Here is a 71,317-nt window from a genome sequence, read left to right on the forward strand (position 1 = left end):
AATTCAAAAATACTTGGCGTAATCTGAATTCACTTTTGTCTAATTTAAAGCTTTTGTCCCAACCATCTCTATCACTTTCTGAAATCACAAGATAAGGCCATTGTTTCCAAAAGCGCCCCTATAACAGAAAGCGTTGTTAACAAGAGGACAATGTCACTTCTGCTGGCGCTAAAACTGCTTCTGCACCACAGACACCAAAACGAAAATCGGACATTATTGCTGACACCAGTCGAAATGACAACCAGCAGCATGATAACCATGAAAACCAAGATTTGCTTTGAACACCGATGGTGCCATTAGCACTGACACTGACAATAACAGTGACACTTTCGCTCTTATTTTCTCTGCAGGTGTTTGGAGACGGATTTTCTGACAAAGAAAGTTCTAGGAAGCAAGTATTCATTCAAAATAACTCACCTTCACAGTTACCAGGGTGCTGTACAGTGTAGTTAAGTCGAAGAATACACATTTCCTGTTGAAACAGACATACACTGTCATTTGTTGTGTAGAGAGCCAGTGTCTCTACTGCGTGATCAAGGACAACTGAATATTTTGATATGCGTTGAGCTGTATTATTATTCCATATAAATTGGCAAACAAACTTCCATCACGCCGAGCGAATGAACTAGAACGAACAAATAAACTAGCTAACCAACGATTAACCAACGAACGATTCACTGAAATTAGGAAATAATACGGCGAACAAAGAAACTAACAAACAAAATAGATAGATATACGATGTACTTACATGTTTTTCGTGCCTAGATCATGGAGAAACCGAATAAGCTCGAGAACACAAATGAAAAAGAAAATGCCATGTGCTTTTATCAAACTCAGCATCTCAAAATGCAGAAAACAGACAACGAGACCAGCGGCTTAGTGTATTTAAGCTGTCCTAAAGTGATCTACTTGAAGCCAACATGTTGAATCGTTTGATGAGCAGAAAGGTTCTTGGTATGAACGAGAACTCTTCACAGAGACGCATCTAACATCATGAGGCCCGAAAGCTTTGCACAAACAGTAATAATGGCAACCTATATTTGCAACTCCCATCTCACTTGTTCAAGTACTAAGAGAGTATAAGTGTTTTGGAAAAAGGTATCCAAATGTTGTATTCAGCGTTTGACTTAAGTATTTTAAACATGATTTTAACTATGTCAATGAATTTACCTGAGCCCTGTTTGTAGCTAACTGCGTTTTGTAACCAGCATCCTAACGGCATTGCCATTAGGTATCAAGTCGGAAGGAAAAAACGATCAGAGAATAAGATGTACGCCTTAAGTTAAGAATTACAGCTACGCTCCACAGAGTTATAATTTGATGGACGTGCAGTAGCTAAAACTTGTGCAAATACCTCGTTTTTCAAAACAGTGAAAACTTAGTCTTATTGAAATTAGCATGAAAATTAGCATGAAAATAACCATGACACTTTCTGCTCACCTCCAGTCACCATGTGGTCAACGGTGATGACGTCCTTATTGTTGGAATCGCTGTTAAACGTTTTGACACAAATCTGAGCTTCAATTCGATCCGGATAAATATGACTTACTTGACAGAAGGCGTAATTATGCTGCGGAGATGGCAAGTTGTATACTGCTCAAAAATATTCCATGAACAGCCCTTATAAACCTCGGGGTTGCCTACTATTTTTAAGTTTTTGTTTGGACCATCGAAGATTTTGGCTTCTCTCAAACAAATCTTAAAGCTTTCTGCTTTCAAGTCCTCGACCCACAAGGCCATGGCATCCTGACTTCGGTTGGTAACACCATGAGTGACAGTCACGAAAATGGTTGGAGGAGATGAAAAACGCTGAAACATAAGAGGATGCGTTACACATTTTAAGGCCTTGCCGACAGACTTAAGGGTGAGAAGTTCAAAAGGAATAAATCAAACCATATTTAAACATTTGTAGGAAACATCACGACAAACGATAATAGTAATAATAATGACGATGAAATAATAATAATAGTAATAAATTATAAACTAAGTAAATGGGGTTCTGTGAGGCTATGGATTAAACAGCAATCCAGTCTACTTCCTTAGTACTTTTCGAGCTGTCTCGAAACTCCACAACGCAAACTGTGAATCCACTTTCAATAGCATCGTCAACCCAGATCGCGCCACCATTACGAGGATTTTGGCTCCTCTCTGTATGGCCAACGGAGGCAAAGACCTTTACTTTCTGTCGGTCATAGAAATGATACTGAAAGGATATTTCTTGCAAGTGAACAGATCTGGTGTGGTAGTAGTAACTAATTTTCTTTCCGGCCTTGAAACCAAGAGCTGTTAAGAAATAAATAAATACGTGTTGAAATAATAGATATTCTTATTTGCAGTTGTCCAAGAATTATAATGTACCCTCTATTTGCGATCCGGTAAACTGTTCTATTGCTTCTGAGTGCGCCCCTCCCTCGTTCCTCTCCCTCTTTATTTTCTTCTAACCCGCGTTGTTATCAGTATAAAATAGATATTTCACGTCAATAATCCCCTTTCAGTCATTTTACGGCTATATAAAGGAAACTGTATCGACAAAACATCACTTGCTGGAGAAACGAAGATGACAACAAAGACAGCAAAGAGCAAACCGACTGAGTGTTGGCACTCGCGCGACATCTTGCTCAGAATGACCAGTGTATTTGCCTGCTGCAAATTAAAACCTCCCAAAAGGATCAAAGTCAAACATCTTTACCCGCAAAGACCTTTCCATTTCGTGAGGGAAAATCGAGTTTCGAAATACTAAAAGAAAAAAATGATAACCAGCACGTTTACAGCAACTGGAGAGAGGGGGGAGGGGGAAGGGGTGGAGGCAATAAAGATATAAACAGCCTAACCCATTTAATTTTGTTCCATTTTGGGATTGATTGTCGAGTACTTTAAGTTATATATGTCAGTCCTTTCTTTTAAACTACTACTGATAAAGTTTGCATAGAAATGAACAAATGGATATAGACAGAACACCTCCCCCCCCTCGCCGCCCCACCTCTAAAGATTGAGGGTAACCCTTTACATCGTTCGCTAAAGATTCTGTTAAAGAGCAAGGGACAAGGTCTTGCGAATTGGAAGTGTTACGTTATAGATCTTTCGGGATTTGTATTTTTCTAAAATATTTAAAAAAGAAATTTAGGATTAATATTGCTCATGGCATAGCTTGTATTTTTGGTTTACACAGCTGATTGGACCTTAAGGCTATTAAATCATTCACAACTTTCGATTCATTCCAATCACGATGTGCTAAATTCCTTTCCTTCCTTATTTCATTACATGGAGCAGTTCCCACAAATCTCCGGCCAGTTTTGATAAATTCAATTTCACACCATTTTTTTTAAGGGCCTCGGTTATTTTCTGTAGTGTATGGTGGGTTTAAATGATTGTTTGCGTGTTGCGTGTTTCCAAATCCGTTTTGATCCAGAATTCATTCGCCTTTCAGTATTTTAAGCTTGGCCCAAATGAATGGTAAGGTCATGATATCATTGTTTATATATTTTGATTTTAGATATATGAAAATCATATATTTGCACTGCGGCGAAGAAATGAATTTAAGAACTCCTCGCAGCTAAGAACACTGCTGAACTAATACTTGAAAATAGGACCCGAAAAAAATTCAGGCCCCTACGGGATTTGAACCCATGACTAATGCGAGGATCTGCGAGGATCTCTTAAACTCGTTTCTTCACCGCATTGCAAATATATGAATTTCATACATCTAAAATCATTATTCATTACTTGGATAGTTTATCTGGACCCGACATATTGTTAGCTCAGTTGTTGTTGCTTGTTAGCTCAGTTGGTAAAGCGCGGCAACGGTATCGCAGAGGTCATGGGTTCAAATCCTGTAGGATCTCTTAAATTCGTTTCTTCACTGCAGTGCAAATATATGAATTCATATATCTAAAATCCTTAAAGTTATGTTTGTTATCAAAGCCTGTTTTTTTCTATAAAATCCTCTTAGCTGTTATCCATATTTTCGCAGAGTGTAAGTCTATATGTCTGCCATAGCCGTGTAGATAATCTCGAATACGAGTACTAACTAGAGAAAACTACGCGGTAGGAACGGGGAATGTGTAGTTCTGCTCATTAAAATGAACTAACATTAGGTGTTGACAATAGACAAAAGTATCAGTATCTAAGAGTGTTATCTTGAGATAACTGAACAAAGAGATTGGATTATTTTGCAATAGAGATACTGTTCAGACAGTATCCTTTCGTCAGACGAGCAGCTTATGCTCGGAAGATTAGTCTTTCAAGACTCGATGTGCTAGTTTATCGATCCTTTTAAACATATGGTTTATATCCCTAATTGAGAATAAACTGAATGCTCGTAAGGAGGTTTTAAACACTGATTGCTAAGAAATAAAAGAAAGAAGACATGATTGTTATGTAAAATTGAAAATTATAACATCCTTACGTTTCTTTTTTTCTTTTTTTAATTATAAAATTTTCTTACTCTATTAGTTGCTGCAACCTTTCAAAAGTAGTAATTGTTTTGTTTTGTTTTGTTTTTCTCTATGTTAATTATCGATGTTGAACTGTCCAAAGCGAGCAACGTGTTTGAAGAAGAATTTAACTGAATGGCTGAGGTCTGCCGCTATGTTGGAAAGATCTCGAGTTTTACTCTGGTGGGATTCTGTTAAAGAGCAAGAGGCAAGCTCTTACTAATTGGAACCGTTCTACTATAGATCTTTCGCGATTTGTATGTGTCTAAAATAGAAAAAAAAAGTTTAGGATTAATTTTGTTCATAACATAGCTTGCCATTGTTGGTTTACACAGCTGATTAGACCTTAAGGCTATTAAAGCCTTTACAACTTACGACTCTTTCCATTCACGATGTCTGAAATACCTTTCCTTCCTTATTTCCTTACATGGTGCAGTTCTAAGAAATCTCCGACCAGTTTTGATAACTTCGATTGCTTGCCATTTTTCAAGGCCTCAGTCAATTTCTGTAGTGTATGGTGTGTTTAAAGGATTGCTTGCATGTTGCGTGTTTCCAAATCCGTTTAAATCCCGAATTCATTTGCCTTTCAGTATTTTAAGTTTTGCCCGAAAGAACAGTGAGGTCAAGATATCATTACCAACTGAACTTCACATATTTTGTTCTTAAATTGATAAATTACGTAACAGTGAAATATTCGGTATTCGCCTATCAATTTTAATAGATTCAATTCCTGCCACGCAATTTGCCTTTGATTGCGATTCTTATGCGAAGCTAATTAACGTAGTGCTATGCTTTCTATTAAAGCCTGCTTGCTTTCGTAAAATCCTCTTAGATGTTATGCATATTTTGGCACAGTGTAAGTCTAAATGTTTGTTACTGCCGTGTAAGTAATCTTCATTTCTTACCTTAAAGAAAAGAAGAAAAAATAAATAAATAAAAATGACACAAATGGAGACCAAAACCTGTTGCAAAGATTTTAACTGCCCGATAAATGTTGTCTTCTTTTGCAGGAATATTAATATCGGTAAAATAAAAGCAGAAAAAAAAACATAGATGGTTTGTGGATGTTGAGATAGGTGGGCTGTCGGAGACTTAAAAGTTAATAGGGTTTTTTTTATTACCGAAGGAAAATCCTCTATTGTTGGGGGTAGTGAAATGGGAACGAGGGAAAAATCTCTGAGTTTTGCTTTTAAGGTGTAGTGAAGTATTTATTGAATACGAGTAATAACTAAAGAACTTAAGCAAAACTGCACGGTAGCAACGAAGCATGAGTAGCTCCGCATATCAACATGAATTTACTTCAGGTTTTGATAATAGACAAAAGTTTCAGTCTAAGAGTGCTATCTTGACATAACTGAAAAAAGAGATGAAGTGCAGCAGTTTAGGAGAAGTGCCAAACAAGACACTGAAATCAAAGGTTAAGTAAACAGGCAAGCGAAAATGAACAATTCTTTATTTCCCAATGAACACGCTGTTCGCCGTAAAGATTGAGATGCGAAGTCGCTCGTCTGGCGAGATAACTCAAAACGTTTTCGTCAGACGAGCAGCTAATGCTCGGTAGGTGAGCCTTTCTAAACTCGACGTGATAGTTTATCAGTCCTAGGGATATTAACCATTAGTCCTTCGACTAATGGTTAATATCCCTATTTGACAATACACTGAAATGTCATAAGAAGTGGCCCAATACTGATTGGTAAAAAACTCTGGAGAACGAGACTGATTGTTTTGTAAATTGAAAATTACAACAACGTCGTTGGGATTTCTTTAAAAAAAAAAATGTTTAATTTTTTTACTCCATTGTTTGCTGCAAGCTTTAAAAAGTGGTAATCACTTCTTTATTTTTTTCCTTCCTTTTTATTTTTACTATAACTTTGATAAGTTAAATATGTTATTAGATACGGGGCTCCGTTCGCATGACTTGTGCACCAGAATCTGACTTGATCGATAAGTTATCCGCCTTACGCTTCAGTTCCATTGGCTTGTCTACTGATGCACACTAAAAAGAGTGCACCTGTCACCATTGACTCATTTTGCTGTTCTCATTTTGCTCTTCTTCTGGACACAGCTGAGTATTGCAGCTGGAAAAGATGGAATCGAAAGTTTTGTGGCTGATAAATCGTGAGGAGAATTTCATTGTACTGATCTAATGTCATCCCACTCAGCTTTCCAAGAACTGATGTAACACAAGTAATTTGGAAAATGAACAAAGATCTTGTTACAGCTGAACATAATACACGTATAAATTCAAATTAAAATGATTCTTTTTCGTTTTTATTTATTAGCTTCTTGTTATCGTGTTTCGAGATGGAAGACATAAAAATTATGAGTCTTAAGATCGGTTTTGAATCGGATTGATCAGGCTGTAATCATCGATTCCACCAATCAATATTCTGTAGAAAAGGCACGATCAACGCATTCAATCTGTGGCGAATCCATATTGGTATGTCAAGTAATCGTTGACAAACAAAGCATTTGCCAATTTTCTGATCTGGATATTTATGGTATTTGTTGTGCTGATTGAATTTGTAAGTGAAAATAACCATGCATGATTATCATTATCGAAACTGAAAAAAAAAACTTTCATGGGGCTCATAAGGTCTATTTCCTTCTTTAAGTTCAACATTCTGATCCTCGAGCGGGTTATCAAGGAAATGGTGACTCTGCAACAAGAGAAGGACAAACATAGCGCTTAAATAAGGTATATTCTGCTCCATAGAAGAAAATCCGGTTCCGAAATACTGGGTCTTGGAATCTGCTCCTTTCTAGAAACAACAATCTAGGATCCAACATTTTTTAATCACAAATCTTCTGAGGTGAAATCTGAAGTCCAAAACAATAACAGCAAGTCATCATCTTGATAGAATTGCTACCTTATAGTGTTTCATCAACAACAATTACTACACAACAATACTAATCTCTTGTTTTGTTTTTGTTCCTTTGTTGTTGTTGTTATTGTTTTTTTTTTTTTCAGACTTGGTGTGGAGGCATGCGTGGTTATAATTCCTCTGTAAGGGATCTCGTGGTTATTTGGGTTATTGACACCATCACACAAACCTTTCGCTTACATCTTCACAATATTCAACTCTACACAGGTGAGAAGTAGATAAATGTCTGTGGAGATCAAAAGACTTAATATTTCTGACAGATGTACAGCCCTGGTAATCTTGTGATAGCGTTAGGTTGACCTCATTACTCTGCCAGCTCAGTGGTTTAAAAATGTGTAAGTCTTGTGAAAATCATAATCAAATCCTCATCGTCATAATTTGACAAAATTTCTCACTTCTCTATAATTCAACAGGGCTTCTTGATCTTTCTTCTTCACTGCGTGAGAAACAGCGAGGTCAGTGATTAATCGCTTAAAATTACATCTCAAGATCCGGTATTATATCGATTTTTGTAGTTACAGTGGAGACCAGGAAGTTCAATTTAATTTCGATATTATATCAAAGAAATAAAGTACTAGTTCACGGGGCTTGTGCTTAGATCTGGACTAGCTGGAAAGCAAAAGCAGCATGACAAACGGAAGCACTATAGGACCAAAATTTTCAGTGTATTCACATATTATGTGGGGTATGTAACTCCATAAGTGCGCAGGAGCACAGTTTTCAAACAAATTCCCGTGTCTGAGAATGGGGGTGAAGGAAGAAAGAAGAAAGGACGCATTCCAGATGAAGAGTCAGAATGTAAGGTTCCTGTTGATAAAATTTACTACAGAGAGAAAAAGGAAGAAGTTATAGGACATTTTTTACATTTTATAACGGTACCTGTCCACAGTAGCTCCAGATAACTGAATAAGCTCAAGTTTCTATATGGCTTGTGAAAATTTGCTTCTACTGAAAGTCCACTCATATCATAGAACAATACAAAATCGAAGACAAAAAGAATACTACTACTCACAAACTCCTTGAATGTGATAGTGTGGCTAATTTTACAGTTTACAGATAAGAGCTCGTTTGAGAGGAAGGATTCAGGCCATTTTCCCAGCGATGGATGATGGGACTAGCACAAAACGAACAGCCGTAGTGCCCCCGGAAGTAAATGAGGATTCCACAGCCATTGATGCGCCGAGAAAAATAGAAGTTAAACACTGAGTGACAGCAAAAGAATTAAAAAAGTATCGAACAAAAGCTCCATGTAGTTGCCAAAATGTTACGTTGTACAAAAAGCGATAACTGAAATTGTAACTTCGTAGTACAGCATAGTCAAGGTAGACATTGCAAGTTGGGAATCCGGCAACAAATTATACAATACGATATGAAAACAGAACTCTTACAGAAAAGCCACGAAAAAAAAGCTAACCAAAACAAAACAATAATGGGGGAAGGAAATAAGTTATTATCTCTAGAGACAAAGAACCAAATGCTTTTTCACTCGAGAAAGTGACAGAGCAGTTGTTATTATCTACTGCACTACATATTTTGCCTCCGCTGCCATGAGCTGACAACGGCAAGTAAATTAATCCTCCACGAAACACTGTGTGTTTGCATGACGAACGTTTGGCATCTCAGTTGCAATTTCAATTATACTACCTCAAGGCATTGATATAAAGACCCTGTCAGCTTCAACTGAAACAAAACACAGAATGGTAGAATTAGAATGTTAGGTATCTTTTCTGTACCGCGTATGTATTGTTTTCTGTTTGATTAATAGCCTGATACCCAACAGTCACAAGCACAAATTCCAGTTTGATTTGCATGAGAAAACTGAAAATAATATTGCATTTTAATGAAATGCTATATTATGGAAAACCCTATCTTTTTATAAAGCCTTCGCCACCTGTGTACGGGCATATTGATCTACCCATAATCCACTTGTTTATGTGCGTAATTATGACAATATACCATCGGAGATGTTATAATGAATCTACGAGCTAAAAGTTAAGTTCCTTTAAGGCCATAAGGGGAAAAGATTCGCACTTAAACAGTTTATAGTCTCAATCCGCGCTAAGTGAGATTTGCATCAAACAATTTTACTTCGCTGTGTAGGGCCATAAGTGAAGCAGTCTGAATAAGAGCTCTTCGCGAGGCAAATTTGTCATCGGTTATTTTGGATACTTGAATGTCAAAGAGGAGTCCTTTCATCTGGACGGAGCCTTTCAATGAAATGCTTTTGCATAGACTACTAATCATTTTTGGTAAGTACTTATATGAAACCAATTCGTTGTAGTCAAGCAGTTTAACTAGCTTCCTGTAATGTTTTCTCCCTGATAATACCGCAGAATGTTTTCCGAATTTCTTGGTGTTCATACTAACACGATTGATTGGCGTGAAGTCTGGTAAGAAAAAAATAAAAAGAAGGAGGTGAAAACAAATCTGAAGAAGAGAGCCTTTAAATTTTTTCAGGTGGTTCCGTTTGTCATCTCGTAGCTTTGGTTAAAACGAAATTTAAACAAGATGCAATATAGGTGGACAGAACTATCGAAACCGGAACACAACGGGTAAATTTACCCCCGTTCTTAAAAATTCTTGGCCAAACGTTTTTGATTTACTCTGACTTATTTTTCTTTTCCATGTGGACTTTGAACACCACCGTCTTAAATTAATTTCCTTCCTTACAGTAAACGTAGTCGCTTTTTAGAGCGAGGAGACAATATTAATGCAACGATGATCTCTATTTAAGCAGATGTATTTTCCTGACCGTTCTATCGCCTCAAGCGCTCTCCCACAACAGAAGCCTTTCAAGCAATAATTAGGCCAGAAAACAGAAATTGATCTCAACTGTTTCAAATATGTCAGTCACTGTAGTAATAAGTTGCGAGAACTGTGCTCTTTCATGGGCTAGGTTTTTTTTTGTTTTTTGTTTTTCTTTTTTTCTGAGCAATAAGGCTCTCAAGAAAAACTTTACAGATGTTCCGGTATAGATTACATAACAGGAACACTGAATTATCGTGGAAAATATGTATCACAAGTCCTTATAGGTTATCGAGGCCTCTTTAGCTTCTCATACTTTACTGGGTAAAGCTTAGGAAAACACTATTACATTCTCTTTTAATTATTGAGCGATAGGCAATCTCTGAAGATTACACCTTGTGTCCCTTGCTAGAGATGCTTTGTTTATTACAGAATATTTTTTTTTTTTGGAATGAGGATTCAAACTCGGCACAATTTCTTTGACTAGTTAAACTCTCACTTCATGATCGTTTTAAAAGATCCTTGTCGACCACAAACATTTCGCGCTTATTCCGCTATTTTCTATGCTATCTAAATTCGTGAAATTTTCGTTGTGGTCTCTCATCCAACTGCATCAGAGCGATTTGGATATATTAAGGTCTTAAATGGTTGTGGCAGTCTTCTGAAATTATGAGTTGTTTACTCTAGGCAGTTAGTTTAGTGGTTTCTCGCAATTTCCTCGAGGAGTTATTTCGACCTACACCTCGCGCGGGGTGTAGATCACAAGAAGCAAATGACGAGTTAAAAAGTATTGACGCCCGGCGGGCCTCAAGGACTCCGGGCATTCGCAAGCCATTTTTAACTTCTGCCTCCATCATATATTATAATGACTTTACTTTGCGATGTGATTCAGTGCGTTGATTTTGAATGAGGTGCCATTTTCCCATCAGTATGTTCTTACCGGAAGATATTGCGCCATAAATAGCAATAGTTTTTCCGTATGTCATTTTCTTTCTTTTTGATGGCCCTTCTCTACTAGGCCTGACACATATTTCTCTACATCTTCGTCAAGTATCTTCAATTCCCCTCTTTAAGCATATTTTGAAACTCTGCACGTTATTACTACACGCGGAGGGTGTCGGATTTGTTCTTAGGATGCATAACGCTTCTCCTTCTACGAATCCTTCCTTTATGGGTGGTAAAGCACGACCCTTGGAAGGCGTTAAGTGTAATACGATTGATTTTACCCGCAGCTGCCCCTATATGGTTGACTAGGAAGTTCCACGTTTCCATTAGGTATCTTTTTCATCTAAGTGCTTGTCTTGCTATTGATTCCCCTAACCCCTCCCCCCCCCCGCCTTCCCTACCCCTCACCCCTTGTTTCGGAATGGCTGTGAATTGAAGAATCATTTCTTTTTGGTTTTGTTACAGCTGGTATGACCATACCAACTTCAGCACAAGGTATGTATTGTATTTGCGGGAAAAAAAAAAGAATTAACGAAAACTGTAAATGTTCTACGTTGTTCACCTTGCTAACCTCTGCCGTCAAAGATTATTAATTTAATTTTAATTTAACACAATTTATATAGCGCTAACTCCACTAATTGACCAAAGCGCTTTACAATTCACAATATTAAAATAATTAGAAAGATCCCACTGGTAATAAAATATGAATAAATTAAATTTATAAAAATATCACAGTAAATCCTATTCAAAATTATCAAAAAGTTAAACATTATATGCTTTTTTAAACAAAAAGATTAAACAATGTATTATCTGTTGCTCAATAAATAATAGAAGGCGGCCCGTTCTAAAAGATTACTGATATGTTATTGCCTGTAATTGTCCAAAAGAGGAGGGAGAGCAAACAAAGCGGCGGTTTTGGCCTAGAAAATTTAGAAGGTAACATCAAAATCAATGCGGGGCTCATCCTAAACAACTAAAAAAATTCAGAGAAAGAACTAAAGGTTCTAAACATCCTTACGATCTTTTTCTTTTTTTGGCTTTTCTATACAAACTCTCGATACCAACCACTAACTACTCTTTTCAACGAGTGGAAATGAAAAGTGGAAACTGATTAAAAAAAAACAAAAACAAAAACAAACAAACAAAAAATCACAGACACACGCAAACTTAAACAGAAACTGCGATGGAAACGCAACTGGGATTTTATTCGAGCACATAAGGGATAAAGAATCAAGCGAAAAAGAATATATGCAAATAATATACTAGTGGAATAAATAAATTAAAAAATATATATTAACGATATGTGTATGAACGAGGAACAGCATTTACAATTATAAATGTCTCTGATTTATGTTCACGTATCTAACGCAGATGGACATTGCTCCTACCCTAATGATACACTCGCACCCTCAGAGCTGAACTGCTCGGACTGTCAGCAACATCTTGATAAAATGCGTCAGTTCTGGCATAGGATGGAATGTGGCAATGAGACACCTACGTCTATTGACAAAACCTGTTGCAGATCTTGGTGTAGGCAGTTGGCCTCTTTGTTCAGTCAGACGTCTTCCTGGAGAGATCACTGTTTTAAAATGTGGGGGTGCAGAGAAAATGAAAAAGCTCGCATGCCGTTTTCTATCATATTGACAAATACAACCGACTCGTCGTATTTGGGCAGAATCAAAGTGAGACAGTGTCTGACACTGAATTTTCCTGCCATTAAGCTAACACCATCAAGCGAGGTAGGTGTATTTGATTTTCTTGCAACATTTTTAGTCTCTATATTTATTGGTCCTTTAATTCCACCCTTTAAAGAGTGTACAAACAAATTCTCCCCCCCTCCCCAACCCGAGTCCGCATAGTTATCGACATAAGTTCGACTTTCGCGCGAATCATGCAAAGCTCGAAATGTAATCACGAGTACGTTCTTTCTTATGCTATCAGTATTTCTTATGCTATTTGCATTCCCTATGTTATTTCCAATGTTTTAATCGGTTGTTCCATTCTTGATGTATTATGTTCGTAATACTTTACCTAGAAACCCCTGGTAATGAGGTGTAAATAGAGGAGTTCGATCGAGAGGTCGGGAAATTAAACTCCACTTAAGTTATTGCTGGCGCTTTGGTTAAAGAAAGCTCAATTTTCCACAGACTGTGAAACCCATGAATTTATTAATTCCTTCTCAGTTCCCAGTCAAGAAAGTTGTTAATAACATCCTAAAAGAAGTGACCAAATCTTCTGTAAATAAAGTAACTAAGGAAAATATGGAACGCGCTTTCCTCACTGTTACTGATTTGGAGGAGTTCATTGGGAATTATGCTCAAAATCACCTTAATCAAACCGTACCTAAGATTGACATCCGTGGTGAACATGCTGGTAAGTAGATCTTAAAAGCTGACCTGGAAGTTTTTATGATTCCTATTTCAGAGTTCAGGATGAATACATACATCATTCGTGGCAGATTTTAGAAAAATTTGCCAACGCTACAACTTTTTCGACGTTCTGGGGGTAAACTTTGTCTGTAGCAACCCTTCATCGACTCATTTTCGCGACACATGAAATGTCTTCTACCTCTTTTTTGCTGTTTTATAACAGCAAAGTCTTATCGCTCGTCAGTTATCTCCAATTCCAAGAATTCTTTTTATTTTACATATGTTCTTCAATATCGTCATAGTTATGAATAGGTCATAAAAGAGTGAAGAAAAAAAAAGGAATGGAATGAATAAATAAATTGAGAAAATAAAAATAAGAAATCATTTTAATTCATTGCAGTGATTTGTTTTTTGATTTAAAAATGATCACCAGCACTTTATTTGACAATTGAATGGAGAACTCTCCTTTGACTGATGATCCTTGCAAACTACTCGCATTTACTAAAACTTTTGAGGACGATAACTTGTGACTACTATGAAAGCATCTGCATTTATTTTTGTCCCTCACTTAATATAAGTCGCTGTTTTGCAATTAGATATTTTGGTCAGGAAGATTTTCCACGAAAATGAGACGAGAGTAGAACTTGAGGATGATAAAGGAGAAAACTACGTCAGTGTCCTTGTTACAGGCTTGGATAACGGTTAGAAAGCTAATCTTTACTCTTTTTTTTTTTAAAGCATAGAAAATAATATATTTTTGCCGTATTATTCAAATCATTTCAGCGATTATCAGTGTTATTGGTCAAAGGGGGGCTGGGTTTCAATTTATAACGAACATTCAAACTGAATCGCTAATATCTTAATCGAGTTGTTTTGGTTTTCTTTTACTTGTTTATGTGTCCTTTGGTCGAAATATTTCATTCTTATTACAAGTTGGGCATGCCAATGAAACACACTAATAAACTCGCAGGGTTTTTAAACTGTGAAAACTTGTCCTTTTTTCTCGATATTCTCGTAGCATTATCAAATTAGGAAATCGTTTCCATCATTACATCTTAGGATCAGTTGTACTTTGTGTCATTTACAAAGATCTCCATGAAGTATTCCTAACAGGCCAGACCGACTCTGCTCCTGTCACTAAAATCAGGTTTGCTAAAACTTAGCATTGCATAGAGTATATTTCATCTCAAATAAATCTGTTTTGGTGCGCTAATAACCTACATAGGGCATTTTAATAAGAAGAATTTACTCGACCTAAATTTGAATTTCTCCTTTTTTTTTAGTTTCTTTGGTGTTGATCCTGTTTTGCTATCTTTTTATTAATTTATCTTTTTGTCTTTTGTCGGTCTGTTTGTTTGTTTGATTCTTTTTCTTTTTTCTGTTTTTTTTTCTTGTTTATTTGTCTTTTGGGAATTCAACAGTAATATCTTGTCTGCAACGATATGGTCGAGGAACAACACTTTCAGGAAGAATGTTACATTGAAATTTAAAAACCTAGTGGTAAGTTACAATTTATTAAGAAAGAAAATTCGTAACTTTATCTTGTGTTTTGATTTGATTTAATTTGTTTCTTCTTCTTCTTAATAATATTATTATTAATATTGTTATTAATGTTATTATTATTAATAGTATTATTATTATCATTATTATCATTAATATTATTATCATCATCGTCACTATTATCTCTATTATTATAATTTCTATTGTTATTGTTATTAATATCATCATCGTATCACGTCAAGATCCTATTTCTTTTTTAAGGAGTTTCTTTAAAGCGAGAGGAACTAGACTAGAAATCTTGTAAACAATTCTTTACATGTATCCAAAGTGATGAGGAGGGGTCTGAAAAATTCCGGCCAGAGCACTCCCACCTCCTCATCAGCCAGCTAGTCGCTGTCCTACGTTATAATAACGGTACTTTACGGTTTTAGGATGCACCGAAAAGAAGCTGCGTGTTTTGGAATACTTCAAAAAACAGGTAAACAGCTCTGGATGAATTGATGACATCGTTCACGTCAAATTATCAATTTGCTAATGAACTTTGCTTTTGTGCACTGGTACATCACATTGTGTGGTCACCTCTTACTCCTTCGTTTCCTCCTTCTCAGCTTCCGCATGCTCAGCGGTCTATAAAGCTGGCAGCTGGCAGTTGTTTTGTTCATTTGGAATCTAAATACTGCTCTTCTGACTGTTTTCTGCTGTCATTCTAGTTGGTCAGGACAAGGGTGCCTCCTAACATCGAGGAACGAATCTCACACCGAGTGCAGCTGCAATCATTTGACTCACTTTGCAGTTCTTATGCAGTTTGACAGAGGAACCAGCAGTAACGTTTTAACTAAGGTAGGAATATTGCTAACACATGCATTGATTTCAGAAGGAACTAAGACTAGACAGCATTGACGTGGCACTTTTTCCTACATGTCCACAATCCAGGTAGATGGTGTGTAGCCCTCTTCCGTTACTAATATAGAATCGCCGTTTTTCTATTCATTCTTAAGACTGACGAAAAAGCGCTGGAAATTCTTACATATGTGGGCTTGTCTTTCTCTCTGGTTGGAATCTCTTTAACGATCATCAGTTATGCTGTTCTTACGTAAGTACATGATATAGTTCCATCCAAGAATTCCAAAGCAAGCTCAGAATATAGACCAACAAGAAATTATATCAGTTTAAATGTGTAAAGTTTAGATTCCTTTAAGCAGCCAAGTCGAATAAAAAATATAACCAAGCTTTGTATAAACGAGGATGGAACTGATTTAGAATAAAATCGGTTGTTTATTTTTGATCAGAGACATGAGTGGACCTTTATCTCAGATTCGAGTGAGTCTAGTCGCTTCACTTGGTGCAGGTCAAATTATCTTCCTAACTGGAAGTGGTGCTGTCGAGAACAAGGTGAGATATTGTATCAAACGAGAAGAGAAGAATCTTCTTTGTTAAATCTTAATGACATTGATGCAAATCTTAACTCAACGTTTTCATTCCTGTGCAGTCTGCCTGTGTTACAGTAGCAGCTTTTGTGCAATATTTCCTAATGGCCGCTTTCTGCTGGATGTTGATCGAGGGAGTTTATCTCTACCTGTTTGTTGTAAAAGTTTACAACATCGACGATAAGATGAAGGTTTCACATGGATTTTCATGGGGTAACTATGAATTAAAAACCCATTCTCTCTTTGATAATCTTTGGAAAAGTAAAACATGACTTACCATGAACATTGCGAACAGGATCATCGTCTTAGACATCATTATCATTTGACTCTGTTGTCACTTCGAATTTCGAATCCACAGGTCTACCCGCCGTCGTTGTTTCCATATCGTTGGGCATTGCAGCACGAACCGGACCGGGGATTAAAAGCTATATCAGTGCAAATTTGTAAGAAGTGAATGATTTTTTTCTCGTGTGATTTCCCTGTCGCGAATCTTCATTTAATGTTGTATTTTTCTTGGCTTTGTTTGTTCGTTTTTGTCTGTTGTTTTTGTTATTGTTATTGTTATTGTTTTTTGGTTTAATTGATTGGTTTGATGCTGCTGTTGTTGTTGTTTTTGTTGTTTTGTTATTTCTTTGTTCTTTTGTATTACTTGTCATCAAACCTGACATGGAGGGTACTGCGTACATGCATTCGCAATAAAAAATTAATTAACTGATAATGTATTAAAAGTGTCAGATACTTGATTTTTATTCAGCTGCTGGATGTCATCCTCTAATGGCATGATCTGGATATTTGTTGTATTCGTTGTACTGATCGAGTCGGTAAGTTGAATTCTTATATTTTTTTCGTTTCCCTCTTTCACGCTTTGCCTTTAGTTATCATTGCATCGTGAGCATTTCTTTCGCTTGCCGCTTTTTTTTAACCTCGTTGACTCTGTTCAATAGTTTTCAACGAAATATAAAATATGTACGAAATACACATTTTTCTTGAGGTGGCTTTTATTTCGGGAGATGCCGTCAGCGGTTACCACGCAAGATTTTCAGGTTGGGTCCTGATTCGAGTCTCCCGGGTTGTTGTTTTGTGTTGTTTGGCGAATGGAATGATGAGGGGGGAAGGGTTAAACTTTTAAAGAATATCCAATAAGGCCGATAGGAGAACTTAGCTCAAGTGCAAACTTCTCTTTCCTTTGTATAGTTAAATTGTTTTTGTTTCATTCTGTTTTGTTTTGCTTCCAGTTAAACACGCTGATACTGGTACGAGTTATCAAGGAGATGAAAAACATGCAGCATGCAAAAGACAAAATCAGTGAACAAATGAAGTAAGTATTTTAGTGTCGCAAGTGGTAGATCCATATAAGTCATTATCCACTTACTTTGCTGTCTTATACAAATAATGCCAACTCACAACAATAATAAAAGGAAATTATCTTGATTTTATTATTTTTCCGTGATTCTATAGACTTGGTGTCAGGGCATGCATGTTGATGATTCCTTTGCTGGGGATCACGTGGCTATTTGGTCTTCTGTCGCCCATGCACAAAGCGTTTGCCTACATTTTCACAATTTTCAACTCCACTCAGGTAAACTGAACACAGCTTTTAGTGAATGAAGTCCGTGCTCATACGGAACCAACGTAAAAGAGCGATTGGTGGATTTAACTCTGACTGAGATATTTCTGTTTTAAGTATGAATCTTGACAAAGGTAAAAGTCAGTGCTCAGAGTGCATCTCATCTCAGGGTACAAGTTCACCCGGCCCATATCTATTATGAATTCGTCTCTCCTGACACAAAAATAACTTTCACATTATCCCATTAATACATACTTGAAAAAAACTCACCCTACGTGGCTGATGAACTTATCACAGTTACAACATTATTTAGTAAACGGTGTTCAACCCTTTAACTTCCAAGATATTATTAGTAATTCTCCTCACTGTCTGCTATACAATTCTTCTGATTTTACTTGTGAGAATTTGGTATTGGATCAGCTTATAATCCCCTAATTGATACTTTTCTTGGTTCTCATCATTTGTCTTCTTGATTTGTATTGATATTGTAAGGAGAAATTCTGTCTTAGTCACTCATGGGAATTAAAGGTTTGAAAAAGGAAAAAAGGGAAAAACAGATCATGATTGTAAGATTTGTTCATAACAACAACGACTCTCTTTACAATTAAGTGAAAAAGAGAAAGTCAGTTTTCCGGAGTAAAAGGAAACCTCAATATAACATAACATTTAGTTATTTTTTACCAGTGGTCAAAGTTTTGCTTATTGAAACGGAGTCGATTTAGGACATGACAAGAGAACACTAATGGCTTCACAATCGAATACCTGAGATGATAAAGGTTTTCTTGATCTAATTATATTCCTCTCGATATTCCTGAAATGTTTGAAAAGTACCGCGTGAAGACAAGGAGTTGTACTACCCCTTCTTTTAAAGTTTACTAGGTGGTAAACTTTGTGTAATACAGAGACAGAGTAGAGAACTTGTGATTAATAACAGAAAAGATTCGGACATTTTTGCCGCCCAGCAACATTTAATACTGAGAGGTTTAGGGTTGGCGGCTTGAATGAAAGCGCTTTGAATCCACTAAGGGCGTTAATGTGATTTCCCACATTGTGATTTCACAGGGCTTCTTAATATTCCTCCTTCACTGCGTGAAAAACTCAAAGGTATGTTGTTCAAGATTATTTTGAAGTCTCTTTGTAAGCTTTAGATTTTTTCTCAGATTTTTACCAGGCAGGGCTTCCGCTTTGAAATAAGGAATTAAATTCGATGTTTTTATATGTGCGAAGCACATGGATTTGTACAATTCTTGAGATCGTTTTGATATCAACTTATTCATGCAGATTAGATCTCGCTTCAAAAGAAGGATCACTGGTGCCACCCTAACTGCAGCTGAAATAAGAGGCATTAAACGAGCTTCGCAAGTAAATGAAATCATCAACGTGATATTGCCAAGGAAAATCAATGTCCAGCCTCGCAATAACCGTGAAAGTGGCCTTGAAATCTCTGAGATCTGAGTCGTCACCGTAGTGTTGTTCCTTAGCTTAGATCTATGCATATCTTAAATTAAATTCGTTAAGAAAATCTTAGAGCAGATATAGATAATCAGCTTCAGAAGGCTCTGACAGCTTTGTATTGATCCGAAAAGTAATAAGAGAAAATCTCACGTATTCATGATTTAAGGTCTCCTCCTTGTCGAATAAAAGAGCACTGGATACAGTTGTGTTAAGAAGGTTTAGCTAACATCCAAGACAGGAAGAAATTTGAAATAATATTGATGAAAGTCTTTCATTGTTAATAAATGAGCAATCAATACGTTTTATATTCTCGTGGTTTTAATTTGACATGTTAAATACCGACAAAAGCAGCAACAGTGCTAACTTGTAGCAATTCTCAGAGAAAGAAAAGTTTGCACCAATGATGATAATCAAATTACAATTCCTTTATCTACCTTGTTTTTAGTAGGTAGGACAAGAAACCAATCATAAAGGGCTTATCTGAACAGAAAAATCTCTGGAACAAGTGCTCCACCCCCTTAACCAGGGTGCACTCGTCGACCTTTTGCCAGAAAGGTGCGAATTCCATGCACTGAATCCAAAGGAAAATTCGCGACGTAAGCAGCGAGGTTTTTGAATGAAATGTCGGAACAGTCCCCAAGGGCTCACAACTCATTATTTAAGGAGAATAGGCTAAATATTAATGTCTCCATCGTCGTTTTCCATGTGCGCATACGAAATGTGTGAATTACATGAGATGTCTACTCACAAAAAAAAATATATCTTTCCAACTGTTACAGTATCTCCTCTTATGATACGCGAATTTTAACAGTGTGCGGGGATATTGTTTTGGTCATAAACGTAATGAAAACTCCTCAACAGCACCGACCTGGGTAATCAGACCTGGCTGAGTTCGACGTTGTACAAAGCAGTATCTAACCCAGCTATTCATGTGAGCCACACTTATGACAAACTTCTCATTTCTTAATGTTTTGTTACCACTTTTCATAGCTGCAAAATAGGGGAGGGGGGTGGGGGATTGCATATTCTTATGGGCCCCCCACCCCCTCACCCCCTCCCTTATTCCCTACATCGAATGTAAGTGAAACTCCCGACGTCGTGTTATGGTGCACGACCGTGCGGTACATAAGGATTTTTCACCATAGTAGCTCCTCGGGGAATAGGAAGTACTTGCGCACGCGATCTGTTACCATAACATAAAAGATTTCCTCGTGTGGATCATGCCGAATGAGGCTTTCTGCCGTATAAAACTGTGACCAAATGGAATTGCAAATTTTTTTGATGGTGTGTCATGTAAAATTTTCCTTGTTTTTGTTCTGATGCAGAATCTCTGCATGGGAACGAGTTGGAGCACAAAAGGGCAGAATTCCACTGTAAGATATAGGAAGCGGAATATAAGGCTAGGAAATCTGCCCCTTCCTCTTACCTGATACTGGATTACAAGTCTTTCCGTCTCCAGTAGTCGTGGTTACACGAACACGTGTAGGATCCAATGATGTTAGTACATAAAGCAAAACTATGGCAGTTAAAAGCACCAGTGGTACACTCGTCGACATCTGAGAGACATAAACAAACAAGTAATCAAATTAATATTCTCAAGGAAACAGAAGGCAAAGAAGCAAAAAACGCAACAATTTCAGAAGAATAATTAACAAATAATTAACAAATAATTAACAAATTTATCAAGGTAAAGGTGAATAGAGGTGATTCACCACCACCTTCACCGGCGAGGTGAGTAATTGTTCTAGTTTATACTACACAGCTGCCTCAAAAAAGTTTACTTCTTTCAATATAATGAAAAATGGTCGGAAACTATACCTTCGACGCGCCATTCTGTCTATTCGGCTTCTTATGAATGGGACTAGAGAAGGGAAAGGAGACATAAAAAAGTAATCACGAAACAAAGTTACTGGTCAAGAGTCATGTCCCTGTTCATGTACAGTTTTGCTATTCATCTTCGAGGTGTGGTATTTACTAATCCTATTTATTATTCAACTTTCATTTTTCGAATTCTGACTTTCTGATTGGCTGATTTTTGCCGAGTGATACTGGGTTGTGACGAAACAACTTCCTTGTCGTCATTTTTGTACTGTAATAGCTGTGGTGTAAATTCAACGCACTACTGTCATCACATTATGGCTTTGGCTGACTTAAAGTTTGACGATTTCTCGGATGCAGACATTGATTCTCTAATTGATAATGCAATTCCTAAAAACACCAAGAAAGCAACTGCTTGGGGAATACGTGTTTGAGAGGTATGGTTGCGAATTTCAAATTTTTTTAGTCAGGCTAGTTGATGTGTTTTAGCGTGTTTTCAACAGTATACATTCAGCGTATTCAGTTTAATTAATAAAAATATTAACGCACTCATTGCTCGTGAATTATCGGCATTTACCTGTACGCGTTCACAAACAATGAACTCGAAATGTTCTATTCCGGACTTGGCAAAGTCTCGAGCGGTATTGAAATCTCTCGTCCATTCCTAGTGAAGTCGTGCAAGTAAATCCCCATGATTCATTCCCTGAGTGTGTAAACCTGTAATTATACCGTGAAAATAATGCAATCGAGTTTCTGTGTATCAAATTCGCCCTGTCCATTGATTTTTGCAGGAGAATTATCCGGGTAAAAGCGAAGAATAAGCGGATTTGGAGAAGTTCAAAGTCCGATTGAACTCTTCGACCATGCTTAAAAATAGCCAACTGGTTTTTCTAATGCTGGTTGGAAATTTTAAATGCATGACTTTTTAGTGCATTCTCCTAGACGATTATAACAATTACTCACCACTGCAAGTTTTCCCATTTCCTGAATACCCAGCCTTGCACTTACATGTGTAGGACCCAATGATATTATTACAAACGGCGTTGACGTCACAGTTGTAATAATTGGAAGAACACTAGTCTATATCTAATAGAAAAGTATGAAAATCCTCAATAAAATTCATTTAGAAATTTCTAGGGCTGATAAAACGATAAATATGGAATTTTCCTCCCGTGTTTACCTCAATAAGGTTTTGTAGGGACATTAATATCGGTAAAATAACAGTAGAAGAAAAACATAAATGGTTTGTGGATGTTGAGACAGGTGGGCTGTGGGGGACTTTAAATTACGGAGTGCTTAGGCTTTCCCCGGTCTGCGCATACATGGGCCATCCAAGGACTAGGCGTAGCGTGTCCGAATGATGAGGTTAAATCCCAATCAATTTTGTTTCCTTCTTCTGTTCATGTTATGGATTGTCTGTCTCATTATCACCTTTTTACAAAACAAAAACAAAAATCTGAACAATAGACACACAAAGAAGCAAATGCTTTTCCACTTGAGGGAGTGATAGAGCAATTGCGATTATTTACTATACTGCTGCATATTTTGCCACCGCTGAATATGAGCTGATAACGGCAACTAAAATAATCGTCCAAGAAACACCATGTGTTAGCAAGTGATTGGAATCTCAATTGCAAAAACCAATCACACTGCCTCGGTGATTATCAACGTAGGACATTCATATAAATACCCTGACAGTTTTCAATTGAAAACAAAACAAAGCATGTTAGAATTAGATATCGTTTCTGTACCAGGGTTTGTATTGTTTTCTGTTGATTTAACAGCCGGATACAGAAATTTCAGTTTGATTTGCATGGGAAAACTGGAAATAATATTGAATCTATACAAAATGCTGTGTTATGGAAAACCTTATCCTTTTATAAAGCCTTCGTCATCTGTGTACGAGGCGATAGTAATCTACCAATCATCCACCTGTGCGTAATTTTGACAATCTGACACTGGAGATGCTATAACGAATCTACGAGCTTAAAGGCTAAGTTGCTTTTAGGCCAAAAGGGGAAAAGATTCGGACTCGAGCTGTTTATAGTCTCACTTCGCAGTAAGTGAGACTTGCATCAAATCACTTTACATTGCTATGTAGGACTTAAGTGAAGCAGTCTGACTAAGCAATATTCCGAGAAAAACTAAAGCTAGACATCGTTTTGGGAACGAAATAAGAAATGATAGTTCAGAGAAAACCTTTATTTATAAATTTGAATACGAACACTAAAAGAGGACTGACTGGTTAGTTTGCAACGGTTAGGGATTAGGGAAATTTTTCAAGACACTCTCATTGAATCATGATTAACAGCAGCCTCATAAATAATGTAACGGCAGATAAAAATAATGTCAAAACGCTGCATGAAAGGGATTACGATTTACCATTTTACAGAGAGGGTGACGTTGATAGTTCTACATCAATCCACTTTACCTCTTCGCAACCAAGATGAGTTTGGGATTTTTTTCGTTGAAAAAGTCGCATGTATAGTTATTAGCCAATTGCAGAGTATAAGCCAACTGCCGCAAACTTTTTCAAAAACCAAACAAAAACATATCCTTTCCACTAGGTTTTCGATCAGACTAAACATTTAAGGAAGGGATTTGTTGCTGTTTGAGTTTGAAAAACTTTGCGGCAGTTGTCTCACACTCTGCAATTGGCTAATAATTATACACGCGACTTTTTCAACAAAAAAAACAAAAAACAAAATAAAAAAAACAAAAAAACATAAATATGTATTTATTGATTGAAATTATAATGATAATAATAATACATCTAATAGACAAACATTTGGCTTTTTAAGACCATATTTATGCGCCACAATCATGGTTCGGATACATCCGCTTTAATAATTACACGCAAAGATGACAGAAACCCTTTTCGTGTGACTGAAGTGGATAGTATTTCAATTTTATTGTGCAAAATTACCTATTTAACCATTATTGTATGTAACTTTCATAGGCGCCGCTAGTCAAGTGAAAATTACGAAGTTTTCTTTGAAAAAAGGAGGCCAAGGCGTTTTATTGCAATGCTAAATATGCGAGAATTTCCCATTAGTAGGTTTATGACTGAAGGCGTCGCAGCCGTCGGATGACGTCAGTAAAAGTAGTCTGTCTCCTTGACCTAATAATTCTCGTTTTGTCGGCATTAAAATGAAATTTTATTTCCCTTTGATACCAATAGGGTAATGCTTAAAATCCTTGTTCTACATCCTTCAATCGCTATCCGCGGTCAGCTTGGCTAATTTTTAGTCTCTCAAGAAAGTCTATATTCGTAAAACGCTACTTAAATAGCGGAGGAGTTAAAATTCTTTAAGCTGTAATTGTTTCAAATTGTCTGAGTAAAAACTTTTTTTTTGGTCTTTTATTTAGGGGTGCCAAAAAAGGAAATATATTATGATTAGATGGAGGTTTAACCTGAAAAGGACACCTACTATGTTGAACACTCTTTGGTTTTTTTTAATCATCATTCATGACACATCTCTCAGTTCCGATGTCATTAACACAAATACGTCAGTGTGTAGAATTAAAAAAAAAAAACCGGAAAAAAAAGTGGTGCGCCTCATCGACTTGTCGTCCGCTATTTCAAATTAAGACAATAGCAAATTTGAAAACTATTTTGTTGGTGTTAAGGGGCAGTTAAATGGAAAATACTACCTAGGATGATAATAATTTTTGTTCCTCTATGACGAACACACACACACACACACCCAAAAACCAAAAAAAAAAGCAAAAAACACAAAACATCCGCTTTGAGCAATTTTTAATTCATAGCCAACTGCCTCTTCTTAGTTTCCGTGACACTTTCGTATATGAGAAATAATTATTCTTGTTGTGTCTTGGTGTTGTCAACAAACCCAAGTAATAATGTGTTAGAAACTCGCGCCTAGTTTGGTCTCTGTTTTATTCCTTGTTCGCTCAAGATCTAACGTACCTCTGTGTCAAAAGTCTGCCCAAAACCATTGAACAAACACCAATACCTTCACCACTATTTAAGGAGACGGTGATCCCAAAAATGCCGAGTTCGTTCCTGAAAGTTCGAAAGAAAACTAACCAAATTGTTCGGGAGAATGGTTTTTCTTGCACTAATGGTTGGTGAGCATGAAAAATTCATACGGTAACTTTAAATATGTAAACTTTTTAAAAAGACTCGATGTACTAAACAAGCCATTGGTTGTATGTTGTACTCTCGATTTCGCTTTTTTTTTTTTTTCGACGGAGCTCTTTAAAGCTCTCTTAAGAGCTCTTTGAAGGGAAAGTATGGTCTATAAATTTCACTTCTGTTGAAAAAACTTTTCCTCAGGAATTAAAATAATTGCCCTTTTGTCCAGTTCGGAACGGAACCCAGACAAATGCAGTTAAAACAAACAAATTCTACTTCGCCAAACACTGAGGCCCCATTTGTAATAAGATCGATATCTTAAGCCAACAATGTTTGACAACGGGAGACTTCCTGACGCTCTTCATGTAACATGAGGCTTTTTTTATATATCTGAAACAAACTTGGAGCAGCAAACCTCCTATAATTTTTTTTCCCAAAGTAGGTTATGGGCTTAATTTTCTTAGATACTCTTACTATCAATTTTGTCTTGTTCACTTCCATATTTACTCATAATTTACAAAAGTAAAATAGTGAATTTCCCTGGTCTGGTGACCTCCGTTAGGAAAACAAAGTATACAAACTTTAAAGGTCTATTTACAATTAAATATTCTTACGGTGATATTCACCCTAATGACAAAAGATTACAACACCACTTTTAATAACAAAAGGGTTGACAATGAACTGCCATTGTTTTTCTTTTTCGGTTTGTATCAAACCGAAACTTGCAAGCAACTTTAACGTTTTGTTTGTATGAGTTTTGTGAAAAATGTTTATTCTGTCGTTGCCCATTCATTCGACGGATAATCTTCAAGTCTCTCTCATTTCTCACTTGGTGCATGCCAACAAGGGCTGCTTTGAGGACGTTGGCTAGTAAACACACGGGTCCAAATGGTCCGTACTCAGTAATACACCGAAGCCTGGTCCCTACAGTTTCAATAATAATTTACATCACTCAATTAGCAATGTGAAATAAACCCGTCGCGGGCGCTTCGCCGTTTTTCGTAAAAACTAACAAGTCGTTACTTTAGAAACAAAGATTTTATTTGAGAAGAATTAGTTATCTTGGATTCCAGATCGAGTCTATCACCAAGTAAATTCATTTCTTGACGGCATATACTCTTTTCTTTCTGATGGCAGCTCACGTCAGTTGCCGCAAGAGCACCACTCACGATTTCAAAGACGTCAGCGCGTAGATTGAGTGTTGAGTGTAATACCAACGATTTTACCCGCAGTTGCCCCTATATGGTTAACTAGGAAGTCCCACATCTCCATTAGATATATTTTTATCTAAGCAAATATCTTGCTATTGATTCCCCTGACCCCCTTCCCCACCCCTCACCCCTTGTTTCGGTATGGCTGTGAATTGGGGAATTATTTTTTTGGTTTTGTCTCTATTACAGCTGGTATGATCATGCCAACTTCAGTATAAGGTATGTATTGTCTTAGCGAAAAAAAAAAAAAGGAAATAGAGTATTTTAAAGGTTCAACATTGTTCAACTAGTTAACCTCTGCCGTCATGGGTTAAACAATAAATTATCTGTTGCTAAATAAATCTTAACAAGCGATCTATTCCAAAAAATCACAAATATGTTATTGCTTGTAATTATCCAAAAGAGGGGAAAAGGCAAACAAAGCGACGGAACAAAAGACGTCTCAACTCGCTACCCAAAGAAATTGTAACAGAAGTCCCACAATCCTCACCACAGCTACGCGTGATGAAAGCTGTAGCAGTAGCCCCAATGCCCTCTAATCAGGAGAACATCACAACCCGTTCTGGTCGTGTGGTGCGACCGCCACAGAGACTTCTTGCTAAATAGACTGAACACTTAGTTTGCTAAGTTTGTAACGTGTCTGTAATACTTAGGACACAAGCAGAATTTGGTCATATCTGTTGCTAATAGGATAAGTTTATTTCATTACTTAACAGTATGTGAACCCATACCCTGTACCATGGAAGCCTGAATTCATGGCCTTCACCCCCCCTCCAACCACTACCCACAAGGCACCCCCTTATTTCAAGGTATGGATCTCTCCATGTATTAGAGTAGGAGAGGGAGAGTATGTCTAGTGTTATTGTAGATGGCACCTTTTCGTAATTTTGTACAGTAAAACGAAAGCAACATGATGCATTAAAAATGCCGCTATTGATGTAGAAAAGACATTTAAAGTCTGTTTTTGCCTTTTATTTTTCTAATTCTAAGCTGCTGGATGTCTTCCTCTAACAATATCATCTGGATTTTTGTTTCCTTTGTTGGATTGATCTCAATTGTAAGTGGCAACAGTTTGAATTACCTCAATGGATATGAGTTTAGTCATCTAAAGATATTATCCATCTTCCATCTTCTTTTGTTTTCTCTTTTCATCCCTGAAGATTAACATGATGATCCTCGTGCGAATTATCAAGGAAGTAACAACAATCCAACATATGAAGGAGAGCCCGACTGAGCAGATCAGGTGGGATGATAGTCTCCCGGCGTCATAGCATAAATGCCCCCGTAATGTAACTCTTGCTGTCATGTAATTTTTCGTTTTCATTGACTTCAATTCGAGCTAAGATTCAATCTTTCTTTATTTCAGCGTGAAGGAAAAAGATTAAGAATTCGGATGAGCGCTTGTGTTTTCGAAGTGACTATTCCTTTGGTCTCGTCCAGGCTTGGTGTTCGTGCATGCGTGGTGTTAGCTCCAATGCTGGGTGTCTCACGTGGCTGATTGGCTTCCTTGTGCCGTTACACATCGCCTTCACGTACATTTTCGTAATCCTTAATTCCGCTCAGGTAAAGTCATCTAAAACCTCAAGGTTTGGTCAAGCATTTGGCTGCTCATTAGATATACGAACGTACTTACAGCGTGACAATCGTCAGAAATACTGAAAAGCGTCTCCATATCCAAGGATAACTCTAGATTTACTGTTAGACACCAGACCCGTAACCCTCCGAAAAGAAGCCGACTCAAGACCATATAAACCTTCCTTTTGAAATTGCATTTTTATCTTCAAAGCCTTAGCTCTGCTTAACAATGATATTGTAGTCACCACGAATCAATTACATCTGACAGATAGAGTATTATTCGGAAAAAATAAGCCTCAGATAAGTAAACGATCATACATGATCTTCAGCTACATTTTTCTTGAGGACACAACCCTACATTCACGACAAAGAAAAAACAAAACAAAAGTGTAAAGCTACTTTTATTTCTGCATCTATTTTCCTACACTGCTTGGGAAATAGTGAGGTAAGTATGAATTTTGAGTTTCCATAATTCATATCAAGAAAAATTGGTTATAAATAGTGAGTGCCTCTAATTCGACTTTTAATTCCTATTTAGATAAGGGGACGTTTCAAAAGAAGAGTCCAAAAGATCCACTCAAGTGCATCTAATCAAAGGCAAGGTGACGATAGAGGAAACTCTCAAGCCCGTCAAAGTCACATTGATACCGGGATTCCTGCGCAGGATCGAGAGCAATCAATGGAATTTGAACTTTTGTCTTGCCCATGAAATGAAAAAATACTAAACGCATTTTTAACCAGCTTTACTTATTTGCCTAGGCTGAAGCTGATTAAAGTTAATTAAAGTTTATTTGTGCTTTTTTTTTTTTCCGGCTGCCAAGTAACTTTTTTAACCACAGACTTGGCTTGGTTAGTGATATTTAACGGCATTCTATGGAATAATTATTTGTCGTAGAACCAAAGTTGCCAGAGAATACGAGTTTATGATATATTGATTAATCCTTTGACCGGTAATCAGGCATAAACTGTAGAAATCAATTTTGGTGCAATTAACATTTATTAAGTAAATAAATAAATTTTGTACTACATAAAAGTTAACTATATAGTACAAACTTTTCTAAAGTACAACATTTCGGAGCCGATGAAGAGAACACAAAAACAAGCCTACACGAACCACGTACCTAGGGACCGATCATCATTTAACTTCAGGAGGTGAAGGAGATGTGGGGGTAGGGGTGCGTAAGATTTTGGTTTCTTTTAGTCACTATAAGATTTACCTGATCTTTTCTTAAGGCTCTACAAAAAGTATTCTTATGATTCCTTTCCCCTTCCCCCACAGGCAATTTTCAGTAGCCTTTTCCTCACTACTCCGTTGGCGACCACTAATCCCAAATAGCCACCCACACCAGCCCACCCCGGTAAAACAGTTTGAAGTGCTCTCTACGAATACTTTTTCCATCGACTTACCTTATACGGTGTTCTGCTCTCAACTATACGTCTCTCTACAACAAAGCTCTAGCTTGAGTAAAATTATGTTTATCTTGTATCGTTCTTAAAATTACATCACTATTATCCATGCAGAATCTAAACCTACGTTATTAAGGCTAGTAGCAAACTAAATTAATTTATCTGTTACCTTTCGATGGAAATATCACATGCAGGATGTGATGTTTATTCTTCTTTTCGCACTGACAAAAAAAAATATTGCTTCTTAAACAATATTTTTGATAAAATACGTTAGAAATAAAAGATTGTAAAACATGTTTGTACATAGAGAGCTCTTGTGCAGAGACTCTTAAAATTGTAAATAGGAGGCAAAATCAATTGAAATTTAATAAATTTAAAAAAAGCTGAACTTTACCTAAAAGAATGGTGAAAATGATTGTTAGCTGGGATGGCTTCACCGCTTTCCCGCTGTTGTGCCTAAGTAAAATTGATTTTAATTGGATCGTGCGTTTTACAGCTTACTGACGCTGGCGGGAAACTGAAATAACCTGCTACGGAATTGCGCAACAGCGTGCCTTTTTTTTATCTTCTTGATAAAGTAATCGTAATGTTACTAGTCCTGCAAAAGTTGGGTTTATTTAACTAACAAGCGGTTTCTTTCCCCCACCCCTGCTATTTCATATCTCTTCATTTAGAGTGACTAAACGCTAACAGCCTTAAAGAACGTTGATTAAAACAAATGAAGTATACTTGCAAACTTCATATGCTTCCTTGATGATATAATATCTAACTGAACTGTTTGACCTCGCTGTCGCGATCAGTAAGGGATATTACCCTTGCAATCATCTTGCAACAGTATTAATAAAGGTCACTTTACATGTGCATTGGCGTCCTTTGGCGTTATGAACGATCACATGCTTATGGAGAGCACTTTAAGTGAGAAGTAAATGAAGGAAATACTGTTGATGAATTCCATAAAATCGCCTTAGATGGGGGAAGATTCATCTGGTAGTGACGAGAAAGAGATAAGATGAACCCGCAGAGTTATTATTTTTTCTGCTTACTCAACCTTTTTCTTTGTTAATCCTTTCACCATTGTTGTTTTGTGGTTTGGTAAAATCTTGCATTTGAAAAGTGCATGCAAGATGTGTTCTCTGTTATTGCAGTTCATAGCATATCATTAGCTGGTCTTAATTTGAATATTATACAATTGCACAGTCTGTATTTTAGAGTAAGGAATAAAGGGACCTTTTTTTTTGTTGCAAACTTTCGCAAACATATATCTCTCTGATAAAACATTCAGTTATGCGGTACTAAATACAAAATGCGATATCTTTCCCCTTTAATTTCCCATAATCAAAACGAATTACCTTATTAGGTGCTTTAATACTCCCCATTTTTCTATTTAAAAGACCTTCCATCTCATTGCACAGTTCTAGTGTGGGCAAACAAAGAACTTCCACTTTGACATAACCTTGACTGCCTCATAATTGATCATTGACGCTTTCTCTAGCGTCTCCTCATCATTATGGTTCACACGAGGTGTTAGAAGTTTCTATATTCTTATTGGCCAGGTAGGAGGGCCAGGCAGGAAAACATCATCTATTTTCACTGCCCTACCCAAGGCAACACCTCTAATATTTCAGTACTTTTGTTGAAACTAAGACGCAACCTCTAAAAACGTCAGCATAATATGTACTTTTAAACAAGGGAGATCAAGGCCAAATGTTACCTTTAATCCTAGATCAGTGTTGACCGCCTTCCGAACGACTATGTCCTCTAGGCTTTTGTATATCCCACGTTTGTTGTTGTTGTTGTTGTTGTTTTTGTTTTATTTTGTTTGTTTTGTTTATTAGTTGTTTTTTTTTTTTTTGTAATTACTCTATTTTAAATGGCTGGATTGTCTCTGATGCTTAAAAATATTATTTCCAACTCCTTCAAGTTGGATTGCCAATTATTCAGTGGAATTTAGGTTCACGATAACAAGTGACAGCACTGGCAGATGATTAAAATTGATGAGAAGCGGGTTGTTTTGCAAAAACATTTGTTGTTAGCCTTAACGTTGATTATTGTCAATGGCATAAGACAAGCTTACACGTTCTGTCTCTCGTCCACGCTTCAACTGCAGGCCATCTTTTAGACTTTCTCAACAGACTGATATCAACCATCAAAGCGAGTCAAAATAGATTTATTTTCAAGAGCATGAAAACATAATAGAACATGACTAGAACCATTCATTGGTCCAAACCTCTACCGAGTTTTTTTTTTTTTTTGTTCGTTTTTTTTTAAATTCCTAACCGGTTCTAATTAATAAAAACTGAAAATTGGGTATATTGCGAACACATCATCTTTTCGTTATTTTTTCGATCCTTTTCTGAGATGACAAGGGAAGACACTTTCACGCAAAAATGACAGGCTTGGGTGAAAAAATTTTGAAGCAAATACAAAATCTGTTCTTTGAGCTGACATGGGCATTCTCATGTTAAGAAAGATTAATATACAAAGAGAAATGTAATTGCAAAGTATACGCGACTTGCCGCTTATGCATACATTCGGCTCGGGTCCAGGGGCCCGTTTCTGGAAAGTTCCGTTAACTTAACGGACTCGTCACAATATTTCAAAATTAGAAGTTTAAGATTAGTGCAGCATGTTCTGGTACTCTAGCTAATCCATTTTGTTTCTTTTCCTAATATGTTTATTGTACAATTTTCACAACGCACATCTTGAGTAAACACAGAACAGCTTTATAGGCCTGTTAGGTTACCGGAACCTCCGAGAAACGGCCTGTAAACTACGAAGGAAATGGTTGAAAACTTTTTAATACTTCCACAGTTAGGCCATTTGTGGCCTGTTCAAAGCCTTCACGAAAACTTGTACCATTATTTTATGCAAGACTAAGGAGGGTTCATGCAGAAAAACTACCCTGTTGTTGATTTTCTCATTTACTGCACGAACACTTCGATCCTCATGCAAGGGTATTGATTAAATGTGACAGGATAAAATCGAATGTATCTTGCTTGGACTGGGTTATTCACCGTATGTTTAACAATGGTATTCAGGTCTGAGTTCGCTCCAAAGGTCTGCAATGAAAAAAAAAAAAAAGAAAAAGAGAAACCACTTAATTATTAGGGAAAATTTATTTACAGGTGAGCTACTTCAAAGAGACCCCCACCCTTCTTGATATAATTTTTTTTTGTAGATCTGTAATGAGATTTTATTTAATCCCTTAGCTGATGCCACTGGGCGAGAAACCCAAATTCCGGTCTCGGAAGTGTTGCTGAAACCTTTGTTTCCGTTGCGGGACTTAACGGCTAACACGTGTTTCCGCACACAGAATCATGACGTTTACTCATATTTTCGTCGCTATGGACACAGGGGAACCAGACCACTTTCCACTACATGTTTTCAATGGAGAAAAGGACAAGATTTTTTATTCTTTATCTTTTTATCCTGAAGGATAAATAGATAAATTTAAATTAACTTTTCCTAACCGGTAAGTCCTCCCTCGGAAAACAACATTTGATATCTACTTGAAAATATTTCAAGTAGGTATAAAATTGAGAGTGTTTCAAACCTTTTCGACGTTTTGCTCTTTATATGCAGTCCAGCTGGTGCCATCATTGGAAAAGGATAGCCTGTAGCTTTTTACGAACGATCCGTTCGCCTTTCCTTGTGTGGCGACTCCGCATACTGTGCGCCCTGCTCCCATATCAACCTGTAGATAGTCATTGGTGATTTTACGAAGCCGCTGACACCAACCGCTGTTTCCATTAAGCCTTCCTTTGCGTGGGTAATAGCTGAGATAGTTGGAACTCGCAGTGATTTGCGCGTCAGATATCATGTTAGGATCCTCAACTCCTAAAGCCTTGCAAGATGGTAAAGCTGGAAAAAATGCAAATTCAGAACTTTTAGATATATTATTTCGATACGCGCGTTGCACTGGTAGTCAGATCTTTAACAGATTCTACGTAAGCCACGGCATTTTCTTTTGCGGTTTCCATGCTATTGGTACTTTAAGTATAGCATTGATTTTTTTAATGTAAATTTAGATACCTCATACCTCGGGTGGTGGTCCGCACACTAAGTTAGAGACCTTGTTTCACTGCTCTAATTTATGGCCCAAGCACGAAGAAGGTCATAGATCCGAGGACAAAAAAAAGGTTCCTTAACTTACAGTACTGACCGACAATAGGAGATCAGTAAGATATTTACCATGAGAAAACGAGATTAGTAAGATATCTACCATGAGAAAATGCGATTAGTAAGTTATTTACTTTAATTTTGGGTTAAAATAGAGGGACAAGATTTCAATCCAAACAAACTTAACTTGTTCACTTTAAGGGTATGTACTGTGATTTAAGGCCCGCTAAATTTGTCAATAATAGCGCACGTACTAACTCAGATACAATAAATGTTGTTAAATCCGATAATGCTTATTTTTTTGAAAATCACTGTGAGCGCATTCTCTAAAAGACGATTCCCGTTTAGCCATAGTTTGCAAATGGCGACATCCACCAGGCTTCCCGTAGTTTTGCCCATTGTGCTTAATCAAGTTGTGCACGTACCTTTACTCAAGTTGCACTACTTAAGTTTTGCATTTCAACTTCTGTCGCCGCCTGACTTACATTCCCTGAGGAATAGGCCTTAGTACTGCTTGTTACATTTATCGCTACTTCGTGTCACCTCGCTAATAACACCCAACCACAACAAAACAGCTGTTCATAATTGCAGCTCTTTCTTGGTGTGGAAGAGGCGCGCACACGACAAGTCAACATAGAACATAGCCTCATTAATCTATTGTTTTCATTTTTTCCCTTGGTCTTTCGTCTTTATGTCCTCTATTTTTTCTACGTAAACTGTGTCTTGCTCTCCAAGGACGAGCCCTACTTTGCCTCCACTGCTCAACCAGGCACAAAGTGTTGATATCTGAGTGCTTTGGCCAGCCAAGCCACTGTTCCGTATATTTAATTCCAATATGCTTACAAGAGATTATTATAATTACGATTGCGTATATTCACAGAACAGGCACAAGAGTTGACCATTTCTTCAACGCGCGCGTGAACTGATTTTTTCGAAAATCCTCGTAGACCCGCAATATCGTACCGGTCCTCCATCAGCTCTAATTAGTTCTAACGAATTCATGCGATCACTGAAGAGGTGCGTTTTAATTTGTTTCTGTAAACCTACGGTTACACAAAAGGTTCAGTAAAGCATAACTTCGATAAAACATCTGCTCAAAGGTCAAGCTAGCCTTGTTTAACTAATACCTGTTCAAATCATTGAAGATATCTGTTAGCAGTGAAAGAGTAATTTTCTTGGATACTGTTGGATCAACAGAACTGCATCGCTTTGTGAACTGAAGGAAGAATAGTCAAAAATCTTAAATCTTGTATCGTCAGTTGGAATGAAAATTACTGAACGGGTAACTTCGTGGAAAAAACATGTATTTTATATTGATTAATGACGATGTCGTCATTCGGTGATGGTGATATAAATTCGGCTGTAACTGTTCTCATTCCAAGGTCGTATAATTTTGAATTTCTTTAAAAATGAACGGATCATCTGATTCAACAACGGAAGAGCTCTTCATGTCACGACAGGATTACTTCCATCTTTTCTTTGATTAAACGAAATTTAAACTTTTAAAAGAATCTTAAATGTATTAGGAGCCCATTAAAAACTATTTGAACGATTTTGGACGTCAAAACTTGCAGAATTTCTGCATAACAGTTCATTACACCAAATAACAAACTGTCCAATAACATTAAAAAAAAACGCTTAAGAGGACATCCGTTCAAAAATCAAACAAAAATGAAATTTTTATGGCAAGGGTCAAAAATTCAAATTGTCTCAAGTTTTGCACACAAGAAGACCCTAGTAAGACAAGAAAGACTGTTTTTTTTCCTCAAATATGTTTGTATTTTCGAGAAAAACGAACTTTTCGCTCTCACCCTCTAGAATCGATGGATCGGGACATAACAGGTCGAAAATTGAACACTTTCGCTCGCTTCGCATTTCAAAGATATTACGTCTAGGGAAATCTTATCAACGTGTGCTCTTTCATGGACTCTTCGTCTTCTGTAAATTGTAATTTTTGTAGGAATTGAATTCTTAGAAGCTTTTAGCCATGCGAAAAAACAATGTGCTCTCTTCTGTTACAAAAAAATGTCGGTGAAGAAAACCACTTTTTTCACCATGTGCCATTATTCAGAATTCCACCAAATTTCATATGTAAACTGCCAAAGGAATGATCTTCAAAATGATGCAACGTTTTCTTTGGGCAAATGTTTTCTCGCTACGCAGGAAACTCTTGATGTAGATAATGATGCAATAAGATGCAATATGTAGATTGCGTGACCAAAGAGTTAAGGAGCATTCCTGCCTTTGAAATTACTCAAAATCGTACAGGAGAACTGTTTCAAAACAAATAACAAATTTATACCCAGTTTTGTTAAATTTATCTGTCTTTTATCATTTGAAGTTTGTTTCTGCAGAGATATTCTGCCATCGTTCTGTCTAGTACGATTATGCACCAGTGCCAGTAACGGTATACGATTAAAAACTTTGCCGGTCTCTCGCATACGAATCTTAAGTTTCTGCCCCTTGTTTGACTTGCTAACCCATGCCTTTTGACTAGCCTACGGTAAACAAAAATCCACACAATGTTACCTTACTGAGGCCCCTGCAGGAGTTAAGTGAGGGCTTGCGTGACCTAATTTGCATAATTGCGGTACGAGTCGTCGTGTTCGTGTGACAGAATAATTTACACCTACTAGTGGGGTTGGTCGAAGTCATTTAAACAGGCACGAATACGAGGAAAATAAATGATAAGTCTAGATATCCATTTAGTTCTGAGTTTTCCTCAATTTGTACTCGTGTTATTTTTTTTTTTCCGCGTGAGTAAACTATGATGTTTGTTGACTTTTCCATTTAAAAGCGAGACAATTAATTAAATTAACAAAACTTAATAAACATTGCTCCATTCGATTTTTCTCACGTGAAACTAAGAAAAATAATTATTTCCCGCCCTTTCTGAATCGGAAGTCTCGCTTGTGAATGAAATGGAAGCTTCGAAGTTTGGACTTGGAAGTGCTTGCTCGTACGACCGACGAGAAAGGAGTAATTTATTTGATGTGGTTCCCTTGGTGTCGTGCAATAAGGGTCATAAAAGTGCTTGGTGTTTTGCCGGAGTTGAGAACGAGAATGAACTTATCCTTGCCCGAGTAGGTATTTTTTACATGAGTGCAGAGGATATAAACGCCTTAACAATTTGTCCATTCTACCGTTCTGAGCTTGGCACTGGATGGCGAAGGAGCCAGGATACCTCCAGAATTCCAGATAAGATCGCTTCCCACGGTAAAGGAAAAGGTTTCGAGGGAGACAGAGGCGTTAGTAGAGAGATATCAAAAGTTATATTTCAGAGAACCGGCGTCCTTGTACCTCTAGGTTCAGGTATGGCTTTCATGAACCCTATTGCAGAAAAGGTAATTGTTGTGTAATATATGTGCTCTATGTATTCAGATATTGGTGCTTTTTAAGAAATGCAATTTTTCAGTAGACATAAATTATTGGCTGCGTATGATAGGAACTCATACCATGAATGAAGTACGTCGAAGGTTTGACGGCTACGGGCTAGGCTAAGTTTGTTCTTTCTCTATTACTTGCCCACGGTTAGTAGTCATTTTTTCGATCATGGGAAGGAAGAGCTCCATGTCAAAGTTAACTATCACTGAAATTCATTTTACTCGTCATCGTTGTTGTCGTCATCGTCTTCATCACAATTGTCGTTATTATCATCATAAACATCACCAGCTCATTATTATTATCGTTGTCATTATCATTAACCGTTATCGTTTTCATAACTGTTTCTTCTATTACCATTGCACAGGTATCTGTAGAAAATGCAGAGAGAGTTTTGAAAGCAAGTCACAGATTGATGAACTAACGCTTGCAGTCAAGGACCTAAGGATGGTGAGCAATCTAATCGATAGGTTCAATAGAAGTGCACCGCCTTTTTCTAATAACACTAACACTTCCTGAAGAAGTAAATAAAGTTAAACTAAAATTTATATTTGTTGTTGTAAGTAATGTAGGAGGGCTTAATTAAGCAAGAGCACTGAAAAGCCTGCTGCAGTGCAAAAAAAATTCCGTAAATAGAGTGCCAAGCCATATAGCCACTACTCAAACTTGTGCTTTGAATATATCCTCAGGCCAATGAATACCAATGAATCCTACGGTTACTCCAGAAAAACATTGGCATTGACTATGAAAACAACGGAGAGCCTTTACCACCCATCTAGGAGCTCAGAAGATTTTGAAAGCGCAAAAGAGGTAAAAGGTACTTGTAGTAGTTCTGAAATACAGCCGGGACTGACCGCGGAAACACCTGGGAGCTTTACCACCCATCTGAGAGCCCTGAAGATTCCGATGGCGCAAAAGAGGCAAAACGTAGTTCTAGAAAAGCACTCAATGCATTCTAGCATGTAGGGATGTCAGCCCTGTACGTCATCAGTTGCTAACATCAGGGGGTTCAATAGCTCGCAAAACACAACACTACCACATTCGTAAAGCAAGACAAGTCGTGATAGCAGCCCTAGAAGAAACTGCACCTGTGAACGCTGAAATCCTCTTGAATAAACTAGCGATATCAAACGACGTTGCACAGACAGAGGACAAAGTTGACTTAACGCTGGTTGACGCCTTAGCAGAATGCTACAAGAATGCGAGCCACTGGAGCACACGAAGGCAAACCCTATCCATTATTGCTGACAAAGTTAGCTATCGAACGTTACAGAGTTGGATTCCTGGTCAAACACGATATAGATTTAATTTTGCCAGGCAACACGCTCACATGTATGGAGGAGGTGCTGAAGGAGAAACTCGTTGTGTGTCGAGAATGTATGTCTCAGCCTCACAGCTCGACCACTTCCTTGACTTCATCACAAGTGAACACATTATCCAAGAACTTCCATTTGGTGAAAGGACATTGAAATTATCATCCGAAAAGAAAATAACAGTACCCAATGGGGTAAGAAAGGTCATCCCAGAGCGAGCGAGTTATTCAACAGTATAACCTGTTTTGCACCGAGACGGGTTTTGCTCCTATGGGACGCAGCAACCTTCATAACATTCTAGATGTGTGTTCTGCTAGTGTGAGGAACTCATTACTGGGACTCGATAACTTTGCAGCGCAAAGCATACAGGCTTTTGCTTATTTAGAGAGTGTTGTCGATAAGCTCGGAGGAGACTGTGGGATGGGCTCAGCCTGGGTGAAAAAAAAGAAGGAACAGCCGAAGGAAGGAAAGAGATATGTGAAGAGCGATTACAAGGTGCCATTATTAACCGTATTATCATTATTATTATCATTATTACTATTATAACTATCATAAAAAAATAATCGAGTGTGCTTCATCAGTTCTTACCAGACCATTGTCGAGCCTACGCGCTAAGTTGTCCGGACGACACAGACTACCTTGAAATTTGCCATCACAACCACAGCCACACATGCGACCGATGTTCTCGTCTTACATCTGTTGTTGCTGAAATCGAGAGAGCTATACAGGAAGTGGGAGGCACAACCGATATCGTTTAGCATGGTGAGAAAGGTGTGAGAATATGGAGATTCTACAAAATTGGAAGAGGCAAATTCATTCCTTGGAGCAAGTTTCATGTTCCTGACCAGGACGAAGTTCCAACGCTGGAATACAGTGATTCCAGCGAAAATATAAAAAGCTAATTTTGTTCCCATCAAGCCGAGACGAGCTGAGGTTGCTGAAACATCTCAAAAACACCAAGACAGCACTGATGAAGATACTGATGATTCAAGTGAAGAATCGCGCGATTCCACGGCTAAAAATATTTTTTCTGCTCGGAAGAGGGTTGCATTAAGTCCTATCAACGCCATTCGTCATTACAGAAGCATCTCGAATGTGGGGGACACAATCATGTTATTGAATATGAAACTCTTTATGACTGCGTCGTGCTAGGGTATGCCTCTAGACTGGAGAAGGGACCGAGTGCTGCGGCGGAACTGCGGGACGCAGAATCCACCCCGTCATCGTCTGTAGCTTCTCTTGAAATGGGATGGGCCCTAAAGCAGAGTCGTTCTCGCAGTACTCGTTTCACTGATGAGCATAAGGACTACTTGATAGCCAAGTTTCAAACTGGAGAACAAACGGGACAAAAGGCAGATGCTGCAAGTGTCTCAAGGTTAATGAGGTCTGAGAAAGACGAAGACGGTGAGGAGCTATTTGACTAATCTGAGTTTCTTACAAGCAAGCAAATTTCTATTTTTTTTTTCTCGTCTGGCCTCAAAGCGAAGTCTCGACCACCAAGACGTCAACCAGAGTGATGACGATGAGCAAATCAGAGCAGGAAAGGAGAGCCAGCTACAAGCAATGAGGAAAAAGGTGGTGTCTGAAATTTCCATTCAGCACGGACATCCATCTTGTACAACGATTACAGCATTTGTGAACTAGTTAAGAATTCTTAGCTTTCAAACTATTCAATTAAAGTAATAAATGACATTTGTACATCTTTCAGACTCCATACTTCCCAGGTCAACGTTAAGAGGAAGGAACTGTATGTCGATATTCTAACAAGCCTTGTCATGGGCTTCCAATGTCAGGCAAATGGGGAATGAATGACAATGTTTGATGGTCCCTGAAGCTGCTGTTAGTTGTGAATTCTTTGGTGTACAGTCCTGCTGACACGGTTTCACAACTGTGTTTTTTACCGAACAAAGAAGCTGAAGTTTGTTAGAAGCGCTGAAAAGGTTATTTGCAGTTAAGAGCAGGGACAGTTAAGACAAGCGATATTGACTCTTTCGCGGTTAATTAAGTTTTGTAAATTTAATTGTCTTGCCTGTATGTTGCAAAGTGAACAGACATTGCGGTAATTAAAAAGTATTTTCACTGCAGCAGAAAAAATCAGCTTGGGTGAAAATAAAGACAAAATCAGAGCCAAATGGATATTTAGACTTACTTTTTATTTTCTACGCAATTGTGCTTATTTCAAAAAATGACCGTCAAGTGACCATACCTGTAATTATGCTAATTAGGTCATGCAAGCCCTCAGTTAGTCCACTTAACACCTGCAAAAAACTCCCTTTGAAAACTCTGTTAGTTTTTATCGAGTGTTAGTTAAAAGGCACGAGTAAGCCCATATAGAAAGTTAAACAATGGGCAGAAACTTAAGATTCTTATGCGAGAGACCAGCAAAGTTTTTAATCGTAAATCGTACTGGCACTGGTGCATAGTCGTACTAGACAGAACGGTGGCAGAATATCTCTGCAGAAACAAACTTCAAATGATAAATGACAAAGTAATTTAACAAAATGGGGTATAACTATGTTATTTGTTTCTGAAAAAGTTCTGCTGTTCGATCCGAAGTCATTTCGAAAGCAGGGATGCTCCTTAACTCTTTGGTGTCTTCCGTGTGCTATTTTGAAGAGTTTCCTGCGTCGCGACAAAACATTTGCCCAAAGAAAAGTTTACATTACTTTGAAGACCATTCCTTCGGCAATTTACATACGTAATTTGGTGGAATTCTGAATAATGGGACATGATTGAAAAAGTGGTTTTCTTCACCGACATTTTTTTTGTAACGGAAGAGAGGACATCGCTTTTTCGCATGGCTCAAAGCTTCTGAGCAACTAATTCCTACACAAATTACAATTTACAGAAGACGAAGAGTCTATAAAAGAGCACACGTTGGTTAGATTTCCCTTGATGAAATATCTTTGAAATGCGAAACGAGCGAAAGTGTTCAATTTCCCACCTGTTATGACCGATCCATCGATCCTAGAGGGTGAAAGTGAAAAGTTCGTTTTTCTCGAAAATAAAAACACATGAGAGAGAGAAAAGAGAGGATTAATAAGCTATTTATGGGCTTGAGGTTGTGACCGATGTCTTTGCTCAAAAATACTGCCCGGCCGGAAAAAGGAGATATTTATAACGAAAGGCAACGAAAGTGGGAATGTACACGGCGACTCATTAAAGCGTTACCGTTAGCTATGGCTTTTCTCATGGCTGGGAATCTTTGTAAAACAAATCACTTAACATCACAATTATGTTTATCAACATTTGATGATATCGATTGACCACCATGAAAAGATTCTGAAGCTGAGTATGGAGAGTTCTCTTTCTTTAAAAAAAAATATGTGGCTTACATTACTCCCAGTGTGGATTGCATGAAGATCTGTTTTAGTATATACTACACAGTCACCAAAAAACTTGTTCATTTGTTTCAGTGAGCTGGAAAATAGTCGGAAACTAAACTCTTAATGAGCCATTTTGTCTATTTAGCTTCTTATGAATATGAATTCAATTTTTACGGTGGAAATAAGATAATCGAATTCCTGAGTATTAAATTGGCACTGTCCATCGATTTTTTTCGGGAGAATTGTCCGGGTAAAAGAGAAGAATATCCTTGAAAATAGCATTAGTTTCGCTAATGCTGGAATTTTAAATACATGAATTTTGAGTGTATCCTCTTAGGCGCCTATAACGGTTACTCACCACTGCAAGTTTTCCCATTTCCTGAGTACCCAGCCTTGCACTTGCATGTGTAGGACCCAATGACATTAGTACAAACAGCGTTGGCGTCACAGCTGTAAGAATTGGACGAACACTCGTCTACATCTAGCAAAAAAGTATGCATATCCTCAATAAAATTAATTTGGAAAATTCTTAGGGCCGACAGTTCGATATACATGGAATTTTCCTCTCATTTTTAACTTGATATCTCACGAGTGAGAGCAGCAAATGCGAGCGATATCGAATTGAATGCAAAAAAGAGAAACTCCGTATCTAAGTTATGGTGAATTTTCTGTTTGTCTCATAAACACCATAATGTCCGGGTAAAAGAGAAGAATATCCTTGAAAATAGCACTAGTTTCGCTAATGCTGGAATTTTAAATACATGACTTTTGAGTGTATCCTCTTAGACGCCTATAACGGTTACTCACCACTGCAAGTTTTTCCATTTCCTGAGTACCCAGCCTTGCACTTGCATGTGTAGGACCCAATGACATTAGTACAAACAGCGTTGGCGTCACAGCTGTAAGAATTTGACGAACACTCGTCTACGTCTAGCAAAAAAGTATGCATATCCTCAAAAAAAAATTCTTAGGGCTGACAGAACGATATACATGGAATTTTCCTCTCGTTTTTAACTTGATATCTCACGAGTGAGAGCAGCAAATGCGAGCGATATCGAATTGAACGCAAAAAAGAGGAACTCCGTATCTAAGTTATGGTGAATTTTCTGTTTGTCTCAAGCACCATACTGAGTGGCGTGAAAGGCGAATGACGTGTCGGAAGCTGATTGGCAATATCAAAAACAGTCAATTTACCTGTGTTAAGTTATGGCTTTTCTTAGGGCTCGGAATCCTTGTGAAACAAATCACTACATAACAATTTGGCTTATCAATTGATTTGATAATTTAAATTGACAACCATAAAGAGATTCTAAAGCTGAGTATGGAGAGTTCTCTTTCCTGGAAAAAAAAGTGGGGGTTACATTACTCCGAGTGTGGATTGCACAAAGGTTAGATCATCTTACCATTGCAAGTTTTTCCATCTCCAGAATACCCAGACTCACAAATACAGTTATACGAGCCTACGGTATTTTCACATGTCCCATTATCGTCACAGCTGTGGGTGCCTGTCTTACACTCGTCAAAGTCTGGGACAATAGAAATAAAAAAAAAAAACAGAATCACGGTAATACTGGCCGAGAGATTATAAACTTTGGTGCTGTCAGATTGTCTATGCATTCATAATCAACGATATAAATCCTCTTTGGAATTTTTTTTTTTTTAATATTTTAATTTTATTTTATAGAGGGGTTCTTCATTAACACTGAATAATCTACGGGCATCACTTAAAGTACCTTTAAAACAAGTAAAATTAAGGCAATTATCGCAAGGCACATCATTCCAAGTGTAACCATGCTTCGCACCAAGAGTGTGTACGCAGTCCTCGTTGTTCCAGTCATTTGGTTGTTGATGCGCCCAGAATCTAAATTTACTAATTTCTTTATTTGTCCAAACAAATGAGCCTTCCACACTCCGATCATTGAGTCCAATCCAGGATCTCTCTCCGTTATGTCGATGCTGAACGTACACATTTTCTTCCTGGTTGTGTATAGTCACCAACTGTGAACCCATTGCAGAGCAGTTAGACTCAGCAGTAAGCCATGGCACGCAGGAGGGGCTTGTGAAGTAGCAGTATCCATCGAAGAAACTCCACCCAGGTTGGCATATATCTGGTGAAAAGACAGAATAAGGAACAATATTAATACGCGTACAGCGATACAATTGTGGAAAAATGTGAGCTGCTGGCGAGTTGTTGGTTTTAGTTCTTCGTTTGTTTGCCTAAAACGGTGAAACGAGTTTTATGTTTAATAATAATGCAAAGCAAAAAAATAATAGTATATAAAAAACAAACAAACAAACAAACAAAACAAAACAAAGACAAAAATAGCAAATAAAGGGAAAACCGATAGATTTCACGGAAACTTTTGGCAATTGCTTTGAGGGCACAAAAATATCTTCCTAGGTACTTAATTTATGCTAGATTATGTATCTCCCGTTGCGATTAAACATCCCTCGGCACTTACAGGCCTAATCATATTCTCACCTGACAATACAGTGTATGACACTGAAAGAGGGTCATATTTCGTCTCGTACAACTCTTTCAGACAAACCCTGAATCCTGTCTCATTGACGTACTGAGTAAAAAGATAACAAATAACTAACCGAATTAATTTTGATTAAATCTGGAAAGAAATAAAATACTCAATAACCATTCGGTAAAACTTCATGAAGAAATAATGGAAAAAATAATAGCGAAATTAAAAAAAACCCAACGAGTGCAAGAAACAGTAAATTCAAAAGAAACTCAGATCGCAGATTTCCTAAGGAAAAAAAAGGTGAAAAATAGAAAAACATAATACAAATAACATAGAAACTTTAAGATACTGAGAAGTCGATAAAATACGTGACCCTACCTCAACCCAAGCCGTTATTCCATTATGTATCGGTTGCAGATTACCACCACTGGTTGAATGATTTGCAGAGACAAACACGTTTGGGATGTTGTTGAACTTCAGAGTAAAGGAGACATCCTATGTAAAGAGCAGATCGAATGCATTTGAAAATTTTGTCAAATCCTGTTCAAAGATAGCAAACGTAATGCATAACTGTAGTGTCTAAAAATGAAGAAGTATGCCACAAAAGGCAGCCACGAAGGCGAACAACAACAGTACACACAGTACACGTTTCTTTAATAATCTTCCCGCGCTCACACTTTCCCGGATGTATACTTTTACATAAACAACCGCTGTCCTAGTATACTACATTCCCTCTCTTTCTTCGCTCAGATGGTTGACCTCGAAAGACAGAAACATATCAAACTTCCACTTTGTTTAGATACCGTAAAAGTTCAATTCGATTCCAAATGTTCAAGACAAAAATCACGCTAAACATAAACATAGCCTTGGCCGTTCAGCTTATAAAACAACGTTTCAATGTCACTCATGTAATAACAACGAACAGTAATATGAAAATGCCAATGTCACTAGTTTTAATACAGAACGTAGTCACTCAGAGCCTTTGGACGGCTCGTAATTCTGCCGGATCTTCTCACATGCGGCTCAGCTGTAGGTACAGTAGAAGGTACATCTTCTGGTGGTGATTCAGCCATTGGTACTTGATCCTCTGCCACAGGTGGCGTCTCAAATGACTTAGGTTCAGTCCGTGGTTTAGCGTCCTGTTGTGGCGTTTCCTGTTCTTCTGGATCTGGCATATTAAAGGACTTAATATGCTGAAGGCTGCGTTTGTACTGGACACCTTGAGGCGATCGCAACACCACCTGGTCCCCATAACGAGATATCACCTGATATGGTTCCTTCTCATAGCAAGGTGACAGCTTATTTTCTTTCTTCTTCTCAAGCAGAACACTGTCTCCTTCTTTCACATTTCGATCTCTGGCATGGAACTTCTTGTCCACATAGTCCTTGTTAAACTGCTTTCTCTGATTGTCCCGATCACGAACGGCTTGGTCGCTCACTTCTAGCTCCTCCTCTTCAACGTTGACTAGCTCAGGCATTTTAGTTGTTAGCTTTCTCCTAAACAATAACTCGGCGGGACTCTTTCCTGTGGTTGAATGTGGCGTGGACCTGTACGCCAAAAGAAACCTGTTTAGTTCCTCTCTCCAATTCTGTCCTTCTGCATGGGCTGCTCTCATGGACTTAAGAAGCGACCTGTTTTGCCTCTCTACCTCGCCATTAGCTCTTGGCCATAGAGGTGTTGTGTAACGGTGTTCAATCCCCATTTCATTCAGGTAATCTTCTACTTCTTTGGATACAAGATTTGAGCCATTGTCGGTACGCAGACCTTTAGGCAACCCATGTCTTGCAAATTGGGCATCCAAGCAATGAATGATGGTTTTGCTGGAAGTTGTTCGGATAACATCAACTTCTATCCACCGGCTGTAATAATCAACGAGAACTAACAAGTGTTCTCCAGAAGGTAACGGACCCATTAGATCCATAGCTACTTCTTCCCATGGTTAGTTGGGTAACGGTGTTGACTTCAATGGTGGGGGTGGAACGTTCTTTGTAACCATCTGGCACCCGTAACACTCTGCACATCTTTTCTCGGCATCACGATCCATAGCAGGCCACCAGACTTTTGTTCTAAGTCTCTCCTTTGTCTTTGTGACTCCTTGGTGCCCCTCGTGTGCCAAACTAACGACTCTCTTGCGAAGTGCTTGGGGTATAACAATTCTTGTCCCCCGGAGAATTACATGGCCAATAAAAGTCAACTCATTGCGCACTGGCAAATACTGCTTTGGGGCATTGTCCCATTTCCCTTCGATGAGACAATTTCTGAGTGCTTGCAACTCAGAGTCTTGTGCTGAGACTTGTTCAATCTCTTTGATTCTCAATGCAGCGGGGACAGCATGTAGAGCTATCGCGCGTACATATCCATCATCTTCCGCGGAATTGTCTGACGCCGGTATCTTCGTCAGTCGGGAAAGGGCATCTGCGATGTTTTTTCTTGAAGGCACATAGCAAACTTGATAGTTGTACGGTTGTAAACGCAGAACCCAGCGCTCTATTCTGGCTGAAGGTTTAGACTTCCTGGAATAGATGACTTTAAGTGCTTCATGGTCTGTCACCAGATCAAACTGTGGAAGCCCGTACAAGTAGAGGTGGAAGCGTTCACAAGCCCAGACTAAGGCTAGTGCTTCCTTTTCTGTCTGACTATAACGACGCTCCACTTGACTCAAACTACGACTAGCATAACAGATGGCACGGCTTTCCCCATTCTTTTCTTGCACCAGCACGGCGCCAAGTCCAACAGGACTTGCATCAGCAATAACACGGGTGGGTGTGTCCTTATCGAAGTAAGCTAGGACTGGTGCACTTGCAACTTGACTCTTCAATCTCTGAAACGACTGCTCCTGCTCCTTGCCCCAAACGAACGGTTCCCCTTTTCTTGCAAGTTTTCTGAGGGGATCAGCAGTGGTAGCAAAATCGGGTATAAACCTGGCACTGAATCCAACGAGCCCCAAGAAGCTACGGACTTCTGAGGGTGTCTGAGGCTGACTTGCCTCTGCAACTGCTGACTTTTTCCTCCGTTGGGCCGATGCCATGCTTACTCAGCAAAAGACCCATGAATACCACTTTAGTCATTCGGAAAGTGCATTTTTCAGCATTCAAAGTCAGCTGCTTCTCACTAAGACGTTGCAACACACTGTGTAAGTTCTTATCATGTTCTTCAGTGTCTCGACCATGAACGATAAGATCATCTGCTATGTTTGACACCCCTTGTAGACCTGCCATTGACTGGGTGATGATATGCTGGTACTTCTCTGGTGCGGCATTTACACCGAAACTCAAACGTTTGTAGCGGAATATACCATCATGGGTGGCAAAAGCAGTGATATCCCTTGAATCAGGATCCAGCTCAATTTGGTGAAAACCCCACCTTAAATCTAACTTCGAGAAAACACCACTCCCATTAAGACTTTCAAGGACTTCATCTATGGTTGGTATGGGCAATCTTTCCCGAATAATGGCCTCGTTGGCTCTCCGCATGTCGACACACAACCTTATGTCCCCGGACGGTTTAGGAGCAACAACGACTGGGCTTACCCACACCGTAGGCCCCTCGACTTTCTCAATTATGTCCTTTTCAAGGAGTTCGTTAACCTTGGCAGTTACTTTGTCCTTTACAGAAAAAGGTACTCGTCGCATTTTTTGAACGACTGGAGTTACACTGGGGTCAATGTGTAGCTTCAACTGATAATCTTTAAGCTTTCCAATTCCCTGGAATACACTGGGGTATTTTGCTTTGAGTCCTCCCACGAAGGTACCATCAACAGTGTTACAGTCTCCTGTCCCAAGAGTTCCCGAGAGATCCACACGAAGGATTCCAAGATCTGTGGCGGACGAATATCCCAGCAAACAACGCCCGGATTCAACAACAATGAAATCTGCCACAACCTTTGCTTTGGGTACGGAAACTTCTGTCTGAAACTGGCCCTCAATTTTAAGCTCTCGACCCCCATAAGCATACAATCTCTTCAGACAAGGTTTTAATTCAATCTTGAGCCCCTGATACTTAAGTTCCTGCAGTGTATCTTTACTAATGAGGTTACTTGCAGAACCTGAATCAATCAACACATCTCTGCTGATTCCACCAATCTTCACTGAGATAACGGGTTCAGAGGAATTTGACATGGCACATGTCTGTTCTTCTATAGTAAAAGCAAAACTGTCATCCTCACCTGACTCGTTACAATGACCCTCAACATGATTTGCCTGTCTCCCCTTACCATGACGCTGCTGTCTGCCTCCCCGTTGTTGGTTGTTACCTTGTTTTCCAGGCTTCGAGTTCCTTCCCCCTTTGCAACAGCTGGCATAATGACCATATTTACCACACTTGCTGCACTTGCGACCTCGGGCGGGACAATTTGTACTTTGGGCAAAATGACCTTCTTTACCACAGTTGAAACAAACGCTTTTCCCTTTGTCTCCACGCCCAGGACGTTCTTCAACTGCATGAGTACCTGCTCCAGGTTCTTGGCTTGGCATGACCATTTGACCTGCCTGCTCGTGTGAGGCTTCCCACTTTCGAACTTTATCCATTGCTGCTTGCAGAGTAATATTAACGACTTCCAATAGCTTCTTCTTTAGCTCAACATTAGGCAACTTTTCAATCAATTGATCCCGTAAATTTTCTTCCAAAGTTGGACCAAAATTACAATGACGAGCTTGTTTACGTAAACGAACCATGAACTTATCGGCGGTCTCTCCCTTTGTCGGCGTAAGTTGACGAAAGACATGACGCTCGTACGGTACATTGTCCTCGGCTCGGAAATGAGCATCCAACTTTCGCAGACACACCACATACTCATTATCCTCGTTAGCATTCAGTGGTCCAGGATCTGGAATATCTTCGTAAATATCTTGTACTTCCATACCTGCTAAATGAAGTAACTGAGCTGTTTTCCGAGAAGGATTCGTAATTCCCTTGCCATCGATGTTATACTGATACAATCGTTTCCACTGTCGCCATCGTTCCGCGACCTGAGAGGAAGACCCTGTTAAATCTAGAGGTGGAAGCGCCCTTTCTACTGAATTCGCCATCCTCGTCGCCAATTTGTAGTGTCTAAAAATGAAGAAGTATGCCACAAAAGGCAGCCACGAAGGCGAACAACAACAGTACACACAGTACACGTTTCTTTAATAATCTTCCCGCGCTCACACTTTCCCGGATGTATACTTTTACATAAAAATCCGCTGTCCTAGTATACTACAATAACCTTGGGCAAATTGATTAAGGACGGTTTGTTCAAAGCTCGGTTAAGAAATACAGAAGACTCTTGAAGGACTTAAGAAAATTATCCAGACAAAAGCTTTTGAACGCAGGAATAAAGAAAACCGAACGATGATTTGTTCTTCGGTTTAGCTAATTGATCTTCGAATAATTAGGCCCGGAGAAACCATTAATTCCATCGAAATGTTGTTTTAGTTTCATTCAAATCTCCAACCTTCGTCATGTTTCATTTGTTTGCCGGTCTGTTTGTTTCTTTATTTGTTTGTTTGTTTATTTTTTTCCCGATTTTCAGAAGAGAGATTCCTTGTAGTAACCTTACACGCCGGGCTGGTGAGCGCTCTGAAGCGGAACAATCGGCGTCCACAAATATGGCGTTTGTGACCGTGTGGTTTTTAGAGAAGCCTGGAACTGAGTTAACGCCTGTTGAAAACTGTTTCCGAGCGGTCCTGGAGTTAGTCCGAAGGCGCCAAAACTCGAATGTGCTGAAAGTACACAGTTTTCCCGTCATTTTGATACTAAATATGCCATGGTTTCTTCGATGTTCGCTTAGCAAGAGACAGTGGAGGAAATAGTAAAAGAAAAGGTAAGGTTTATTTGTCGTTTCTATCGTATTTTTGGCTAGGATAGTTTTTTAAGTTTCTCTACTTATCCGAGAATTTGTGCTACGAACCGAAACTTCAAAGCCTTGACAAAAGCTCTATGATTTTTGTTTTCCTAATTTTGCCTTCTTTCCTTAGTTTTTTATGAGTTAATTTCTAGGATGCTGCACACAAAGAACACGCGCTTTAACTTGGCTCAATTCATGAAAGCTCGCAAGGTTGCAAGAGAGAAAGCTGTTGATGAAAATCGCAAGCTATCGGCAGAGTACAAAAAAGTCCAGCGAGCCCAAGAAAAGGTGAGATAAATTTGTCCAGTATTAATGTTTTGGGAAGATTTTTATTTTCAATATCAGAGAATATTGTAACATGTGTAGGGAGGCTTGAATTTCAATTTTGACAGGGTAAAAGCTTTTTATGTGTTTAAACTCTAAATGACACTTGAAATTAAACAATCAGTGCTTATGAAATCACTTGTATAATAATTGCTTTTAGTTGGCCACAGTCAGGGAACACTTCAAAGACATAAGAAATGAATTAGAAAATATTCCTGTGAGTATACTCTTGATTCTTTATTGTGGTTGTTTTACCAGTACCAGTAAGTATGCAGCAAAAAACTGCTGGGTGCAACCTCCAACTAAGTCTGTAGGTTTGCATTGATTAGTGGTTGGATGAGGTTTAATTTTATGCCAAATTTTATTAATAATGTGAACAGAAAAATATTCAATTTTGTAAAAATAAAAAAAAATATTTTGCAAGTTCAATTTCAGTGAACTAACCACTTAACACAGAGCCAGTGCCAGAATGACAGCCATGGTCAGGCTTCTATGCCGGTACCTATGCAAGAAACCTGAGCGAGTGCCTTTGTTCATTTGGTCAGTAAAGACTGTCATAAATGACAGTGTCTCTAAATTGTAAACATCAACATATTGAATGTAAGATTTGGCTAAATATCTATTTTGTTATCATCCAACCACATCTAATTTAAATAATTGTGTTACTACCCAGTGTCTAATTTAGCAATATTTTAGTCACAGGGACAGGTATCTCAGGCACGAACAAGAAACCCTACTGCACTTGTCAATGGAGAATCAACACTGGGACCAAGGACCGCAAGAAAAAGGAGGCATGAAACCATTGAAGCTGCTGCCAAAATTCATGGGAGCTCAAATGAACATTCCTCAGCCTGTTTCGAGGGAATGTTTGACACTCTGCAAAAGAGATGCAAGTTAGATAAGTTAACAAAATATGTGACAGAGAACAAGCAGTTGACCAATAGAATAGTTTGTAAAGAGTATAAGAAGAGTGTGTTAGAATTTGAAAAGTCAGATGACAACATTGTTCGAAGTATTGCAACATATTATGCAAGTGGTGTAATAGTGGGAAACGAAAGTACAAAAGTGTAAGACTGGTGCTTTCAATGAAATCAAATGAAGGCAAACCAGGGAAAAGAACAAGTATTTCAATTTGTAAAGGCTGTAAGGTTCCAAAGCTTCTAACTTATAGTAACCTTGTAGAACAGTTAAAAAAGATTGACATTGGGACTGTTCATGAAATTGACCCAGACTATCTAGAGGGCTTAGAAACTGAAAACCAAGTCAATGGTACATATAGAGACTTGAGACAATACCCACCACTTGCTGTGTCCTCTTAATAAATGTGATGGTGAAAGGCGTTTCAGAAGTTATGGAAACTTTTGAAGTTCCTTTTCTTGTTCCTTTACTCTGCTTAATAAGGAATTCTCGGACTGAGTCTCTGCTTAGCTCAGATAACTGGGCAAAATCTCGAATCAGTCTGTTCTCTCTGTTATAGTAGATTATATCTGTGTGTTTTTCTTCGTTGTGCACAACACCATAAGCGGAACGGGCCTTTTTAACCATCTGTAAAATTAAGGAAAATATTTCCGAGGACATCGCCCTTTTAAACTCTACAGTCCAAGCGCTTCGGGCCTTCATTCTTGGACTGAGGCGCCTATGGAGCATCTTAAGCCACATCTTCACTTCTCCTTCCAGGAGTGCTGTCGCTGGAATTTGTGACATTTTAGCTCGTTTCAAAGAGCTTTGGCCCACACGGTTTTTTTCAAAAATTGAAGTGAGAGCTGTTTTTACTTCTTCTTCAAACAAAAAGAAATTATCGACTTCATCACGTAAAGGACGAAGAGCCACAATAGCATTCAAAATGCTATTTTCAGCCGCCATTTTGAAAACTGCTTGGTACTTTTATTCGCATTTCCGCTGTACAATCTCAAACAACAGCGGGCGACAAAGTTCCACTTCACGGCACGCGCCAGCCCGGCGTGTAGGAAGAACGGTGTTTGTCATTACGATTCAGTTCAAAGGAAAGGACAAAGAGACTACCCGTTCTGGAACGTGTTTTTGAAGGCGAGAATTAAAGATATTTTTACGGGGAAAAAAGTGATACATTGGAATTGAACAAGCTCATTTAGGTCCAGCTGTACCTTGCAATAAGCTCTGTTGTGACCAGCGGATGGCGACTGTGAATTAGCAAAATAAACTGAACTGTGTTCAGAGAAGAGAGGTTTCTGGAGAGATGAGAATGCCAACCATTTCTGAAATATGAAAATAAGAAAAACTAAATGGTCTGAATACATGTTATTGTCTCTTTATCTTTATGAATCTCGTTCTGTTTTTTTTTCTTTTTTTTCGTAAGTTTTGGATTGATCTATTCAAGTGCGGCTCGTCGACCTTAAACTTGTCTCTGAAAAATACGACCACTCAATAAAAACAAAGGCAAAGAAGTATATACTATAAAAAGGAAAACAAAACAAACCAAAAACAGTTTTGCGTTTCTGTAGAGATATAAAGCACTTGTAACAGGAAAGTGGAATGCTTACAACGTAGACATCTTCGTGAGATCCCGCATAATTCTGAAGTTCCCTCAAGCAGACTTTGAATGAAGATTGCGTGACATCTTCAATCCAAACACTTGCAGCGTCACGTTTCAGTCCAGCGTGGTGATGCGCAGCGGTCACAAATACTGATGGCGCCACAAAAAATTTTCCCTGTCAAAAGATAGAGCACATTCGCTCTAACTTTTAGTGTTACCACCGGTTGCTGTTATGGTTGATTTATCAAGTGCTTCCGCCGACGCTGTTGTAGTTATTACTATTTGTATGTTAAAACGTTTGTGATTTCTGAAACACTGAAGTTACACGGCTTCATCTCCTTTATTCAGTCTCAAATCTCGAAAGGCGAAAAAAATCACACCTGAACGTTCTACATCGACATTATTGGAAGTGAAATAAAATTTACCTTGTCTACGGTCCATTGTATAACGGAGGCGAAATTACTTACGGAGTTTATTGAATAAATCAAGCAACGTCGTAACGGCGAGCTGAGCACGGCGCCAGTTTTGCAGGGAAACTTTTCTTCGGTTTTAGAACATCTATTTTCAGACAGCTTATTTTACTAACCGAGGGAAAACTGACAGATTTACAAGTCGTTCCAGTCCACCATTGTGATAACCGCACTTCATCAGCAACTCCACCCACTGGTGCCCCTTGGTAAACCATCCAATCAACTGTCACATTGGCATTTGCGTGTCTTTCATTGTAGCCAGCCGCCATCACGCATGCGGTGAATCTATCGTAGTTGACATTTTCAACCCAGGACACAGCGGCGTCATGTACGTAGAACGTGTCACTGGTGTCAATATGATTAACCGTGACCTGAACTCCGAGGGCCTTGTCAGGATAAAACACAAATGGCCTAAGGTGAATGACTTCACAATGGGAATATCCAAGTGATGGTATGTGCGGCATGTGTTGACGACCTCTCTGAAAAGGAAATCCTAGAAATGAAATTAAAAAATAATTGGCGCGGTCTGAATTCACTTTTTTCTAATTTAAAGCTATTGACGAAGTATTGTCAACAAGAGGACATTACCACCTCCGTTGGCGCTAAAACTGCTTCTGCCGCGCTTACACCAAAACCAATATCGGGAACTATTTCTGACATCAACGCTCTAATCGAAACGACCACCATAACAAGTATTTTACTCAATATAAGTAACCTTCACAGCTACCAGGGTGCTGTACGGTGTAGTTAAGTCGAAGAATACACATTTCCTGCTGAAACAGACATTCATTGTCATATGTTGAACCGTTTGATGAGCAGACAGGTTCTTCGTATGATGGACAACTCCCCACAGAGACGCATCTAGGATCATGAGGCCCGAAAGCTTTGCAAAAACAGTGATAATGGCAAACGACGTTAATACAAGGGTCTAAATCTGCGGAAAAAACATGAAAGAATATGTCAGGCAAGTTAACGAGTGTACCATCCTGGAAAATCTATTTGCAACTCCCATCTCACTTATTCAAGTGCTAAAAGAGTGTAAGTGCTTTGGAAAAAGGTATGCAAATGTTGTATTCAGTGTGCGTATGACTTTGGTGTTTTAAACATGATTTGAACTGTCGATAAATTTACCTAGGCCCTGTTTCCAGCTGACTGCGTTTTGTAACCAACAGCCTAACTGTTATTAGTCATTTCCATATGGGTATCAGTTGGGAAGGAAAAACGATCAGAAAAGAAGATGTTAGCCCTAAGTTTAGAATTACAGCTACGCTCCGCAGAGCTATAATTTGATTGACGTGCAGTAGCATAAGACTTGTACGACTACCTCATTTTTCAAAACAATGAAAATTTAGTCTTCCTAAAATTGGCATGAAAATAACCACGAAACTTTCTGCTCACCTCCAGTCACCAAACAGTCGACGGTGATGACGTCCTTATTGTTAGAATCGCTATTAAACGTTTTGACACAAATCTGAGCTTCACTTTTAGATGTGTACTAAATACGAAGAAGAAAGAAAAGAAATCTTTTCAATATAGCAACATAGTTGACAATAATCCCGTGTTTGTTTTGTTTTGTTTTGTTTTGTTTTGTTTTTTTTGTCGAGGAGTTAGATCAATAAAACAACATATTACTTACCTCGACCCAGGTGGTGACAGCGTTGCATTGAGATACGGATTGAAGAGAATTGTTAATTTTAGTGCTTCGCTTTGCAGTTACCAATACGACCGGGGGAGCATAGAAAGGTTCTGTGAAGTTTACAGTCTAGATTGTAAAAAAAATATATGATAATTGATTTAATAAGTGTAATAATAAAATAATGATATCTATACCTATTATAACAAGTATGCACAGACACAATTTCTTAGGGCGACTAAGTGCATTAAGAAAAAAAAACCAAACTTAGGAAAGGGGATTTAGAGGAAAAGCGATGCAAAACGATGACACTCACACATACTCTGAGATCGAATATTGAGGAAACGACCCGGATAAATATGACTTACTTGACAAAAGGCGTAATTATGCTGCGGAGATGGCAAGTTCGTATTGGCAAATACCATGGTCTTGATAACGGTAAAGTTGTCTACGCTGATGTTATTGAAAGCCATCCAATTCTGTGGATCAAATGAGAATTTTCAGAGTTCATTTTACAACATTAGAATATCGAGCTTTGTTTTTATTTATAAAACGACTATACTCGTTATAAGTTTGTCTCAGGCAAGAAGCAGCTTAAATGTTTATGGTAAAAATAGAGGAGATTTATTTATAATTTACTTTATTTACTTATTTTTTACTTCATTTATTTTTCTCCTAAAAAAGAGAGGAAGAAGATAAAGAGAAAAAAAACTCTTCTCTTCACCGAGAAATGTTGTATACACCTAATAAATTTTCCGTCGACAGCCCTTATAAAACTCGGGGTTGCTTACTATTTTCAGGTTCTTGTGTGGACCATCGAAGATTTTGGCTTCTCTCAAGCAAATCTTAAAGCTGTCTACTTTCAAGTCCTCGACCCACATGGCCATGGCGTCCTGAGTTCGGTTGGTAACACCATGAGTGGCAGTCACGAAAATAGTTGGGGGAGATGAAAAACGCTGAAACATAAGAGAATGCGTTACACATTTTAAGGTCTTACCGATAGACTTAAGGGAAATATATCAAACCGTATTTAAAAATTTATAGGAAACATCACGACAAACGATAATAGTAATAATAATGTCAATAAAAATAATGATAATAATAATACTAATAGGAAATTATAAATTGAGTAAATACATTGATAAATCAAATAAGGTTCTGTGAGGCTATGGATTAAACATAGGTTAGAAAAGAAACAAATCTGAGAGCTTTGAGATCCAAAAATAGAAAATATTTTTTCTTTAACAGAGAATGCGTAAGGATTTGCACAGCTTTAGCGGGTTATGAAAGATTATCGAACATTGCATACTGCAAGTTGAATGGAAGGTCAAGTGTCTTTGTTTTCGAAAGCACGCTTTGGCAAGGACGAGTTTCTTGTTCTAGCCCAGACATTTGATATCTTACATTACATTTTACACGTTATGGTTCATTTAGTGCCTATGAATCGCTGATTAACACAATTCTACCTGTTGGAAATCGATCTTCTCACATTCCGTCCCAGTTGTCCAAGAGCTTAGCGATTTGGTGCCTATTTCCGATCCAGAAGGTGTAGTCTGAACAGCAATCCAGTCCACTTCCTTAGTACCATTCGAGCTGTCTCCAAACTCCACAACGCAAGCTGTGAATCCACTTTCGGTAACATCGTCAACCCAGATCGCGCCACCATTACGAGGATTTTGGCTCCTCTCTGTATGGCCAACGGAAGCAAAGACCTTTACTTGCTGTCCGCCATAGAAATGATACTGATAAGAGATCTTCTTGCATGCGAACAGACCTGGTGTGGTAGTAGTAATGTTTTCCTTTCCGGCCTTGAAACCAAGAGCTGTCAAGAAATAAATAAATACGCATTGAAATACTAGATATTCTTATTAGCAGTTGTCCCAGAATTATAATGCACACTCTTTTTGCGATCCGGTAAATTGTGCCATTGCCTCTAAGTGCGCCCCTCCCTCGTTTCTCTCCCTCTTTATTTTCTTCTAACCCGCGTTGTTATCAGTATAAAACAGATATATCACGTCAATAATCCCCTTTCAGCTATTTTATGTATCGACATACCATCACTTGCTGGAGAAACCAAGATGACAACAAAGAAAGCAAAGAGCAAACCGACTGAGTGTTGGCACTCGCGTGACATCTTGCTCAGAATGGGCAGTGTATTTGCCTGCTGCAAATTAAAACCTCCCAAAAAGATCAATGTCAAACATCTTTACCCGCAGAGATCTTTCCATTTCGTGAGGGCTAATCGAGTTACGAAATATTAAAAAAGGTGATAATCAGCACGTTTTTTAGCAACTGGTGAGAGGGGGGGGGGGGGGTAGAAGCAATAAAGACATAAACAGCCTTACCCATTTAATTTTGTTCTATTGGCGGGATTAATGGTACTTTCACTTATATATTTCAGTCCTTTGTCTTAACCTAATATTGATAAAGTTTGCTTGGAAATGGACATATGGACATGAACAGAACACCTTCCCCCTCCTCCCCTTCACCGCCCCACCTCTACAGATAAAGGGTCACCCTTAATACTCTTTACCTCGTTCGCTAAAGATTCTGTTAAAGAGCAAGGGACAAGATCTTGGGAATTGGAAGTGTTACACTATAGATCTTTCAGGATTTGGATGTTTCAAAAATACTAAAAAAAAATTATGATTAATATTGCTCATGGTATAGCTTGTATTCTTGGTTTACGCAGCTGATCCGATCTTAAGGCTATTAAATCCTTGACAACTTTAAATTCATTCCAATCACGATGTGCTTAATTCCTTTCCTTTCTTATTTCATTACATGGAGCAGTTCCCACAAATCTCCGGCCAGTTTTGATAACTTCAATTTCTCGCCATTTTTTTAGGGGCCTCGGTTATTTTCTGTAGTGTATAGTGGGTTTTAATGATTGTTTGCGTGTTGCGTGTTTCCAAATCTGTTTTGATCCAGAATTCATTCGCCTTTCAGTATATTAAGTTTGACCCCAAATAAATGGTGAGGTCACCATATCATTGTATACTAGACTTCATTTATTAATCTTTTTCCTAAATTGTTTAATTACGTAACAGTGAAGTGTTCAGTATTCGTCCATCAATTTTAATAGATTCAATTCCACCGCAAATTACCTTTGATTGTGATTTTAATACGAAAGCTAATTAACAAAGTGCTCTTAGGAGTGTTTGTGAGTTTCATGGAATAAAGTTATGTTTCGAATTTAAGAGATCCTCTCAGCAAAGAACACTACTGAACTAGTAGTTGAAAATAGGACCTGAAAAAATTTCAGGCCCGTACGGGATTTGAACCCATGACTACTGCGAGGATCTGCGAGCATTACAAATATGTGAATTTCATATATCTCAAATCATTATTCATCACTTGGATGGTTTACTTGGACCCAACATATTAACCAGCTCCCAGTTGGCTTGTTAGCTCAGTTGGTAGAGCGCTGCACCGGTATCACAGGTCATGGGTTCAAATCCATTAGGATCTCTTAAATTCGTTTCTTTACCGTAGTGCAAATATGTGAAATTCATATATCTAAAATCATTAAAGTTATGTTTGTTATCAAAGCCTGTTTTCTTTTATAAAATCCTCTTAACTGTTATGCATATTTTCGCAGAGAAAGACTATAAGACTATATGTCTGCCATGGCCGTGTAGATAACCTTCATTTCTGACACTAGAGAAATAGGTGTGTTCATTATCGATGTTGAACTGTCCAAAGCGAGCCACATGTTTGAAGAAGAATTTATCATTAAACTGAATGGCTGAAGTCTGCCGCTATGTCGGAAAGATCCCGAGTTTTACCCCGGCGGGATTCTGTTAAAGAGCAAAAGGTAAGCTCCTGCTAATTGGAACCGTTCTAATATAGATCTTTTGCGATTTGTACGTGTCTAAAATAGAAAAAAAAAAGTTTAGGATTAATATTGTTTATGGCATAGCTTGCTATTGTTGGTTTACACAGCTGATTAGAGCTTAAGGCTATTAAAGCCTTTACAACTTACGATTCTTTTCATTCACGATGTCCTAAATACCTTTCCTTCCTTATTTCCTTACATGGTGCAGTTCTCACAAATCTCCGGCCAGTTTTGATAAATTCAATTGCTTGCCATTTTTTAATGCATCAGCTAATTTCTGTAGTGTATGGTGGGTTTAAAGGATTGTTTGCATGTTGCATGTTTCCAAAGCCGTTTAAATCCTGAATTCATTCGCCTTTCAGCATTTTAAGCTTTGCCCAAAAGAACAGTGAGGTCAAGATATCATTGCCTACTGGACTTCACATATTTTTTTCTTAAATTGTTTAATTACGTAACGGTGAAGTCTTCCGTATTCGCCTATCAATTTTAATAGATTCAATGCCTCCGCAAATTTGCCTTTGATTGCGATTCTTATGCGAAAGCTAATTAACGTAGCGCTTTGAAGAGTGTTTGTGTGTTGCGTGCAGTAAAGTTATGTTTTCCATTAAAGCCTGCTTGCTTTCGTAGAATCCTCTTAGATGTTATGCATATTTTGGCATAGTGTAAGTCTAAATATTTGTTATGGCCGGGTAGGTAATCTTCATCTCTGACCTTAAAGATAAGAAATTAAAAAACAAATAAAAAATTACACAAATGGAGACCAAAACCTGTTGCAAAGATTTTAACTCCCTGATAAATGCTGTCTTCTTTTGCAGGAACATTAATATCGGTAAAATAACAGCAGAAAAACACATAGATGGTTTGTGGATGTTGAGACAGGTGGGGTGTCAGAGACTTTAAAGTTTATAGGGTTTATTTTATTACCTAGGGAAAATCCTCTATTGTTGGGGGTAGTGAAATGGGAACGAGGGAAAAATTTCTGAATTTTGCCTTTAAGGTGTAGCAAAGTATTCTACTGAATACGAGTGATAATTAAAGAACTTAAGCAAAACTGCACGGTAGCAACGCAACATGAGTAGCTCCGCATATCAACATGAATTTACTTCAGGTTTTGATAATAGACAAAAGTTTCAGTCTAAGAGTGTTATCTTGACATAACTGAAAAAAGAGATTAAGAGCAACTTTTTGGGAGAAGTGCCAAACAAGACAGATACCTGATGGTCACAAGCAGAAATTTCAATTTGATTTGCATGAGAAAACTGGAAAAAATTGAATCTATACGAAATGCTGTATTATGGTAAACCTTATCCTTTAATAAAGCCTTCGCCATCGGTGCACGAGGCGATAGCAATATACCCATCATCCACCTGTTCATGTGCGTAATTAAGACAATCTGACATTGGAAATGTTATAGTGAATCTACGAGCTATAAAGCTAAGTTCCTTTTAGTCCAAAAGGGGAAAAGGTTCGGACTCAGGCCGTTTATAGTCTCACTCCGCAATAAGTGAGTCACTTTACTTCACTATGTAAGACCTAAGTGAAGCAGTCTGACGAAGCAATATTTCGAGAAAAACTAAAGCTAAACATCGTGTTGTGACCGAAAGAAGAAATGACAGTTCAGAGAAAACCTTTGCTTATAAATCTGAATGCGAACATTAAAGTTAGTTTACAATGGTTGGGAATTGAGGATATTTTCCAAGGCACTTTCATTAAATCATGATCAACAGCAGCCACATAAGTCATGAACATGTAACGGCAGATAAAAATAATGTCAAAAAGCTGCATTAAAGGAATTACGATGTACCGTTTTACCGAAAGGGTGACGGTGACAGCTTTAGATCTATCCACTTAACCTCTTCGCAACCAAGATGAGTTTGGGATTTTTTCCGCTGAAAAAGTCGTATGTATAATTATTAGCCAGTTGCAGAATGTAAGCCAACTGCCGCAAAGTTTTTCAAAATCAAACAGAAACATATCCCTTCCACTGGGTTTTCGATCAGACTAAACGTTTAAGGAAGGGATATGTTGCTGATTGATTTTGAAAAACTTTGCGACAGTTGTCTCACACTCTGCAATTGGCTAATAATTATACACGCGACTTTTTCAGAAAAAAAAAAAACACAAAACACAAAACCAAAAGAAAAAAGAGAAAAAAAATATATATATATTTTTTTATTAATTGAAATGATAATGATTGTTAATACATCTAATAAACGAATATTTGGCTTTTTAAGACTATATTTATGCGCCACAATCATGGTTCGGATACATCTCCTTTAATAATTATACGCAAGGATGACAGAAACGCTTTTGGTACGATTGAAGAGAGTAGTATTTCAACTTTATTGTACAAATGACCTATTTAACCACATTTTATGTAAATTTGATAAGCGCCGCTGGTCAAGTGAAAATTACGAAGTTTTCTTTAGAAACACGAGGCCAAGGCGTTTTTTTGCAATGCTAAAATATGCAAGAATTTTCCATGAGTAGGTTTATGACTGAGGGCGTCGCAGACGTCGGATGACGCCAGTAACAGATGTAGCCATGATTCTCCGATCCTTGAGTCCTTCTTAATTTATCGTTTTCTCGTTTTCGTCTGTCTCCTTGACCTAGTAATCCTTTGATACCAATAGGGTAATGTTTAAAATCCTTGTACTACATCCTTCAATTGCTATCCGCTGTCAGCTTGGCTTATTTTTAGTGTCTCAAGAAAGTCTATATTGTTTCAAATTGTCGAAGTAAAAACTTTTTTTTTGGTTATTTAGGGGTGCCAAAAAAGGAAATATAATATAATTAGATGGAGGTTTAACCCGCAAATTTCCTCTGGTAGACATGATAAAATATTGATTTTAACATTTCCTTTTTACACAGATAAAACTTTCTCAACCTCGTTTCAGTTCGTCACGCAAACTAGGAAATTCGGCCCAGTTTTCAAGAAGGACACCTACTGAGTTGAACACTCTTTGCTTTTTTTAATCATCACTCATTACACATCTCTCAGTGGCGATTTCATTGACACAAATACGTCAGTGTGTAGAATTTAAAAAAACCGGAAAAAAAAACAATGGTGCGACTCATCGACTTGTCTGCTATTTCAAATTAAGACAACAGCGAATTTGAAAACGTTTTTGTTGGTGTTAAGGGGCAGTTAAATGAAAAAAAGTACCTAGGGTGAGAACAATTTTGGTTCCTATATAACGAACACACACACACACCCAAATGCACACAGAAACTGCTATGAGTTCCTTACCGAGTGGGAAAAGCAGCTGGGGTTGAATTCGAGCGCGCCGTGAATGGATTGAAAATCAAGCGAAAAAAAAATACAAGCAAATAATGTACTTAAAAAAAATTAAATTTAAAAAAATATATAAACGGTTTGTGTATCAACAAGGAACAACATTTCCAATTAAAAATGTATCTAATTAATCTTTAGGTATCTAACGCAGATGGGCATTGCTCCCACCCTAATAAAACACTCGCACCCTCATGGCTAAACCATTCAGACTGTCGGAACCATGTTGGAGTAATGCGTCAGTACTGGAATAGGATGAAATGTGGCAATGAGACACCTTCATCTATTAACATAACCTGTTGTCGCTCTTGGTGTGAGCATTTGGGTTCTTGTTTCAGTCAGTTGCCTTCTTGAAAAAAAGACTGTGTTAGAATGTGGAGGTGCTGGAAAAGAAAGGGACCTCGCAAAAAGTTTTCTATTATATTGACAAATACAAGAGACTCGTCGTATTTGGGCAGAATCAAAGTGAAACAGTGCTGAAAACTGAATTTTCCTGCCATCAAGTTAACACCATCAATCCAAGTAAGCGTATTTGATTTTCTTGTAACAATTTTAGTGCCTATTGCTATTGGTCCTTTAATTTTACACTTTATAGTGTAGAAACCAATCCCCCACCAAGCCCCAGTCCGCGCAGCTATCGAGAAGAGTTCGACTTTTGCGCGGATCATGCCATAAAAGGTGAGCTCGAGTTGAAATAAAATCGCGAGTACGTTCCTTCTTATTTTATCTGCATTTCCTATGTTTTTTCCAATCTTATAATCAGTTGTTCCATTCTTAATGTATTGTGTTTGTAACACTTTACTTAGAAACCACTGGAAATGACATGTAAATAGAAGAGTGCAATCAAGTCCTCAGGAAATTAAATTGTTCTTAAGGTTACTTCCCACTCCCAGAGGCCGAAAAAAAAAGATTTTTCTATAATTTGACAAAGCTGATTTCAAACATTCAGCCTAACGTTTTCATATTAAAAAAAAATATTAGTAGAAAAAAATAATTCTGAAATATTTAAAAGCGCACGAATAATTTATAAAAAATGTACTTTCATTAAAAGTTAATAAATCAGGAAAATGGGGAATTAGGGGAATTTCCGCGACAAGCGCTCATGTTGAGGCTCGATTTTTGTGCTATTTCCATATTTTGCTTACATCTCGCACTTTACTAAAGTCATGTCTGTAATGGGTTACTATTCCCGTAAAATCTTGATCCATGGTCATTGACGCCAGGAGGTCCCGTTGTCCCTTTGATTTGCGGTTTTGGGAAGCAAGATGATCTCCTGGCGTGGCGGGAGTTGTTTGCGAACCATTAGGAGCTAAAATCTCGCATTTGATTTTGGGAGGAATACAACCACTTTGAGCGAATTTTTAGGGTATATGGATTTGACCTGTTTTCGTTAGTGAAAGTGTGTCGCGAAATTTTGATATTATATCAAAGAAGAACCTTCGTTCGTTTCACGCCCTACCGGCTTCTGCGACTTCTTTAAAAGAAAAGTCGCTTAAATTATACTTTAATCGTAAACCGCAATTATTAAGCTTCCTTCTAATATATAGTTTGCTAGGATTTTAGTGAAAATAGCGCGCGCACGAATTTTTTTCCCGAAGGCCATCCGCGAAGGTGGGAAGTCTAAACTAACTACTAATTCCTTATCGATATCTTTTTTCCGCCTTCCCAGTTTCCAAGCAAGAAACTTGTTGACACCATCCTAAAAGAAGTGATCGACTCTCCTGAAGGTAATATAAATCAAGCACAGATGGAACGCACTTTCCTCGCTGTTACTGATTTGGGGAAGTTCATTGGGAATTATGCTCAAAATCACCTTAATCAAACCGTTTCTAAAATTAACATCACTAGTGAACATGCAGGTGAGTAGATCTTAAAAAGCTGATTTGGAAGTTTTCTTGATATCTAACTCGGAGTTCAGGATGAGTACATACATAATTCGTAGCAGATTTTAGAAACACTTGCTAACGCTTTTTCGATGGTTTAGGAGTAAGCTTTGTCTGTAGCAAACCCTCCATCGAATCATTTTCGCGACACTTAAAACGTCTTGAACCTTTTTTCAAGCAGTTTATAACAGCGAATTCCTATGGCTCATCAGTTGTCTTCAATTCCAAGAATTCTTTCTATTTTACATATGTTCTTCAATATCGTTATAGTTATGAATACGTTATAAAAAAGGTGAAAAAATGTATTAAATGAATAAAAATGAATTAAGAAAATAAAAATAAGAAAGCATTCGAATTCACAGCAGTGATATGTTTTTTTATTTCAAAATGATCACCAGCACCTTATCTGACAATTGAATAGAGAACGCTCCTTTGACTGATGATCCTTGCAAACTACTTGCATTTACCACTTCTAAGTAATGGTTCTTCAGCCTTTTAGTCCTAAAACTTTTGAGGACGATAATTTGTGACTACTTCGAAAGCATCTGCATTTATTTTGACCCTCACTTAAAATAATTCGCTGTTTTCCTGTTAGATATTTTGGTCAGGAAGATTTTCCACGAAATTGAGACTGGAGTACAACTTGAGGATGATAAAGGAGGAAACTATATCAGCCTCCCTGTTACAGGCTTTGATAACGGTTGGATAACTAAATTTTTTTTCATTTTTTTTAGCATAGATGATGGTATATTTTTGTCGTATTTTTCAAATTATTCTAGCGATTATCAGTGTTATTGGTCAAATGGGAGGAGGGGAAGGGGGGAGGAGGGGAGCTAGGTTTCAAGCACTAGAGAAAATTAAAACTAAATGGCTGATACCTTAATCTAGTTGTTTTGGTTTTCTTTTATAAGTTTATGTCTCCTTTGGTCGAAATATCTTATTCTTATTACAAAGTTGGGCATACAAATGAAATGTAGCGATAAACTTGCAGGGTCTTCAAGCCGAGGTAACTTGTCGTATTTCTCAATATTCTTAAAGTATTAAAATTTTTTCCCTTATTACATCTTAGGATCAGTTGTACTTTGTGTCATTTACAAAGATCTCCATAAAGTATTCCTAAAAACCCAGACCGACTCTACTCATGTCAATAAATTCAGGTTTGTTGAAAACTTAATATTGCATATAGTAACTTTTATATCAAATAAATATATTTTGGTGTACTAATAACCTACGAAGGAAATGATCATAAGAGAAATTCCCTCGACCTCAATTTGAATTTCTGCTTTTTATTTTTGTTTGTTTTTGCTTTCGTTTCTCTAGTCTTGACTCTCTTTTGCTATCTTTTTATGAATTTCTTTTTGTCTTTTGTCGGTCTGTTTTGTTTTCGTTGTTTTTTTTCTTTTTTTTTTTTTCGTCTTTTTCATTTTTTTTTTTAATTGTTCGTTTGTCTTTTTGGAATTCAACAGTAATACCTTGTCTGCAACGATATGGCCGAGGAACAACACTTTCAGGAAGAATTTCAGATTTTCGATTAAATTTTGCCAGTTAACCCTCCCTTTTGCATCCCTCTGTGCCATTTTGGTCTCGCTATATTTGTTTGTTTGTTTTTTTCTTTTTTGTTTTGCTGTTGTTGTTGTTGATTTCTCTTGTTGTTGTGTAAACCACTGATTTGTTTTGTTTTTTTTTTTCTTTTTGGGGTGTGTTTTTGTTTGATTTTTGTTGTTGTGTTTTGTTTTGATTTGATTTGTTTTTCTTTATTATTTCTATCAGTATTTTTAATGTCATTATTGTCATCAGCGCTATTATTTTTATTATTAACATTACTATTTTTATCATGAATATTATCATCATCTTATCACGTCAAGGTCTTATTTCCTTTTTAGGGAGTTTCTTTAAATAGAGAGGAACTAGATTAAAAATCTTCTGAACAATTCTTTACACATAAGTGATGGGGAGGGGTATGAAAAATTCCGGCGAAAGCACTCCCACAATCACATCAGCCAGCGAGTCGCTGCACTACGTAACAATAACGGTACTTTACGGTTTTAGGATGCACCGAAAAGAAGTTGCGTGTTTTGGAATACCTCAAAAAACAGGTAAACAGCTTTGAATGAATTGATGACATCATTTACTTCAACTTATCAATTTGCTCAAGGACTTTGCTTTTGTGTACTGGTACATCACATTGTGTGGTCACCTCTTACTCCTTTTTCCCCTTCTCAGGCTTCTGCGTGCTCAGCGGTCAATAAAGCTGGCAATTGTTTTGTTTGTTTTGTTCATTTCTGACTGTTTTCTGCTGTCGTTCCAGTTGGTTCAAATGTGACTCGAGCTCTGAAAATGTTTGGAAACTCTTCACGCATCCAGGCTCAGAACATTCAAACATGCTTATATTCGAATCGTCCCAGTCATTATCTTCTTCTGAACTCTCTGTCACAGGATCTGAGCATTGATAAACACGTGCATCATGAGGAGGGAAAAATTTTTCACTAACAACGATACCAGTGTCCCCTTAGCCCTTTAACACCAGCTGGTCAAAAGAGATTTCCTTGCCGCGCCCTATTCGGTACGTCCTCCACACACGAAACCTTTCTCCTCAAACTGGACATTGTGAAGCTTGCTAAAACCATTTACCTTGTTCACTTCTAGGGTTATCTTCGCCTCGTTAACTTCGCAAACGTGTGCGGATGTACCTTTCACTGGTCTTTCAGAAAGTGCCCTCCTCATGTCTCCCGCTGATAGAATATCGTCTCCTTCGTTGCAGAAACGTTGGATGCATGTTTTCATCGGACACAGAATTTTATCACATACATCCTTGCCATATTGTGGCTCTGAAAAGTCGTACCGACAAACTTCTAAACCAACCCGTTACCAAGCTGTGATGGTAGTGGCTGTCCCTTGCGAGGAATATTTCTTGCAACCTCGTCCATCGCAGCATTGTAAGTACCAAGAATCTCTGTTTCGGGAATCTGACGAAAAGTTGCTTCAGGAGATGCTAGAGTCCAACAGGGACTAGAAAAGGGTTTCCTATAAGGGGTAGTAATCTGACGAAATGGCGTTGTCTCCATTTCAGTAGCATAAGATAGAACAATCTTACTAACGGTATAAACGGACATTATTGGACATGTTCTCTTCGAAGGGACGAGTCGGTAAAGCAAGGGATTCACAAAGGAAAAGAGGGGTAACTGTGTTACTCATAGAAAGTTAAATCTACAGCCACCAACACAATCTTTGTCTCAGTTTCGTACTTGGCATGCGCTTTCGATGTATGGCGTGGCATGCGAATAAACGCCTTGCGTGGTGAGGTATCTTAGAAACAATAAAATATCCAACAAACCTCTCAAAATCTGCAGCTTCCTGGTTGACTGAACCTTTGGTAGAACTGTGCCATCCCAAACCCAACAGTCGCTCAGAATGCTTCTTCCGGCAAGTGGTGCAAAAAGCTATAAAATTGCATCAATACAACTGATAAATCGTCGTCGTCTTTATCATCGTCATCGTCATCGTCATCGTCATCGTCATCGTCATCGTCATCGTCATCGTCATCGTCATCGTCATCGTCATCGTCATCGTCATCGTCATCGTCATCGTCATCGTCATCGTCATCGTCATCGTCATCGTCATCGTCATCGTCATCGTCATCGTCATCGTCATCGTCATCGTCATCGTCATCGTCATCGTCATCGTCATCGTCATCGTCATCGTCATCGTCATCGTCATCGTCATCGTCATCGTCATCGTCATCGTCATCGTCTAGCTTAGCCTAAATCATTTCTAAGAGAAATACTAAGCATTTTAAACACATCTAGGAGACCTAGAGTCTCTATCGTGCGTAACACTTGTCGTTGTGGGTGTGAGATAAAGGAAAAGTTTTTTCGAACCGTAGAGACGAGTAAAAGAGGGGCGACATCGTGCGAGGCATGGGAAGGAGATGCAGATTCACCGCTCAGGACTGTTTCCTTCATTACCACCAGCCAGGCTGCCCAGTAGTCTTAGTGTAGCAATAGCATAAAAGAATTAAAGAAATTTCCTTGGTTAATGATAAAACTCGCATTTTTGTATTTACGATTGCGACGCCAGTAATTAACCAAGGGAAATTGACATGTGACCGACAACAACAACAAAAACTTATAGGGGTATTAACATTTGAGGAAACAGATTTAGAGAGAGCCAAAAGGCTATTGGTACTTACCTGATCCTACAGCGGCGATTTCTTTGAATAAAAGTCTTATTGTGTCAGCTATTTGGAAGGTTATGACGTGGCTGCCCGTCACACTTGTAACTTTCCCAGTATGGCCAGGGTATTGGCACGATCTCGGACCTCGCCAGAATCTTCCCAGTAAGTGTCTGTGCCTCGGGCAGATGGTCATTCCCTCGAGCTGAATTCTCGACAAATGCTGAATTCCCGCTCTCGCCATGATGAACTTGGCTTCTGCAACTTCAGTGCATCTTGACAAGAGGCAGCTAGCCAAATGGGTGGATATATCTGCGTTACACTCCGAGAGCAAAACAGAATCGCACGGACTTTGAAGTATTTCGTAAAGAGAACAATTTGTGGGGACAGCAGACATTTTCAGTGCTAACAAAGAAAACGTCCCAAGAAACACTCTCGGATTTGTCTGAAAATCTTGCTGAAAAATCTTTTTGTTCCCGACAGATTTTAATTGAATTAGGAAGAAATAAACAAGTTTGCCAAATATTCTTTCGCAAAAATAGAAATGCCACACAGAAAATTTGAAAAATTTTACTTTAATAAGCTTTAAGCAAAAAACATTTCATGTCTTTTTGAAGAGATGTACCTGTAATGAAAGGAAATGTAGCTGCCGTCGAATTCCTTTTTCAAAATTAATCAGTAACTGAATTAGGTGAAACAGAAACACACGGCTCCTTTTTGGCGCCTCGTGAAAATGAAAATGGTCATAAAAATACAATACAAAATTTTGTCATGAAATACCGAAAAAAATTCCTACAATACGAAGAAAAAAGAAGAAGAACACAACTATTTGTCATCAAGAAAACGCTAAAAAAAAATGTGACCTGGACTACACATTACATAACTTTATGTAGCTAATTTGCATACCAATTTGGTAAGCTCTCCCTCCTTGATTGTTCTTCAGCACACCTATATCTCAAATACAACGGTGTAAACGTGATGTGATACTTATTTCTAATGTACAAATCAACCTCTCATTATTCGTTACTTGATTTTATTGTGGTTCTCGGTCCTGATATTGATAAACTGTCGGACCGAAAAACACTTGAGCGAAAAGAACAACTTTATTTATCAAAACAAACTGGATTCCATTAGCGCATTGTCTTCAAAGAAAATGGCTCTTTGAATAGCTAAGTGTTGTTACGGAAACTGTTTGTGGTGTGTATCGTATAAACGCGATCGCTGCAGCCAGGAGGCCGCAGTTAATTTGCATATAAGTATTAAAAAGTATTTTCTGGAATATTTAAGCCATTTCGTTAAAAAAGGCCAAAATGATGATTAAGATCGATCTTGATACTCCATCAGATAATTTTTCCTGCACCTTTAAGTGTTATAGGGCTGTTAAGCTTTACAAACCTGTCAAGACGGCAATATTTATTAAATTCACAAAGCTCTCTACGGGATGAGGAGTGCCCAAAAGTCTTATTCTATATTTAAATTCCTCTATCTAAGTACTTTTAAGCTGCAATAGACTTGACTCTAGATCAGGTCCCACATGAGAGAAAATAGCTTTCAACCGCATGTACCTCACTCCTCACAAATTTTAATGCTCACGATAAGGTATTTTGAAAGTTTCATAACTCGGTAAAAAATTTACAGAATGCAATCGTTTTACCTTTGAAGTATTTAAATAAACCCATTCTTAAATATGTAAAATAATCAGCTTTGTAGATTGGGAAATAAGGATTTGGTAGCGCTCGATATTTGTAGCTTAATTATAGGGGTCACAGAAGACAAATTGAGCAGTTTGGGGTTACCTTTAAAATTGTCTCTCAAAAATAAAAAAAATATAAAGTAGATCAAGACAAATGTGATATTTGTACATGGGATAGAATTGTTGACTTTCACTGAAAAACGTAGGGAAATCGGTGCTGGACTGAAATTTGCCTTATACGTTCTTACGCGGACAGCCTCTTAAGAAGGTCTATATTCAAGACATCAGTCTAGAGAATAATGAGACTATCATAAGCCACCACAAATTGTAAGGCCCTCACCAAAAGGAAAAAACATGCATACCAATGGTAATCAATATATTATTACTCTCAATAGGGGCAAGGGTTTAAAAAAAAAAAGGGACCAAAAAACTATTCATAGTTTTTTTTTTCGCGGCGTGCTCGTTTTAACCTGTATAATTGTTTCAGAATTTTTCCCTTGGGAGTCCCAGTTGAGAAATATCTCCTCATTAACTCAAGGAGTCTCCACTCTGATAAGTCCGTTTCTCCTAAAGCACACACCATAGCCTCAGAGTTGAGCATTGGAATTTGAATTTTTGACAACGGAACTTATTCCATTCAAAAAGTTTTCTCAATTTGCCATATGTCCAAAAAAAAGGGAAAAAAACTTTATTCACTTTCTTATTTAAAAGTACATGATTAATAACATTTTAATGAGGAGCGTGTAATGTCTCGATCGAATCTTTTCGTGGAATAACAACAAGAAATTTCAAATAATCTCGATTTAAGCCTTTTGTTTACGTTTTTTTTATTCTCAGCTCGTGGTTTTAATTTTACATGTTAAAATACCAACAAAAGCAACAGCAGTTTGCACCAATGATGATAATCAAATTACAATTCATTTATCCACCTTCTTTTGAGTAAAGGTAGGACAAGAAACCAATCATAGAGGGTTTATCTGAATGGGAAAATCTCAAGTGCTCCACCCCCTTAACTAGGGTGCACTCGTCGACCTTTTGCCTGAAAAGTGCGAATTCCATGCAAAGAATCCAAAGGAAAATTCGCGACGTAAACAGCGAAGTTATTGAATGAAATGTCGGAACAGTCCCCCAGGGCTCAAAACCCATTTACTTAATAGGAATAGTCTGTTGGTATTGGCGGCGACTGGTCCTCCTGAAAACCATGCGACCATCCAAAATTCCAGCCCTCTACTCTCAAGCTATGGATGAAAACTAGCTCGTAGGAGCTAAAGAGGCCATTATGGTTTTTCGATGAAGATTTTGAAATTGAGTGAGTAGAAGCATAACTCTTAATGGGGAACTGAGGCGTAAAATCGTCATTTTACTATCATTTATTTCTAGGTAGCTTTAGAGGAATAAGAAAAAGTCTTGGTATTTATTTTCGTTCGCTTCTTTTTATTTTAAGTTGTCTAGAGTTCAAGGGCATACAGAAGGAAAAACTGACAAAAAGGCAATGCTATTTCTTCACATGCAGATCCATACTGAAACACAAAATACAAATGTTCCCGAAACACAGGGGAGAGATATGGAGAGAGTTATTTCATTGGCGAATTTGAGTCCCCTGATAACTGACACTAAGGTTATTCGA

At 38.0% G+C, this 71,317-nt stretch overlaps 5 protein-coding genes, 1 long non-coding RNA gene and 1 pseudogene across 7 annotated transcripts in view; 3 read left to right on the top strand and 4 right to left on the bottom strand.

Moving 5' to 3' along the window:
* Window positions 1-2,707, bottom strand: part of LOC131791519 (uncharacterized) — an 80,987-nt pseudogene extending 78,280 nt beyond the window's left edge.
* A 6,574-nt stretch (window positions 2,708-9,281) lies between these two features.
* On the top strand, window positions 9,282-12,658 carry LOC136276882 (uncharacterized). The gene is made up of 3 exons (XR_010717683.1): window positions 9,282-9,567; window positions 11,474-11,503; window positions 12,380-12,658. It is a non-coding gene; the product is annotated as an uncharacterized lncRNA (long non-coding RNA).
* Window positions 12,659-13,269: 611 nt separating this feature from the next.
* On the top strand, window positions 13,270-19,443 carry LOC131786481 (adhesion G-protein coupled receptor D1-like). Its single transcript, XM_066166552.1, has 15 exons — window positions 13,270-13,381; window positions 13,974-14,078; window positions 14,437-14,524; window positions 14,799-14,877; window positions 15,309-15,355; window positions 15,588-15,717; window positions 15,876-15,970; window positions 16,167-16,269; window positions 16,367-16,517; window positions 16,663-16,747; window positions 17,059-17,125; window positions 17,540-17,622; window positions 17,763-17,883; window positions 18,934-18,975; window positions 19,153-19,443. Exons 1-15 carry the CDS (start codon window positions 13,270-13,272, stop codon window positions 19,324-19,326), a joined length of 1,482 nt encoding a protein of 493 aa, XP_066022649.1. The 3' UTR covers window positions 19,327-19,443.
* Window positions 19,444-31,602: 12,159 nt separating this feature from the next.
* On the bottom strand, window positions 31,603-56,943 carry LOC136281321 (uncharacterized). Of its 2 annotated transcripts, XM_066167783.1 has the most exons (18): window positions 56,869-56,943; window positions 56,280-56,635; window positions 55,605-55,769; window positions 55,182-55,292; window positions 54,817-54,942; window positions 54,579-54,675; window positions 53,896-54,114; window positions 53,297-53,673; window positions 52,718-52,885; window positions 52,322-52,432; window positions 44,428-44,544; window positions 44,058-44,148; window positions 43,309-43,683; window positions 42,979-43,101; window positions 42,383-42,505; window positions 41,934-42,056; window positions 32,990-33,297; window positions 31,603-32,495 (listed from the first exon to the last, which is right to left on the bottom strand). In XM_066167783.1, exons 3-18 carry the CDS (start codon window positions 55,698-55,700, stop codon window positions 32,358-32,360), a joined length of 2,703 nt encoding a protein of 900 aa, XP_066023880.1. In that variant the 5' UTR covers window positions 55,701-55,769; window positions 56,280-56,635; window positions 56,869-56,943; the 3' UTR covers window positions 31,603-32,357. The 2 variants fall into 2 exon arrangements, with proteins under 2 accessions (XP_066023880.1, XP_066023879.1); XM_066167782.1 differs by lacking the exon at window positions 56,869-56,943 and having other exon boundaries at window positions 53,908-54,114; window positions 56,280-56,414.
* Window positions 50,013-51,613, top strand: LOC131789982 (uncharacterized). Its single transcript, XM_066167411.1, has 3 exons — window positions 50,013-50,162; window positions 50,359-50,415; window positions 50,895-51,613. The coding sequence occupies exons 1-3, from the start codon at window positions 50,028-50,030 to the stop codon at window positions 51,267-51,269; spliced, it is 567 nt and encodes a 188-aa protein (XP_066023508.1). The 5' UTR covers window positions 50,013-50,027; the 3' UTR covers window positions 51,270-51,613.
* On the bottom strand, window positions 50,935-52,061 carry LOC136281171 (uncharacterized). Its single transcript, XM_066167410.1, has 2 exons — window positions 51,498-52,061; window positions 50,935-51,074 (listed from the first exon to the last, which is right to left on the bottom strand). The coding sequence occupies exons 1-2, from the start codon at window positions 52,059-52,061 to the stop codon at window positions 51,045-51,047; spliced, it is 594 nt and encodes a 197-aa protein (XP_066023507.1). The 3' UTR covers window positions 50,935-51,044.
* A 13,502-nt stretch (window positions 56,944-70,445) lies between the features above and the next one.
* The window catches only part of LOC131773588 (uncharacterized), a 12,742-nt gene continuing 11,870 nt past the window's right edge, over window positions 70,446-71,317 (bottom strand). The window contains exon 17 of the mRNA XM_066167781.1: window positions 70,446-71,317. This exon is cut by the window's right edge and continues 1,592 nt beyond it. The gene's annotated coding sequence lies outside the window, so the exon portion shown is untranslated.

Source organism: Pocillopora verrucosa, chromosome 5 (assembly GCF_036669915.1).
Source record: "Pocillopora verrucosa isolate sample1 chromosome 5, ASM3666991v2, whole genome shotgun sequence".
Taxonomy (NCBI): Eukaryota; Metazoa; Cnidaria; class Anthozoa; order Scleractinia; family Pocilloporidae; genus Pocillopora; species Pocillopora verrucosa.

Bases quoted from the DNA above. Each gene is read 5' to 3' on its own strand.
- LOC136281171 (XM_066167410.1), bottom strand. From the start codon at position 52,061: ATGGCGGCTGAAAATAGCATTTTGAATGCTATTGTGGCTCTTCGTCCT. The intron at 51,075-51,497 runs GTGGGTATTGTC...TCTCTTTTGCAG, and splicing joins TTAAGAGGACACAGCAAGTG to AGTGTCAAACATTCCCTCGA.
- LOC131789982 (XM_066167411.1), top strand. From the start codon at position 50,028: ATGCTGCACACAAAGAACACGCGCTTTAACTTGGCTCAATTCATGAAA. The intron at 50,163-50,358 runs GTGAGATAAATT...AATTGCTTTTAG, and splicing joins TCCAGCGAGCCCAAGAAAAG to TTGGCCACAGTCAGGGAACA. The intron at 50,416-50,894 runs GTGAGTATACTC...GCAATATTTTAG, and splicing joins ATGAATTAGAAAATATTCCT to TCACAGGGACAGGTATCTCA.
- LOC131786481 (XM_066166552.1), top strand. From the start codon at position 13,270: ATGGAACGCGCTTTCCTCACTGTTACTGATTTGGAGGAGTTCATTGGG. The intron at 15,356-15,587 runs GTAAACAGCTCT...CTGTCATTCTAG, and splicing joins TGGAATACTTCAAAAAACAG to TTGGTCAGGACAAGGGTGCC. The intron at 17,623-17,762 runs GTAAGTATTTTA...GTGATTCTATAG, and splicing joins AAAATCAGTGAACAAATGAA to ACTTGGTGTCAGGGCATGCA.
- LOC136281321 (XM_066167783.1), bottom strand. From the start codon at position 55,700: ATGGCCATGTGGGTCGAGGACTTGAAAGTAGACAGCTTTAAGATTTGC. The intron at 54,943-55,181 runs GTAAGTCATATT...TTTACAATCTAG, and splicing joins ATAATTACGCCTTTTGTCAA to ACTGTAAACTTCACAGAACC. The intron at 54,676-54,816 runs GTAAGTAATATG...CTTCGTATTTAG, and splicing joins CTGTCACCACCTGGGTCGAG to TACACATCTAAAAGTGAAGC.